Below are 72089 nucleotides of genomic sequence, written 5' to 3'. Positions count from 1 at the left end.
GATTGGAGCTTGGTTCATCTTTTCATCAGGCTTTTCTTCTTTGTACTTAACTTTGGATAATCTCTATTTTCCTGACTTCAGGTTCCTGAGTTTTTCTATTGTGGTGTCCAATCTACTGGTAAGCTCATGTAGTGAATTTCTCATTCAGGTTATTGTATTTTTTAATTCTAGAATTTCCTTTTGGTTTTTTGATAATATCCATTTCTTTACTGATATTCTTCCTATGGACATTCATTATACTATTTTCCCCTTAAAATAAGTACATATGTTTATTAAACTGTTTTAAAATAATTTCTTATCAATTTAAGCATTTCTACCATCTCTGGGTCTATTTTAATTTACTGATTTTTTTTCCTCCTTGTTTTAGGTCAGTAAATCCTATATTTAGTCATTTTTTTATTATATGCTATACAGTGTAGATGCTCTTTTATTGAGATTCTGCATTTCACTTTCTTAAAGACTGTTGAGGCTTTATGTTCCCAGGCAATTAATTTTCTGTTGAATCAGCTTGATTCTCTTGATGCTTGATCTTAAGCTATATTATGTCATATCTCGGAGAAGGCAATGGCAAGCCACTCCAGTACTCTTGCCTGGAAAATCCCATGGACGGAGGAGCCTGGTAGGCTGCAGTCCATGGGGTCGTTACGAGTCGTATGCGACTGAGCGACTTCACTTTCACTTTTCACTTTCACGCAATGGAGAAGGAAATGGCAACCCATTCCAGCGTTCTTGCCTGGAGAATCCCAGGGACAGCAAAGCCTGATGGGCTGCTGTCTATGGGGTCGCACAGAGTCGGACACGACTGAAGCGACTTAGCAGCAGCAGCAGCATGTCATATCTATAGTCATGCCTACTGTAGGTGTCCAACAGCTTTATTCCTAACACGTGGTCTTTCTGGGGTCCAGTACACTGGGGGTGTTAACTGATGTCTCTAACACCCTCACTGATTGGAAGTCCAACATCTTTCAGTACCAAGAAGCGTCTAGAATCTCCAGTTAATTCACGTTTCTTCAGTAACTGTTCCCCTCATCCCGAGGCTTTAAATAATCTTATTCTAACCATCTGCACTTAGTATTTGATGAACTCTTGAGAAGATGCTACACGTATTTCTGGAATCCTTTCTCTGTGCAGCTTCCTCTTGAAAAATCCCAGTTACCTCAGCAACCCCAAACTCTGATTTCTGCCTCCTCAGCTCGGTGAAGCTGTGGCTTGGCTCCACCTTCTTGCTCTATATTCAGGAAGCACAGGATGACTATGGGACTCACTTTGTGTGTTTTCCTTTTTATCATAGATCACAGTTCCATACCACTGTTTTCAAGCAACTGAGAATAGTTGCACAGTCTGTACAGTTTTATAGTTGTTTACGATGTGCAGGCTAGTCTATTAAAAGCTACATCTGGAAATGGGAGGCTTCATAAGAGGTACATATATATTAAGAGACTAACTTTTATCCATTTCCAATATATCTCTTCTGTTGTTCACTGTTTTATTCCCTGTGAAGTGAAAGTCAAATTATAGATTGAGTAGCCTGGACCTGAGAAGTGGTTATTAACAATTTTAATATCAGGGGAAAAAAAATCAGAAAAAGATTAAATTTGCAGCAATTTTTAAAAATTAAGAGTAAATTCATTTTTAAATAAACTGAATTTTGATATTTGATATATCTTAGAGATGGCCAATCATATCATCTACCAAAGACTTCATAGTTTAAAAACTTCATGTATATATAAAAAACATAGATCGTTGCATGGATGCATAGAAATAATTGCCTAGGGAATAATGCAGGCTTCCCTGGTGGCTCATTTGGTAAAGAATCTGCCTGCAATGCAGGAGACCTGGGTTCGATCTCTGGGTTGGGATGATCCCCTGGAAAAGGGAACGGCTACCCACTCCAGTATTCTGGCTTGGAGAACTCCATGGACTACAGTTGGCTTAAAACTCAACATTCAGAAAACTAAGATCATGGCATCTGGTGCCATCACTTCATGGCAAATAGATGGGGAAACAATGGAAACAGTGACAGACTTTATTTTGGGGGCTCCAAAATCACTGTAGATGGTGAATGCAGCCATCAAATTAAAAGACACTTGTTCTTTGGAAGAAAAGCTATGATCAGCCTCAGTTCAGTTCAGCTGCTCAGTCATGTCCGACTCTTTGTGACCCCATGGACTGCAGCAGGCCAGGCCTCCCTGTCCATCACTAACTCCTGGAGCTTGCTTAAACTCATGTCCATTGAGTCGGTGATGCCATCCAGCCATCTCATCCTCTGTTGTCCCCTTCTCTACCCACCTTCAATCTTTCCCAGCATCAGGATCTTTTCCATTGAGTCAGTTCTTCACATCAGGTGGCCAAAGTATCGGAGTTTTAACTTCAGCATCGGTCCTTCTAATGAATATTCAGGACTGATTTCCTTTAGGATGGACTGGTTGGATCTCCTTGCAGTCCAAGGGACTCTCGAGAGTCTTCTCCAACACTACAGTTCAAAAGCATGAATTCTTCAGTGCTCAGCTTTCTTTATAGTCCAACTCTCACATCCATACATGACTACTGGAAAAACCATAGCCTTGACTAGATGGACATTTGTTGGCAAAGTAATGCCTCAGCTTTTTAATATGCTGTCTAGTTTGGTCATAACTTTCCTTCCAAGGAGTAGGTGTCTTTTAATTTCATGGCTGCAGTCACCATCTGCGGTGATTTTGGAGCCCCCAGAAATAAAGTCTGACACTGTTTCCACCATTTCCCCATCTATTTGCCATGAAGTGATGGGACTGGATGCCATGGTCTTTGTTTTCTGAAGCTTATTAACAACTTCAATAATATATCAGGAAAAAAAAATCAGAAGATTAAATTTGCAAAACTTCAACTTTTTCTAAGACATTAAACAGTTTAGAACCCCTTAAATCTCAGAAGTTACCTTGGTCATTTCTAAGATGGGATCCAGAGGCATCTTTCAAAAATCAAAACCTGCCGGAACTTTCCTCCAAAAGAAAAGCTTTAAAAGTTATGGTGGAAATTTTACTTACTCCTGTAATAATACTGATTGCACTTTCTTTGTTTTCCCCTCTAGTTTGCAAACTTCACAGGGCAAGGACCTTGTTTTCTATCAAACCATCAACATGTAAAGTGAAGTTGCTCAGTCGTGTACAACTCCTTTCGACCACATGGACTGTAGCCTGCCAGGCTCCTCTATCCATGGGATTTTCCAGGCAAGAATACTGAAGTGGGTTGCCATTTCCTTCTCCAGGGGATCTTCCCAACCCAGAGATCAAACCCGGGTATCCTGCATTGCAGGCAGACTCCTTACCATCTGAGCCACCAGGGAAGTCCTACTGTGTCTAAAAATAGTAAATACTCATTTGCTGACTACTACTAATAATGTTAAGAGTAAGAGCTAACCTGTATTGAACACTAGCTATGTGATATTATTTCACATTGTATTATTTTATAAGATACACATTCTTTGTTTACAGGATTGATAGCTTTCTTATAGCTCATAAAATGTTTTATATTATTGATTTGACTTTGTTTATACTGACTTCAATGAGTTGTGTTTTGGTTTCCTATGGTCAAAACTTTGCTCTGTTGCTGCTGTTGCCATTGGTTTACTTCCTTTCAGGATCAAAGTGAATACTTTAATTTAAAAATCTTATCTTTAACTCTTCCTCTGCTGTCCTTTCCTAGGTTCTCTGGTGGCTCAGATGATAAAGAATCCACCAGCCATGTGGGAGACCTGAGTTTGATCCCTGGGTTGGGAAGATCCCCTGGAGGAGAGCATGGCAACCCACTCCAGTATTCTTACCTGGACTTGGGAGCCTAGAGGGCTATAAGTTTCCAAATGTAGCTGAGGAGCAGGAAGCAGGCGAGTTGGCTGGAGAACGCTCTGTGAGGAATGAAGTTCTCTTTCTGTCATTCTCAATGGACCTGACTTTCTAAACTCACAATTCATGAGTGCGATTAGCTTCCCCGTGGAAAATAGTACAAGGTCAAACTGAAATGGCAGCTCAGATAGGAATGGAAAAAGCAGACAGATCAGAAATATGCCAAAAATAATATATGAGGGTTCAGACCCCATGTAGTAGTGAAACCGGGGAAACCAGTTCTTTTAACATTTTGAGGGACAGAGAAGCCTCAAGTAATAACTGTTTTACCATAGTTCAGTTCAGTTCAGTCACTCAGTCGTGTCCAACTCTTTGCAACCCTATGAACTGCAGTACGCCAGGCCTCCCTGTCCACCACCAACGTCCACAGTCCACCCAAACCCATGTCCATTGAGTCGGTGATGCCATCCAGCCATCTCATCCTCTGTCGTCCCCTTCTCCTCCTGCCCTCAATCTTTCCCAGCATTAAGGTCTTTTCAAATCAGTCAGCTCTTCACATCAGGTGGCCAAAGTATTGGAGTTTCAGGTTCACCAACCTAGACAGCATATTAAAAAGCAGAGACATTACTTTGTCAACAAAGGTCCATCTAGTCAAGGCTATGGTTTTTCCAGTGGTCATGTATGGATGTGAGAGTTGGACTATAAAGAAAGATGAGCAGGGAAGAATTGATGCTTTTGAACTGTGGTATTGGAGAAGACTCTTGAAAGTCCCTTGGACTTCAAGGAGATCCAATCAGTCCATTCTAAAGGAGATCATTCCTGGGTGTTCATTGGTTTACCATAGGTGCAATTTAAATAAGAATTCTAAAGGTTACTTTTTTGTGTTGCAGTAAACAATGTAGACTCCTAGCACCTCAGACTGTTTGGGGTACTGTAAACTCCAATAATTAGCTTTTAGTACATTAAGCTAAATTTGAAGAGATGCATGTGATATTTAAAGAAGGCAGTCTTAGGAAACATGCTTTTCTTAATCTTAAACCAAGTTCAGATCAGTTCAGTTCAGTCGCTCAGTCATGTCTGACTCTTTATGACCCCATGAATCGCAGCACGCCAGGCCTCCCTGTCCATCACCAACTCCCGGAGTTCACTCAGGCTCATGTCCATCGATTCAGTCATGCCATCCAGCCATCTCATCCTCTGTCGTCCCCTTCTCCTCCTGCCCCCAATCCCTCCCAGCATCAGAGTCTTTTCCAATGAGTCAACTCTTCGCATGAGGTGGCCAAAGTACTGGAGTTTCAGCTTTAGCATCATTCCTTCCAAAGAACAAGTTAGGCTACCATAAAGCTAATATATAGGTTATACTGTTGTTCCTACTAAATTGCCTTTAATACATTTTACTTTTATTTAATACATGGCCTTTGAGATTTATTACAAATAAAAGCAATCTGAAAAAGAACACTTCTGCAATTCTAAACAGACAACAACTAAACTCTTTCTGTTCTGCAGTTATTGAGGACTTTTGTCTATTACTTTACTCAGAGTATTTTGTGGAAGTCTACTTGTAAACATTGTTTCAAGATTTAGTGCCCAGAAATACATTATAACTTTGAAGAAATTGATGTTTCATCTTTAAGATAATGAACATGAAATGTCTTATCATATTTCTTTTCTGTCATATTTCAGTGGATACTCAGAGCCAAATTTGTACATTGATTTGTAATAATGATATTATTTTCATGGCTCTCTCTAATCCTGACTATAGTGAAAAGATGTCCTTTTCATTATAGGGGACTGGAATGCAAAAGTAGGAAGTCAAGAAACATCTGGAGTAACAGGCAAATTTGGCCTTGAAGTGCAGAATGAAGCAGGGCAAAGGCTAATAGAGTTTTGCCAAGAGAACACACTGGTCATAGGAAACACTATCTTCCAACAACACAAGAGAAGACTCTACACATGGCCATTACTAGATGGCTAACACCAAAATCAGATTGATTATATTCTTTGCAGCCAAAGATGGAGAAGCTCTATACAGTCAACAAAAACAAGAACAGGAGCTGACTGTGGCTCAGATCATGAACTCCTTATTGCCAAATTCAGACTTAAATTGAAGAAAGTAGGGAAAACCACTAGGCCATTCAGGTATGACCTAAATCAAATCCATTACAATTATACAGTAGAAATAAAAAATAGATTTAAGGGACTGGATCTGATAGACAGTGCCTGATGAACTATGGATGGAGGTTCTGACACTGTACAGGAGACAGGGATCAAGATCATTCCCAATAAAAAGAAATGCAAAAAAGCAAAATGCTGTCTGAAGAGGCCTTACAAATAGCTGTGAAAAGAAGAAAAATGAAAAACAAAGGAGAAATGGAAAGATATACCATTTGAATGCAGAGTTCCAAAGAATAGCAAGGAGAGATCAGAAAGCCTTCCTCAGTGATCAATGCAAAGAAATACAGGAAAAAAATAGAATGGGAAAGACTAGAGATCTCTTGAAGAAAATTAGAGATACCAAGGGAAGATTTCATGCAAAGATGGGCTCAATAAAAGACAGAAATGATATGTACCTAACAGAAGCAGAAGGTATTAAGAAGAGGTAGCAAGAATACACAGAACTGTACAAAAAAGATCTTTATGACCCAGATAATCACGATGGTGTGATCACTCATCTAGAGCCAGATATCCTGGAAAGTGAAGTCAAGTGGGCCTTAGGAAGCATCACTACGAACAAAGCTGGTGTAGGTGATGGAATCCCAGTTGAGTTATTTCCAATCCTGAAAGATGATGCTGTGAAAGTGCTGCACTCAATATGCCCGCAAATTTGGAAAACTCAGCAGTGGCCACAGCACTGGAAAAGGTCAGTTTTTATTCTAATCCCAAAGAAAGGCAATGCCAAAGAATACTCAAACTACTGCACAACTGCACTCATCTCACACGCTAGTAAAGTAATGCTCAAAATTTTCCAAGCCAGGCTTCAGCAATACATGAACTGTCAACTTCCAGATGCTCAAGCTGGATTTAGAAAAGGCAGAGGAACCAGAGATCAAATTGCCAACATCTGTTGGATCATCGAAAAAGCAAGAGAGTTCCAGAAAAACATCTACTTCTGCTTTATTGACAATGCCAAAGCATTTGACTGTGTGGATCACAACAAACTGGAAAATTCTGAAAGAGATGGGAATTCCAGACCACCTGACCTACCTTATAAAAATCTGTATGCAGATCAGGAAGCAACAGTTCAGTTTAGTTCAGTTCAGTCCAGTCACTCAGTCATGTCCCACTCTTTGTGACCCCATGAATTGCAGCATGCCAGGCCTCCCTGTCCATCACCAAATCCCAGAGTTCACTTAGACTCACGTCCATTGAGTCAGTGATGCCAGGCAGCCATCTCATCCTCTGTCGTTCCCCTCTCCTCCATTCTGAAGGAGATCAGCCTTGGGATTTCTTTGGAAGGAAAGATCCTAAATCTGAAACTCCAGTACTTTGGCCACCACATGGACATGGAACAGACTGGTTCCAAATAGGAAAAGGAGTGTGTCAAGGCTGTATCTTGTCACCCTGCTTATTTAACTTATATGAAGAGTACATCATAAGAAACACTGGGCTGGATGAAGCACAAGCTAGAATCAAGATTGCTGGGAGAAATATCAATAACCTCAGATATACAGATGACACCACCCTTATGGCAGAAAGTGAAGAAGAACTAAAGAGCCTCTTGATGAAAGTGAAAGAGGAGAGAGAAAAAGTTGGCTTAAAGCTTAACATTCAGAAAACTAAGATCATGGCATCTGGTCCCATCATTTCATGGGAAATAAATAGGGAAACAGTGGAAACAATGGCTGACTTTATTTTTGGGGGGCTCCAAAATCACTGCAGATGGTGATTGCAGCCATGAAATTAAAAGGCGCTTACTCCTTGGAAGGGAAGTTATGACCAACCTAGACAGCCTATTAAAAAGCAGAGATATTACTTTGTCAACAAAGGTCCGTCTAGTCAAGGCTATGGTTTTCCAGTAGTCATGTATGGATGTGAGGACTATAAAGAAAGCTGAGTGCAGAAGAATTGATGCTTTTGAACTGTGGTGTTGGAGAAGACTCCTGAGAGTCCCTTGGACTGCAAGGAGATCCAACCAGTCCATCCTAAAATAGATCAGTCCTGAATATTCACTGGAAGGACTGATGTTGAAGCTGAAACTCCAATACTTTGGCCACCTGATGTAAAGAACTGACTCACCTGAAAATACCCTGATGCTGGGGAAGGTTGAAGGCAGGAGAAGGGGACAACAGAGGATGAGATGGTTGGATGATATTACTGACTCAATGGACATGAGTTTGGGTAAATTCCGGGATTCGGTGATGGACAGGGTTGGAGAAGGAAATGGCAACCCACTCCAGTGTTCTTGCCTGGAGAATCCCAGGGACGGGGGAGCCTGGTGGGCTGCTGTCTATGGGGTCGCACAGAGTTGGACACAACTGAAGCGACTTAGCAGCAGCAGCAGAAATGGATGGAGTTGCAGAGTCGGACATGACTGAGCAACTGAACTGAGCTGAACAGAACTCCTGACTACTTATTTTCTTCCATTTTATTACATTTGTCTAAATAACTTTTGTTGTGCTGCTGCTGCTTCTCAGTCGCTTTAGTCATGTCTGACTCTTTGAGACCTCATGGTAAGCCACCACAAATCGTGGTTATTATTATAATCCATTCTTGTTTCAGGCATAAAAAATATGGTAAATTAAATTACTACTAATTCTTGTTGATGATCTGTAGATTATCATAGTATAGGTCTCACCCTAATAGCTTAATTTTTACTCATTTCACATGAAGAATAATTTAGTTATTTTGGTATCCTATTTTCAATCTGTTTCTTAAATTCTGTTTGATTACAGAACTAAAATCAATGACATGAATAGAAAACATGGAAAACATTTACATTCTCTGCCCATATAAATAATTTTATTACATTCCTTCTTTTCTATTTCTTCATTTCTTTTCTTTCTGATGATTTTTAGGTAAACTTAGAAATTACATTTTCTACTGTTCCTTTTTCTTTGTATTTTTTTGTCCAGAATGAATGTGTCTGGTCTCTTATACTTAGTTCAAGAGTAATTATTTTTCAGTTTGATGTGATGATTTATTTTATTGGAAACTGAGTCAAATTTCTCAGGTAGTGTATTTTGGGGTGATTTAATGAAAACCATGAACTTCCAATGTAAAAATTCAATAGTTAATTTATTCCTCTTATGGAATAGCATGAGCACAGCCTTTGGGTTTTGCAGTTAAATGTTCCTTTAGGAAGGGATTCTAGAGTTGGAGTTTCATTGTAATGTCAATTAGATTGAGAAGTATTATACAAGCTAAGATTGCTTGCATGACTCCCTGCAACAAAAGCAAGCATTATTTTGAAACTCTCTCTTTTGGTTTGTTCAGCAGACTTTCCACAGGAAGGTGGAACTCACATTCCTTTTCCTATTCCCTGAGTGAGGATGTGAGACTGGATTTAGTGTAGGAATTCCTGAATGAGACGTAGGGATTTTCCTGAAAAAAGATGGTAAAATCTGGATTATGTGCAAAAAATGCCTGGAAAAGTAATTTGCCATGTAGAAGATTCTTCCAACTCTTTCCTGACCCCATGAACTATAGCCCGCCAGGCTCCCGTGTCCATGGGATTTCCCAGGCAAGAATACTGGAGAGGGTTGCTGTTTCCTTCTTCAGGGGATCTTCCTGACTCAGGGATCGAGCCCACATCTCCTGCATTGGCAGTCGAATTCTTTACCATCTGAGTCATCTGGGAGGTCCATGGGGACTCCAAATTTAAACTAAGGCTCCAGTAACCTTGAATTTTAAAGTTGTATTAATGTAGCTGCATATGATACATATATCCACACCAAACCATAGACTTTTGTGAAAGCTTCACGAAGACAGTGGAGCCCATTTGGTTTCTCAACCTGACCCTTGCTTGATTTCCCTTCATCCTGCTGATCCTATAGGCAGCTAAGGGAGAGAGAAACACTTAGGAACTAAAGTGGGAGACGAGCCAGTTTGAAGCCAGCTCTGAAACTTATTATTCTTCTGACTTTGGGTTATCATTCAAACTTTCAGAAGCTCACTTTCCTGACCTGTCACATGGAGACAAAAACTCTTCTAGCATAGGTTAGCTGGGAAGATTAAATGATAAAAAGATTAAATGTTAATATGTGCACAAGTTTTTGTAAACTATAGTGTGTGCTAGTCATGCAAAGAATATTAATAATTATTATATATTGGCATTAATTTATATCATATCAAAGCTTTTGATACAATTTAGGAGATATTCTGATAAAAGTATATTCTGATAAAATTTGGGAGAGCAATCCACCAGATTTATGCCTTTCAAAGGTGTCCTGTGTGCCTGGAGTGGTAAATAAGTAATGAGGATAATATATAAATCCAGGAATTAAGTATTTATGTATAATACTTTACAACTTCATTTGGTGAAGCATCTTTCATGCCAACTATATCCCCAAACAGATTACGTTCAATAAAGACTTACAGTGATATGCAATAAATACTAGCAGTGAGCGACAGACATTGAGATAAACAGGCAGGGGAAAGTGCTTTTCAGCTAAATTCTTAAACAAAATGAAGAATTTAGGGGTGAAGAGACCCAGGAGAGATGTCACAATAGGGAGGAACTATTGGAAGTAGTTTCACACTCAGTTTTCTTACTGAGAGGCCTGAGGCACAAAGTACCAAGGCCTTGAACCTCTGCCTGGGTCATCTCACTGGCAGCACGTCCTCACTGCAGGGAAAGAAAAGATATGAAGTCCAAGGCAGGTGAGTTCCAACTCTGTGGGAATTACGAGGCAGGGAAAGCTTTGTTTTGATTTACGAGGCACTGTGAAGGAGTTTGTATTGGTACTCTGTTCCCTGTATTCCACCCAAGAAGTGCGTCTACGAAGTTCATCACTGAAAATCAGCTGGAAATCTCATCTGCAGTCTAGAGTGAGGATTTTCAGGTTAGCTCAGAATATACTCTTTTCTGAATCCTTCCATAAGTTTTGCCTTTGGTTTGCAGTTTTGAGACAGAAAAATGATTTTTTAATATGTTAACCTGCCTTTTTTGTAGGCTGTGGATAACATGAGCTCTTTAACACTGCTGCGAGTGGGGGGGTTGTGTGTGTGTGTGTGCATGTTTTGAGGAAGCGATGTGACATATAGAAAAAAGAAAGAAAAGAGAAGAATGTTACTCATAAGGTCTAGTTTAAGACTAATTTTATTCTACTCTCACTTTTTTTACTCTCAGTTTTTTAACCTAGAAAAGGAGGATATTGATATCTATTTACTAGGGTTGTGTGAAGATAAATAAGATGATGGCGGACCTTTGGTACTGCAATTTTTATTTTTTATCTTTTTATTTTTTTAAATTTTATTTAACTTTACAATATTGTATTGGTTTTGCCATATATCAAAATGAATCCACCACAGGTATACATGTGTTCCCCATCCTGAACCCTCCTCCCTCCTTTCTCCCCATACCATACCTCTGGGTCATCTCAGTGCACCAGCCCCAAGCATCCAGTATCGTGCATCGAACCTGGACTGGCGACTCGTTTCATATATGATATTATACATATTTCAATGCCATTCTCCCAAATCATCCCACCCTCTCCCTCTCCCACAGAGTCCAAAAGACTGTTCTATACATCAGTGACTCTTTTGCTGTCTCGTATACGGGGTTATTGTTACCATCTTTCTAAATTCCATATATATGCGTTAGTATACTGTATTGGTGTTTTTCTTTCTGGCTTACTTCACTCTGTTAATAGGCTCCAGTTTCATCCACCTCACTAGAACTGATTCAAATGTATTCTTTTTAATGGCTGAGTAATACTCCATTGTGTATATGGTACTGCAATTTTTAAAGCTCTCAGTAAACATTAGTACCCATCTTCATTAGCTTGAATGTGCTATTACCATCTTTCTCTTTTTAGAGAGCTATTATTTAGAAATTTTGACATTTGTAAAATACTTGCTATTAGAGACAGAACCACATTACAAAAAATTCTTAGGATAGGCAATTAAAAATCTCTTATATTTTGACTTTTAAATGCATTATATGCATTTTAAAGCACCCTCAATCTCTAAGTTAGTACTCAAATGAATATAATTGTGTACAGACTAAGATGGGAGGAAGGTAAGAGTCGGGGAAGAGTGGGGGAAACATAAGAAGATTCAAAGGTTAAGAAAACATTGCTTGTATGTGAAATTTGATTTCAGACTATTTAAAGAGTGTGTAAGTAAGAGTTACTGTATTTTCTATTTACAAAGTGTTTGTGGTGGTGTTGTGATTGTTTGGTTTAGTTTAATTTGGTTTAAAGACCAACTAATGCCTTCCAATGAAAGATAGCACTTTGCAAACCTATCTCAAACTCTACTACAGCACTTTATATAAAGAGAAGTAGATATAGTTCAATATCTACAGGATACCTTTGACTTGCTGGGTAGATATTGACAGCTTTAAGGAGGGTCATGAAAGTGTCTTTTGTGATGCTAAAATGGCCTCAGAATGAGCCATTTATTTTGGAAGGTCATATATAGAGTTAAAAAAAAAAAAAAAGCTTAACCTGGAAGTATTGATAGGAAGAGAGACAGTACATAAATGAATGAAGAGATTAGGGGCCGAGTAGCTGCAATCACAAATTGGTTTCACAGCAGCTCCTGATATGACCAATGAAAAAGATAAAGAATGAAAAGAACTAGTCAAATCAGCCAAATAGCCATGAAGGGTCCATTCCCTGAGGGCAGGGCTGCTGTGTGCACATCATGTATTCTCAGTGCCTAGAACGTGGAGCAGCACGCTGCTGCTGCTGTTGCTAAGTTGCTTCAGTCGTGTCCGACTCTGTGCGACCCCATGGACTGCAGCCTACCAGGCTCCTCCGTCCACGGGATTTTCCAGGCAAGAGTGCTGGAGTGGGTTGCCATTGCCTAGGTTCTCACTATTGCATAGTAAAAAAAAATGAACATATATATAAATAAATAATATATATTCAGGAGGGAGTGACTTGACTTTTTTTTTTTTTTTTTTTTTAAGGAAGATTCTAGATTATTTGCTCCCATGGCAGAGGTTATCTTCTATAAAATTTCCTCTATTTTCCAGTTGTCTCCTAGGTAGATATTTCTATCCCTGGTGTTCTTTATGGGCTAGTAAGTGTAGGAGAAATGCCTCTAGGGACAGAAAGATCTGAAGCTGTTACATTAAAAAGTTTTCCCAGGCAGACAAAATATGGCCTGGAGTCTGCTCCTGGTTACAACTTTAATCATTTCACACCAGCTGACTGTGGAAATTTATCTGAACGATGAAGGAAATACTTTAATCAGGACTTCATCATGTTACTTTCACAACTTTGGAGTTCTGAATTAGAACTAAGAGCGTGGAAGATTATCTGCAACTTCAGTCTTCTGATAAATCCATGAGAAGATGCCTTACTCCATGGAATGGAAGACAGAGGGATTCAGGCAAGGAATTAGGAATGGGAGAGATTTGGGTGTGTGTGTTGGGGGGGGAGTTCAGGTTCCAGAAAATTCAGTTCTAATAGCTATTGAGAATTTGAACTAAGTTTCGGAAAAGAGGAAGGCTAGCAGGGGTCATGAGATTGATGGCAATTAGTGACTAGACTGGCACCATATGTTGGGAGCCCAGGAAATCAAACTGACTTCAGAAGTCTGCGGTCTCAGAAACAGAAGGAAACGAAAGCTACAATAGTCATGAAGTCAATCAAGGTGAGAAGGAAAGGTGATGAAGAGAGATAAGGAACTGGGTTGGATTAGAATGACTGAGAGAATGAGAGCTCCTCTAAGAAAATAGGACTTGGTCGAATTACTCTTATACAGGAATTATTGGAGTTAAAGACCCTGCTCCTCTTGCCAGGCATAGGAACTTGTTCCCCAGCACTGCAAGTGCACACAAGTTGGAGATGGATGCTTCCTGCAGGACCGTGTGTTCAGCTGGGTTGTGCAGAGGAGAGTGAGAAGTCCAGGAATATTCTTTTGTTTTCTCGTGAACAGATCATTGCATTTCTCAGCTTAGAGGGGCCACTGAGAGAGGGGGACTTGGAAAGCTATTTCTCTAAAAGGGAGGACAACTCTGGAATATGTCCTAGGACAATTTTATTTCTTGAAAATAAACACAAAGACCTTTCAATGTGAGTCTTCTACTTTATTGATACTATGTGTAAAATAGATAACCAATGAGAACCTACTGTATGGCACAGGGAACTCTACTCAGTGCTCTGTGGTGACCTAAATTGGAAGGAATTCCACAAAAGAGCGGATATATGTATATGTAGAGTTGATTAACTTTGCTATAGGCAGAAACTAATACCACACTGTAAACAAACTATACCCCAATAAAAAATTAAAAAATAAATGAATAAAAGAAGAGAAACTCAGATGGTTCTTCCCAGTCAATAGGCATCAAATATATGCAGGATAGGTATCCTGAGTGAGATGAGCAAAAGGGAAAGTATTAGTCACTCAGTCATGTCTGACTCTTTGTGACCCCATGGACTGTAGCCCACCAGGCTCTTCTGTATATGGAATTTTCCAGGCAAGAATGCTGGAGTGGTAGCCATTCCCTTCTCCATGGGATCTTCCCAACCCAGGGATTAAACCTAGGTGTGATCCTGCCTGCATTGCAGGGAGATTCTTTACCATCTGAGCCTCCAGGGAAGCCCATCCTGAATGAGACATTTGTGAGGAGTTGACAAAAGTCATAAGCAGATTTAATGATCTGATCCCAGGAGTCTAAATGAGGGTAGTGTCTCTCTTAGCTCCCTGGAGGAGCACTGCCAATGTTCTTTTGTGGTTACACTGGCCACCCCAAATAACCTAATGGTGAAGCTGCTTCTCTGGTGATGTCTGTCATGTCTGATCTATAACCTCCATCACTGCTTTTTTTTTTTAAAGCTCTTATGATAGCACAGCACATTTGAGTATGCTTAAACTATTCAAGTGGTGCTACTGGCTATAATTAAGCTCTTTCAGCCTTTCCATTACAAATTCTTCTTTTCAGGGTTTACTATCTCAGAGACTTCTAATCCCATTGGACCAAACTCAGTACAGAAGTTGTCAGCAAGAATGCAAATTTTTCTGCTCACCCCTAAATATTTCCAATTAAACAAATGGTTTTTTTTTTTTTTCTTTCTTATTGCAGCATAGGTATAAGGTTTCAGGCACTTTTGAAGGGCCACAGGAAAAAAGTAACCTAAGCATAAAATCAGAAAGAAATATATAAGAATGCAGAATTTGTCTAGTTTGGGGGTGGGTGGGGAAATATCAAACATTTCCAGTATTAAAGAACTTTTTGCCTTGTGTTTTCAAAATCAAACTCAAGATTTAGCTGTGAAATAAACTAAAAGCATCTTGGCTGTGAGATTGGACTTTTGATTTTTTTGTAAAGAGAAATGTTTCTTTAGTCTGTGAAAACTTAAAATGGTTGGTTGATTCCAATATATTCATCTGATGTGGTCCATAATTGAAGTGCTTCTTTTCCTTTCTTCTCTGTCTTGAAGCCAATTGAATAAAAATCGTATGTGACACTATTGGTATATAGCAAAGTTATTAATGTAAAATAATTATAATGTTTTGTTGTGGTAGAAGGTATATGAAATTTACCATCTTAAGCATTTATACATGTACAGTTCAGTAGTATTAAGTATATTTACACTCTTGTACAATTAATCTCCAGAACTTTTCATCTTGTAAAACCAGAGTTCTATACCCACTAAGCACCTTTCCATCTCGCCTTCTCCTCACCCTCTGGCAACCACCATTCTACTTTCTGTTTCTATGAATTTGACTATTCACAGATACCTCATATAATGGAGGTATAAATACCTCATATAAATGGAATCATACAATGTTTGTCTTGTGGCAAACTGTGACTGGCATATTTCAATTAGCATAATGACCTCTAGATCATGCATGTTTTAGCATGGGTCAGAATTTCTTTTGTAAGGCTGCATGATATAAAATGGAGAAGGCAATGGCACCCCACTCCAGTACTCTTGCCTGGAAAATCCCATGGATGGAGGAGCCTGGTGGGCTGCAGTCCATGGGATCGCTAAGAGTTGGACACGACTGAGCGACTTCACTTTCACTTCTCACTTTCATGCATTGGAGAAGGAAATGGCAACCCACTCCAGTATTCTTGCCTGGAGAATCCCAGGGATGGGGGAGCCTGGTGGGCTACCGTCTATGGGGTCGCACAGAGTTGGACACAGCTGAAGCGACTTAGCAGCTGCAGCAGCATGATATAAGTTATAAAAAGTTGACTTTTGAATGTTGATTCAGTTTTGTATTTATTCTTTTTTTAAAAATTAATCCAAAGATCTGATTTCTTAAATAAAAGACTGCTATGTCTTCAAATTCTTTCATGTGGCAATTTAGTTGCCAAGTCATGTCTGACTCTTTTGCGACCCCATGGACTGTAACCCTCCAGGCTCTCTGTCCATGGGATGTCCCAGGCAAGAATACTGGAGTAGGCTGCCATTTCCTTCTCCAGGGGATCTTCTTGACCCAGGAACTGAACCCAGTTTCTCCTGTATTGCAGGTGGATTCTCTACCAACTGAGCCACCAGGGAAGCCTACAAATTTTTTCATACTTATTAAAATTCCTCTTTGGGGATTTTTAACTCATTAGCTTGAAGCTACAGGGGTTTTTTTCGGCTGAGCTGCGTCTTCGTTGCTGCAGGGGCTTTTCTCCAGTTGCGGTGAGCAGGGACGACTCTCTAGTTGTGGTGTGTGGGCTTTTCGTTTCGGTGCCTTCTCTTGTTGTGGAACATGGGCTCTAGGATGCATGGGCTCAGTAGTTGCAGCATGCGTGTGTGCGTGCATGCATGCATGCTCAGTTGCTCAGTCATGTCTAACTCTTTTCGACCCTTTATGGACTATAGCCCACCAGGCTCCTCTGTCTATGGGATTCTCCAGGCAAGAATACTGGAGTGAGTAGCCATTCCCTTCTCCAGGGATCTTGCTGACCCAGGGATTGAATCCCTGTCTCCTGTGTCTCCTGCATTGGCAGGCAGATTCTTTACCATTGAGCCACTTTGAGGAACTGCTCAGGCGGCGCTATTGGTAAAGAACTCACCTGCCAATCCTGGAGATATAAGAGACACGAGTTCAGGCCCTTGGTCAACAAGATCCCTTGGAGAAGGGAATAGCTACCCACTCCAATATTCTTGCCTGGAGAATCCCATGGACAGAGGAGCCATGGCAGACTACTGTCCATAGGGTCACAAAGAGTCGGACATGACTGAAGTGACTCAATGCATGCACACATACACCTTGGGAGAGTAAGTGGTTTTTCAGTCATGTTTCCCAGGCAGTGGAAGATGGACCTCTCTAGGTCCCAGGCTGTGTCTGTCTGCTCCCGGGTCTGGTGGTCCTAAACGTCTGCCAGGTTGTCGTGTGCAGCTACCAGTGCAGTTGCACGTTCTGCATTCTGTCTCCATGGGGAATTGTTCTCCCTGTTAGAGTACTATGACCAACCTAGATAGCATATTCAAAAGCAGAGACGTTACTTTGCCAACAAAGGTCCATCTAGTCAAGGCTATGGTTTTTCCTGTGGTCATGTATGATGTGAGAGTTGGACTGTGAAGAAGGCTGAGTGCTGAAGAATTGATGCTTTTGAACTGTGGTGTTGAAGAAGACTCTTGAGAGTCCCTTGGACTGCAAGGAGAGCCAACCAGTCCATCCTAAAGGAGATCAGTCCTGGGTGTTCTTTGGAAGGACTGATGCTAAAGCTGAAACTCCAACACTTCGGCCACCTCATGCGAAGAGTTGACTCATTGGAAAAGATTCTGATGCTTGGAGGGATTGGGGGCAGGAGGAGAAGGGGATGACAGAGGATGAGATGGCTGGATGGCATCACCGACTCGATGGATGTGAGTCTGAGTGAACTCCGGGAGTTGGTGATGGACAGGGAAGCTTGGCGTGCTGCAATTCATGGGGTCGTAAAGAGTCGAGCAACTGAGCAACTGAACTGAACTGAACTGAACCCCTCTGACACTTCCAAATGTGGCTGTCATGATCTCATCTGCCTCTGAAGTTATTTCTATTGTGTTCTTCAACTTTTCTATCTTTTTGCTTTCTTCTGCCTCCTAGAGTTTCTCGGATACTTGGTTTCTCAAGAACAGGTTAGTTTTACAAGACATGTGAGCCACCTTCTTTCACTCATTGAGTTTTGAATATTTGGTAAATTCCATTCAACTCCTTTTTGTTGTTGCTCAGTCACTAAGTCATGTCTGGCTCTTTGTGACTCCATGGGCTGTAGCACGCCAGGCTTCCCTGTCCTTCACTATCTCCTGGAGTTTGCTGAAACAAATGTCCATTGAGTTGGTGATGCCATCCAACAATCTCATCATCCTTTGCCCCATTCAATTTCTTAAATATTTATTAGAAAATTTTGAGTATCAGATTGAGAATGCAAAAATGACCAGACATGCCTGTATCCTTGAGGAGATCTTAAGCTAAGGGGGAAGACAAATATGCAGACAATCCAAGACAGTGTAGACAACAGGGAGAAAAGAGCATAGTGGCTATTGTGAGGGGCATGGACGAGGAAGAACTTGCCATACATGTGGAAATTGGATCAGATCTTAACAATAGGGTAACATTTAAAATGAGTCCTACAGAATGACTACAAATTGACTAGAAATTGGCTAGTGTCTCTCCTTCCCAATTATTTGCTTTATATGGTAAAAATACTTCTGGAAGTGAATAGTCCCCAGATTTTTTCCCACCACGAAGATAATATTGGATAAAATCATTAACATTTCTCAAGTGCATTTGTTATTTCCAGTTGTCCTGTTGTCACTGCATATTCTATAAGGATATCAGATTTATTTGGGGGGGTCTGCTGGGTCTGTTATGTTAAAGAATCCCAAAGGATATAAAGGGATGGATTCTGACTAGCCAGGGAATATACCGTAAATTGTTCTCAGTTATTTACATGTAGGTATGAATGTGGCAAATGAAGCAGGTTTGAGAAGAACAGGAAGAGAGAGGCAAGAGGGTAGGAGGAGCTTGGGAAAGACACGCTGGGGATTCACTGGTGAAAAAGGAGTGGGGAAACCCAAGGATGGGGACCTTGAACAAACTATAGATATTATTCTCTCTAGAAGTAGCCCTGTGTGTGCAAGAATGGCTTCTGAGTTACATTTTATTTGAACATTGGAGGTGTAAATGATCTCCAAGGTGGCATCCAATAAGTAGCAGCTCTTTTCCTCACCTGGGTTCCCAGCAAACCGAGACATAAAACAGAGAGTAAACGTGGGATAAGCAAAAAACTCCCTCTGCCACTGGTAGAGTTCAGAGCTTCGGGCTTGTTACTCTGGTGAACTTTTTGGTCTTGAAACCAGAACTAGGCAGACTTGCTGTCCACACCCGATCTGGGCAGCACTAGACTGGTGCAGGCTATTCCACAAGGATTAGTCTCCACACTCTTCTCCTCATTCACCAAGCACAATGACACTCTTCCTCCTCCAGGCTGGAATGAGGAAGAGGGCAGGAAGAAGCTAGAAAGATGCTAATATCCTAGGTTTGCAGTAAGGAAACCTAAGAAATAAGCAAGAGAAAAGCTTCCCCACCCCGCTGCCAAAAAGTTGCTCTGTATGGAGGGCATCACTGACTCAATGGACGTGAGTTTGAGCAAACTCTGGGAGATGGTGAAAGACAGGGAAGCCTGGCATGCTGCAGTCCATGGGGTCGCAAAGAGTCTGACACAACTTAGTGACTGAACAACAACAATGGAATGTTGCCTTTCAGTTTTTTTTCATCTTCAACTTCTGTTTTGTCCTTTGTTTTGAGGCATTGAGGCTGTCTCATATTTTCAGCAGAGATATTCAGTGTGCCTAGCCTCCATCTCTGTTTGATTATTCTCATCTTTGTTCTTCCAGTTTGCAATTTTTTGATTTTGCTTTGTTTTTGCTTACAGATGGACCCCACTACTTGAAGCAGAATGCAGAAGAGAGTAGGAGCCAGGTGCTCTGAGTCCTTAACACTATTGCCATCCTCTGCTTTGGCCCCTTCCGGCCTCTTTGATATTCATAGTAGGTAGATTCCGTCAGGTGCAATGTTGATGGGCTTGCATCTCAGCATAATGAATGTGGAAGCCTTGGCCTGTTTACCCGGTCTCCCCACTGCAGTGTGGTGAATTACTTTGAGCTCTTTGAATTAGCCTTTATATGTGTTTCAGGTAGCTCCCTCTCTATAGCATTGCCTCTGTGAGGCTTATGGGAGCTGCAGGGACTTAAAAATGAAGCAAATGGCTCTCCAAGGAAATCTCTCTAAGAGGCGAGAACTATTCGGGTTTGTGAATGCTTGGAGTTTCTCACTGTGTAACGAGATCAGTGTAGGATAGAAACATAGGAAACAACACTTTGTTCCCATGGGTAAAGTCAACTTGGTGACAGCTAGGTATGCTGAGAGTCAAGTTTCATAACCTGGATTGATTCTAAAGAATCAATCCATTTAGAAATCATCAATTGTCACAATGCTATGAATATGTAAAAGTAGCAAGAGAGGGGATTCTAATATCAATGAGAACCAGCACCATCAATGCTAATTTGCTTCCTGTTTTGTTCTTGACGTGGCAAAGTGGCTGAAGAGAGCTTTTCTGTTGTAACTGTCTTTCAAATAAAAGGTAGTTTCAACATCATGCAAAAAAGTGGTTTTGGCATAGATGGGATGTATTTGCAAAGCACACAGAGTAGTGCCTGACATGTCGCGAGCATGGCATGAGGATTTTGTTAAACAAAAAGTATCAGAGTAAACTCACCACGTTTGCCAAAATTCAAAAATGAAGATTAAAAACTCTGGGCTTTGTTGATCATTTTATAGTTCAGGTCATCCTCCCTGTGTTTCACATCTTTTGGGATTGGCAGTGTGACTTCTGGAACCACTAGGCTAAAGGTTCTTCTACAATATCAATTAAACATAATTCACAAATAGCCTCTTCAGAGTTTCCTAAACTTAGAAATCATTGTAAAACTAAGGACACTATAGAGAAGACTAATGAGAGCTTATATATTAATTAATGAAAGCTTATGGTAGAGTAACTGAAGGTATAAAGTGATTTAATTATGGACAAAAAAAAATGACATTGCTATTTTGAAGGAGCATCAGCCACTACAGTGCTCAAGGTATTTGCCAAATTCAGGAATAGAAGAAAACATTATGTATTAACACCCTAAGATATATGTCTTCATAGAGATTGCTTGCACCTCTTTAGGTTCTTGGACTGGATGAACACCAAAGACCTTAGTACCCAGAGACCTGGCTAATTTTCCCATGTTTATACTATAAATAGTTTCTACTCTGTGAGAGGCTCCATGTTAGTATTCTCATAAGCACAGAGTGGTATGAGAAGAATGGAGATAGTTTCTAATCTATTGTGTTTCATGGAGATTTTGAATTTAGTTGATTTGTACAATGATGAAAATTTCCTTTGAAAACATTTTCACTTAGCATGTCTAATAGGTTTTTTAATCTCTTCCTGAGCATCCTGAAACTTAAGGAGAGTGTTTTTGTTTTCCATAAACTTCTATGATACTAGGAACCATTTTTTTATTTAAACTAAATTTTACAGTTTATTTCATCTTCATGAATACAGGCATTACAGGAAGGGTAAATGAGGCACAATCTTTTCTCTCCCATTTAATCAGATGAAGTTTTTGGCATTTTTGTGATATACAGGTGTACTCAATTCATTGACTTGGGTTGAAAGTTGGCAACGGCAAATTTTTGCAATTTAGTATCTTCCTCCATTCCAAAGGTCTTAATTTCTGAACTACATTATGAGTTCTGAAATGATATTCTTGAAGCATTCACATCTTAATCTGAGATCTGACACTGCTTGCTAAGACAGGGAACTGTTAAAAGCTGTCTTCCTCTTGGTTAACCCACTCCACTAGCAACCTTAACAGTTACTCTATATAAAAATAAAACTGTATTCCCAAGCATTGACTGAAATTGTTGTGCTGGGAACTCTTTCCAGAGCTTTAGCTCCCCGAGAGAAAAGAGAGGTCCTAACCATTGATTTCCATGAACAATAAGAGCGTTGTAATATCCTTAACAGCACAACTCAAGCGCTCAGGCAACCTTGATCAGCCCGACAAGCTTATAAGTATTTACATACAAGGTATATTTGAAATTGATCCCGGATCATAATTCCCAATAATCCCATTATTTAGCACACTGAGTTTCTGTGAGAAGCCAAAGCCAGAAACTGTCTCAAAGCAGAGTTGATCATCTTTTAAAAGTGAGAGAAAAACATCAAGAGGGCGGAAAATTTCTCCCCCTAAACTCATCAAATCGCCATCTTCACAGCTGTAACTGACATACTCGAGTGTCAAACTTCCTGATGTCCATTTTCAAGGTGACTGTCAACGTCAAGAAGAGCTTTCAGGTTTCCGCTGGCCAGGGCACTTGAACTTCAGTCCATCAATGGGAACCCCCTTCCGTTTTACTGCTTTCTGAACACGCTGCTGGTAGCGCTTGAAGAAGTTGGTGTATTGAGTAGGAGCCGTCCCTGTCGAGGAACTCCGCGGGAAACTAGCGATCAAACCTGTTGTCGTAGATGCTTTGTGTGAATATGACCTCCAGCACGCAGTTTCTGGCGGCAGCGCCCTCAGATAGCGACATTTTTAGGCACGTGGCTTCATGGGAGGACGCACTACGCACTACGGAAGCGAGAAGCAGTAGGAAGCATTTAAAGATGCATATAGAAGGTGATGAAGATACGTGAAAAGAGAAAAGATGGAAGAACGGAGAAGCACCGCCCGTTGAGTTCGAAAGTGTTCTGCCGACGAAGGACAGATTTGATGTGGTAAGAGCACATTTTAGAAGCTCAAATTGATTTCGGGAATGCCTGGGGAAATACACTTAGAGCACTTATTCAGAATGACCTATAAAGTCCTCTTTTTGTATGCTTTATCAAAATTCTTTTTTTTTTTTAATCTAAGATAGGTTGTGTCCTTGTCCTAGGCAAGTCTGAAGTTGGTTTTCAGGCCCTCAAGATGATAGAATTTAATTGCTCAAATTTAGTTCTCCTCACCTCCATAACAGCTCGTGTCTTCTGGCAGTTCTATGCTTGACACTTGTGTCCACCCAAAGAAAGCAGGGGAAGGCAGCTCCAGAATTCAGAATGTTTTGTTTGTGCTGTGTTGTTCTACATGTATTGGCTCATTAATTCTCACATGAGGCCTTTGAAAAATATTTTATTATTTTCTTTTTGCCTGTGAAGGAACAGAAATTCAGCAAAAGGAAACGCATCGCTCATTGCGGTTCAGGCAGTGATAGTGATGATCAGAGTCAACACACATGCTTGATGCTAGACACCACTCATCAAGTGGTTCCCCGTTAGTTTGGATTTTGCCTGGTGCTCTGTCATGCTTCTTTGTTTTAAGTTGATTGAAGCGTAGCTGACCTATAGTATGTTAATTGCAGGTGTATAGAAAAGTGATTTGTTCATATATATATATACATATTTTCATTTGAGATTCCTCTCCATTAAGGTCATCACAGGGTACTGAATATAGTTCTCAGTGCTATACAGTAAATGCTGTTTATGTGTTTTATACATGGTAGTGTGCATCTGTCAACCCCATATTCCTGATTTATCCCTCCCCCCATTTCTTCTTGATAACTATGAGTTTGTATTCTATGTCTGTAAATCTGATACTGTCTTATAAACAAGTTCATTTGTATTATTTTTTAAATTCCACATAGTAGTGAAATCATATGACATTTGCCTTTCTCTGACTTATTTCATTTAGTATGATAAGCTCTAGGTCCATCTGTGTTGCTGCAAATGGCGTTATTTTATTTTTATGGCTGAGTAAATTCCATCATATATATGTAGCACATCTTCTTTATTCATGTTGATGGACACCTAGGTTGTTCACATCTTGGCTATTGTAAATGGTGCTGCTATGAACACTAGGGTGTGTGTATTGAATTTTTGAAATAGAACCTTCTTATTTTGGGGACATGTGCCCAGGAGTGGGACTGCTGAATCATATGGTAACTCTATTTTTAATTTCTTAAGGAACCTCTGTACTGTTCTCCACCTGTTCACATTGCCAGCAACAGGTTATGAGGATTCCTTTTTCTCCACACCCTCTCCAGCATTTATTATTTGTAGACTTTTTGATGATGGCCATTCTGACTGGTTGTCATGCTTCTGATAGAGTTATGAGTTCTGACTCATCTTCCTCAGTGCATCTGTTTCTATTGGTTCTTCTGATAAATAAAATCATGCTATGATATTGGTGGCCACCAGTGTCTTTTAACAAAGGCCTATGTCTTCATTCTAAAGAGAACCAGTGGTAGAAATACGAAGCTTGTCATCACATTGGCAGTACAGTGCTTGCAGGTGGGAATTCAAGTTATATTTTCTTTATAAAATCTAAGGGTATAGCATACTGCAGAGTTCTATGTTTGTAGCAGACTTGCAAATTGTGCTGTGCTGATGAATAAATGAGTTGAAGGGCAGCATTCAGTCTCAACAGAAGGGCAGTTTCAGTGAATTTCCACTTGTGACATCCTTATTTTTACTCTTCTTGGGTAGCAATGTTATCTGTACAAATGTAGGTTCTAAGTCAAATAGAATATGGTTGTTTTAAGAAATCCAATATGATGAGTGTGTTCAGAGTTTTCAAACTTTAAGCAGTTTATAAAGTCATATGTTCCAATTGTGAATATTTTTTTTTTTGTCCCTTAGAATTCATCTTGAGATTTGAATGAAGATTGAAGTGTAAGGTGGTTGCTGAATTCAAACTGTGTTAAACTGCCTGCCTGTTTATTGTTTGTGACTAGAGGTAAGGGTGGGTGCTAGTGAAATAAAATATTGATGAAAATGACACTGAAAATGTGTTAAAGCAACATATTTTGAAATGTATGTAGTGCTCTTTGAGGTGAAATAATGTTTTTAAGAGAATTCTTAAAGATGTTAGTACATCTTTTTGGTGACAAAAAATTACTGTGACAATGAAAATTCCTAACCTCACCCAAAAACATAGATTAAGTATAGAGTTTGTTAATTTTCCAATTTAAGAATAATTTAATAATAGTAGTATAGAAGATACATGCTAGAAGAACTGAATTTTTGAGGTAAATCTCTTTAACATTGGCATGACCTAATAAAGATGCATGAGGCTATTATAAAATTTACACAATGCTAAATATTTTTAGATTGATTTCAGTGTGAGAGACTGAAGAACATTCCTTTAGAAGTCTCAGGAGAACCATTTTAGCATATTTTTTATAAAGACCCCCTATGCACACAATATACAGCCTCACATATAATATCATTTGAACATTTAATCTAGTTACCTTTTAACCTTCATGAAATGTTAGAAATAGATTTCAAACTTAATAAAGGAAGCAAAGTGGATATATTTGTGTGTGTGTATTTTAATATAATGTTGATCGTAAGAGTCTTTCCTTAGAATAACCAGTGCTATAAAGACAAAAAAGAGAAATACAATAGACATAAATGGATACATATCTACATATTTAAAAGTATTTAAGGGTCTATTTTAGAAGAAAATACTATTTTAATGATAGCTTGTATACAGTATTTTATATTTATGAAATGTGGATGGAGGAGTGATACAGAATGGACAGCTAGATGGAGCTGGCTTTCCGTAAGTCACAAGCTTTTCCATTGATAGAAAAGCAAACTTTGATAGTTCAGCACAGATTCTATTCTGAAGAAAAAAATAGAGAACATTAAAGCATTCTCTTTGGTAATTAGTAATGACAGTAAAGGAAGAGTCCCATTAAAAATATAAACAATAAATTATCACTTAATTGAGTATAACCATGCAAAGATCGCCAAGGACCTTGCTCTCCTACAAGAACTATCTTGTTATAAATATCCAAGATCACAACCGAACCCTAAATATACACCAACCCTAAATCTTAATTGTATATTTGCCTTACTACTAGGTAACCAGATTAAGCTGGTGAGATAGTTTGATTAGAACATCTAGAGATATGTACAGCACACTCAATCTCCTTTACTAAATACATTTATTTCCGATTGCATTCTTTTTCATTATAGCAGCTACAAATTTCTTTTAATACGTAATAATGGAGAAGTGTTTTTTTTTTTTTTTCTGAGTTAAGTTAGAACTCAAACTGTGTCATTTAGATTTAGAGAGCAAATGCGTAGCACGGCTTTGCTTTGCTAAAGACCAAATGCTGGTAAATTCCCTACCTTCTCTCCCTTGCCCTGAAAAACTTCAGCTACATTGGGTTTTAGGTTCTTGGAATTTCTGTAGCACAAATGACAGCATTTTTCATGATTTTCTGCTGAGACCACACTTCACATCATCTTGTATTCTCTAGAAGAGGATCTCAAAGCCATCTTAGCATTTTCTAGGGAAAAACTCCCAAAGGCATCCTCCCCTTGAGAGAGGGAAAGATGTATTATCCTGGATTTATTCATATAGTTTTCACACATTTTTTAGGGGTAGGGTAGGGAAAAAATCCAGAATCAAGCCAAGAGAAGTTCACTGGATTTACATATCCAGTTAAAAATAGTGACTCTTTGGAACCTTTTTGTTTCCGGGTTTTGGATACTGTCTCTCAGTTCTGGTCAGTGGATGGTCTGTGAATGGTTGCGAGTTCACTTAGGTCCTCTCAGGAATCCACATAGTCACTATTAGTGACATAATAATACTAAGACAATGCTTGCCTTTCTCATCGGGCTGCCATTTGCACTGATGATGCAAAAGCAATGATGGGTAAGTGCTTTTGCAGAGCTAAAGGCAGGGCACCAGTTATAACAGAGTCTTTGTGTTCTTTACTGTCACTCACTCACAGGAGTATTTAATGAAGCAATACCAATTCCTAATATTATTAAATCTCAACCCAAGTATGTCTCTTTAATGTTCTATTGTTACTTCATGGGAAGTACCTATAAGCCCACTGCTGCTGCAAACCAACATACTATGCATATCTCAAGAAGAACTGGTGTGATGCTACGCCTTGAGAGCTCAACTACCACCTTTTTTCATGAAACACAGTTTTTACTTGAATAAATGACAGGTAAACCATGGTTATTCAGACTTGATTATTTGGTAGATATTTCTTAAAAATAAGCAAAATGAATCTGTCCCTTCAAAGAAAAGACTGAGAGTTTTTGTCTCCAGTGAGCAAGTTTAAGCTTCCAAGCAAAACTTAAAATTTTGGAAAAATTAAATATGCCACAATGAACTTACCTTTTTAGTAATAAAGACTTATCTGATAAGATTGGTGGAACATTAACAAATGTACATTTTTGATGTTGTAAAATGGAATGCATGAGGTATGATTCATGAGTTTATAAAAACATACAAGAGTAAAAGATTCATTGAGGAGGGCATGGCAACCCACTCCAGTATTCTTGCTTGGAGAATCCTGCGGACAGAGGAGCCTGGTGGGCTATATGGTCACAAAGATTCAAGACATAACTGAAGCGACATAGGATACATGCCAAAAAATCACTGAAAGGTGACATAGATTAGTGTATTTCAATGTAACAGAATAACAATCAGAGTTGTAAAGTCATTCATATGGTATTGGTTTCTATGTTACAGCTAGCTTTTAAGAAAATAATACTTGTTGAGTTTTGGTGTAGGGTCGAAGAAGGATATCCTCAACTACCTGAAAAGGCTTTTTAAATTCTTTTCCTTTTTTCTAACTATATAACTGTCTGAGGCCAGATTTTCTTCATATCTTTCCACTAAAAAATCTATTGAAACAAATTAAATGTAGAAGTAAGGTCATCCATTAAATTAGACAGAAGAGTTAAGTAAAAATGTAGAACAATGTTATTACGATTACTGTTTTTTGCTTTTGAAAGTATAGGATTTATTTTTCAGTAGGTAATAGATGTAATCTGTTATGTTATGATAGGTTAATAAATACTTTTTCCCTCTCAGTTTTAATTTCTTTAAAGGTAAATGTAATCCATGTAAAGATTCTTGGAGGTATCAGTAGTTTCTAAGGGTGGAGAGGAGTCCTGAAATGAAAAAGTTTGAGTATTGCTGTCCCATCTTCTAAATGGAGAGATCCTAATCTCCAGCCCAGGGCACTCACATATGACACTTTGTATGCTGTCCCTATCTCCCCTTCATGGGAAGACTTACCGACCCAGTTGCTTGGGAGTGCTGCCACCAACAGCCTTGAGTCATCGTCAGCTTAGATCATCTTAGTTGCAGAGAGCTGCTTTACCCGAGGTCATGTCCCTTCCCAGGGTGGTCCACATCTACTGACTGATGGATGCATGTGTATAGGGCCACGGCCATCTTTGTTCAACTCAGAACAACTCTGATGGTCATTCTAGTGCCAGGGCTCCCTGTGAGATCAGATGAGATGTCAAATGGCCTGCATCGGTGCTTAACATCTCCCGCCACTGCTGTTTCCTTCCCTACTGTGTTAATTCCAAGGTCCTTCCTTAATATTGATACGTATCCTATTCAACACACCCTGTCTCAGAACCTGCTTCTCTGAAAAACCACCTGAAACAGCGTGGGAGCTTGGTAATAAGTTAAAAGTTAATTCTCCTTCCAGCTTTGAGTAATCAGGGTGCCTGAGGTACCACTGCACACAGAGTCTAAGCTCCTTATTGATAAGCCACATAAATCCATAGGACTGTAAAAGGCTTTATGTGGTCTGGAAGGTCCCATAATGCATATCACGAGGTCTGAGACAGGCTAGTTCTAGATTCCGTGGGGCTAGTTCAGCAGTGAAAAAAGGAAAGCAGGTTTTTGCTTCTGGGAAGCAAAGGTAGAAACTACGGATAATCCTTCTACTTGTATGCATCTTCCAAATTTTAAGTGCATGATAAGAACACAAGAGATGAATAAGGAAGGGGGTGGGTCAAGAGGCTAAGTGTGAGAAAACCAGACCTATCTATTCATTTAACCTGTTTTCACATTTAATATATACTGGCAGCCAAAGTTGAGTCAGCTTATTGGTGATCTGGATCAACCATTAATATTGTCTGAAGTGACTAGATGGCCCCTGATCTTTCTCTCAGGATTCATTATCTGGCCTAGAAAACAGAGTGTGGGAGTCTTTCTTTATTGGATCAGAAAAATTTCAAGCTTTATAATTCTAAATAATGAAGAAGCTTAGTTGTCCTTTCTGCAGCCCCATCTGCATGATGACATCGATCACAACAGAATATTTATTTTCAATTTGATAAGGTTAGCTTTTTTGCTCTGGTTATCAAACAGTTTTTCATAAGTCCTGGGTATATAAAGGATACCTGAATTGAAAATGAAGTCAAGCTTTACACTATGACATTTGAAAATGACCCATCTATATACTGGTGGGCTAAATATCAATATTTATTGATTTATTCCACACTCATTCAGCACCTACTTTTGTGCCAAGAAACATTCTGAGTTCTGGAGAATACATAGATGAATAGGACAATATTTCTAACTTATAAGCCTCTTAAGACATGCTGAAAAATAAACTGATGATGTGCTAAAATTTTTAAGAGTTTATTTGGACAAAACCCCAAATTGAGGGCTTCCCTTGTGGCTTAGCTGGTAAAGAATCTGCCTGCAATGCAGGAGAACTGGGTTCAATCCTTGGGTTGGGAAGATCCCCTGAAGAAGAGAAAGGCTACCCACTCCAGTATTCTGGCCTGAAGAATTCCATGGTCTATAGAGTCCATGGGGTCACAAAGAGCAGGACATGACTGAGCGACTTTCACTTTCACTTTTCAAACCAGAAGTAGTTAGGTGAACCCTAGCAATAGGAGCAGGAGGCAAGACTTTTTGTGGAAGCAAAACAAGAAAATTATTTGATTGGCTAAGGGATTACTTTATTTGAGAAAGTCTAGTTGACTGTTTACGATTGGTTGTCCTTAGATTTTGATTTCTTAACCTTGAGACGTTGCAGGCCTACATTTTGGTTTGCTTACACAGATGGCTAAGACATTAGAAGCACCTCAGTCTAATGACCTCATTATTTAATTAACTTAACAGACAGATGATACTGTCTGGATCTTATTCAGTCCATTTGCCTGTGCAGTCATAACCCATATGAGGTAGAACAGGAAAGAGTGAAATAATTTGAAAGTGTTGAAAGAAGCTTTTCAATGGACGTAGCAAAGCACTGAATGTTAAATTGTGTGTTTTGCAAATTGAAGACACTGTTCTAGGTGCTGGGGAATCAATGGTGAGCAAACTATTTTGTCTTTCTTTGCATATTTCATGACAGAAGGGAACAGCTAGAACAAGGGAAAATATACATGTCTCTAAAAATCAGTAGATAAAAACTAAGAAAATAGAATATTTGAATAACAGTCACCTTGCTTGATTTGTTATATATCCAAAACATGAGAGCATATACATTCTTTTCAAAATACATAAAGCATTACAAAAATTGATGATATATTAAGTAACAGATAAAAACACAAAAACCCCCAAAGCTGAAATGCTACTCATCACAATACTTGTTCATAATGCAAATAATACTAGAAATAAACAAGAAAAAGATAGTTTTAAGAAGCCCTAAACATTTCTAAATAGGGAAGCAAAACTTCCTGTTGGTTTTGGTTATAAATGATCTAGAAATAAACAGCAGCAAGTGAACTATATATCGAATCTGCAGAATACAGCCAAAACTGACTTGGGAAGTTTTATAGACATGAATACATTTACTAGAGTTTGAAATAGATTGATTAAAAGTTTGAAAATAAATAAGTAAGACTTTCAACTCAAGATGTTGGAAAAAGGAAATCAAAGTGTAGGAGAAAAAAACTTTTTTAAATAATGCATTTATCATATAAAATTAAGCCAAACATAATAGAAAGGGTAAATAATAAAGGCTAAAATTTTTTTTTGAAATAATCACTAAGCTATTAAAAGATTTGGTGAATTTTATCAATAAATAACAGGAGAGAGCATATAATATCAGAGATTAAAATTTTTAAACATAATCTGGAGATGTGGAGATTTTAAAGTTTTGAGAGAATTCAGTGTACAATGTTATATCAATAAATATAAAAAACTCACATAATTAGTGGGTATTATTACTCCATATTAAGAATGGCTTAGAGAGAGATAAGAAATTATAAGTAGACTATCAAAGATAGAAGAAAAGGTCAAGGGCAGTTTAATGGGTGAGGTCTATCAGTCCTTTAAGAAAAAGAAAATTCCAGCATTAAAGAAACTGTTCCAGAAAAAATTAAAGATAAAACATTTCCACTTTATTCTACAAGGATAACCTTGGTGTCAAAATTAAATATGCATAGCTCCTGAAAGAAAACTGTACAATTTAACTTACAACCATAAATATCAAAATTTTAAATTAAAAAATGCCAAATTAAATTCAGAATGTATATCACTAAATAGGATTTATTCTAGGAATGCAAGTATTAGTCACTGTCAGAACTCTTGTTACTGTGGTCAATCACAATAATACTTTTATTTATTAACACACGTGTTTGTTCAAGAAATATTTCTAAAGTGCCTACAATGAGGAAGACACTATTCTAGGTAGTGGGGTAAAAGTGTGAACAAGAGACAAGATCTCATGGAGTTTGTATGAGATGAAAGATTTTAAAAATCCACATAATCATCTTAGTAGATGACCAAATAAACCTCAAGGATGTGATACAATGAATAATATTCATTCATGAGAAATGCTTTTAGCAAGGGAAGAACAGTGTCAGTGCATAGACAGGAATGGATAGAACAAGCATCATTCTTACCTGGGAAATATTCGCAGCATTCACTTTAAAATGAGGAAAGAATGTCTATTCCCACAGTTTTTCTTTCTTTTTTTTGTAAATTAAAGTTTAATTAACTTACTGTATTGTGCAGTAGTTTAAACATTCTTTGCCATTGCCTTTCTTTGGGATTGGAATGAAAACTGACCTTTTCCAGTCCTGTGGCCGCTGCTGAGTTTTCCAAATTTCTTGGCATAGTGAGTGCGGCACTTTCACAGCATCATCTTTTAGGATTTGAAATAGCTCAACTGGAATTCCATCACTTCCACTAGCTTTGTTTGTGTGATGCTTCCTAAAGCCAGCTTGACTTCACATTCCAGGATGTCTGACTCTAGGTGAGTGATCACACCATTGTGACCTGCCTCTTGAGAAATCTGTATGCAGGTCAGGAAGCAACAGTTAGAACTGGACATGGAACAACAGACTGGTTCCAAATAGGAAAAGGAGTACGTCAAGGCTGTATATTGTCACCCTGCTTATTTAACTTTGGCCACCTGATGCAAAGAGCTGGAAAAGACCCTGACACTGGGAAAGACAGAAGGCAGGAGGAGAAGGGGACACAGAGGATGAGATGGTTGAATGGCATCACCAATTCAATGGACATGAGTTTGGGCAAGCTCCAGGAGATGATAAAGGACAAGGAAGCCTGGCATGCTGCAGTCCATGGGGTTGCAAAAAGTCAGACACAACAGAGAAACTCAACAACATGCTGTATACCTGAAACTAATATAGTAAGTTCAGTTCATTCAGTTCAGTCACTCGGTCGTGTCCAACTCATGAGAAATGCTGGGCTGGATGAAGCACAAGCTGGAATCAAGATTGCCAGGAAAAATATCAATAACCTCAGATATGCAAATGACACCATCCTTATGGCAGAAAGTGAAGAAGAACTAAAGAGCCTCTTGATGAAAGTGAAAGAGGAGAGTGAAAAAGTTGGCTTAAAGCTCAACATTCAGAAAACAGATCATGGCATCTGGTCCCATCACTTCATGGCCAATAGATGGGAAAACAGTGGAAACAATGGCTGACTTTATTTTTTTGGGGCTCCAAAATCACTGCAGATGGTTACTGCAGCCAAGAAATTAAAAGACATTTACTCCTTGGAAGGAAAGTTATGACCAAACTAGACAGCATATGAAAAAGCAGAGACATTACTTTGCCAACAAAGGTCCGTCTAGTCAAGGCTATGGTTTTTCCAGTAGTCATGTATGGATGTAAGAGTTGGACTATAAAGAAAGCTGAGTGCCAAAGAATTGATGCTTTTGAACTGTGGTGTTGGAGAAGATTCTTGAGAGTCCTTTGGACTGCAAGGAGATCCAACCAGTCCATCCTAAAGGAGATCAGTCCTGGGTGTTCATTGGAGGGACTGATGTTGAAGCTGAAATTCCAATACTTTGGCCACCTGATGCCAAAAGCTGACTCATTGGAAAAGACCCTGATGCTGGGAAAGGTTGAAGGTGGGATGAGAAAGGGAAGACAGAGAATGAGGTTGTTGGATGGCATCACTGATTCAATGGACATGAGTTTGAGTAAACTCCAGGAGTTGGTGATGGACAGGGAGGCCTGGTGTGCTGCAGTCCATGGGTCTCAAAGAGTTGGACACGACCGAGTGACTGAACTGACTGAACTGAACTTACTATATTAGTTTCAGGTATACAGCATGTTGTTGAGTCGCTCTGTTGTGTCTGACTTTTTGCAACCCCATGGACTGCAGCACGCCAGGCTTCTCTGTCCTTTATCATCTCCTGGAGCTTACCCAAACTCATATCCATTGAGTTGGTGATGCCATTCAACCATCTCATCCTCTGTCGTCCCCTTCTCCTCCTGCCTTCTGTCTTTTCCAGTGTCAGGGTCTTTTCCAGCTCTTTGCATCAGGTGGCCAAAGTATTGGAGTTTCAGCTTCAGCATCAGTCCTTCCAATGAGTATTCAGGACTGATTTCCTTTAGGCTTGACTGGTTTGTTTTCCTTGCAGTCTTAGGGACTCTCAAGAGTTCTCCAACACCACAGTTTGAAAGCATCAATTCTTGGGTGCTCAGCCTTCTTTACGGTCCATCTCTGACATCTATACTGACTGCTGGAAAAAGCATAATGACTCAATATTTTTGTATAGTATTATACAAAGTTGTTGTACTATTCTTGACTATATTCCTTGTACTGTACATTATACCCAAGTGACATTTTTAAATAATTGGTAGTTTGTACCTCTTAGTCCCCTTCACCTGTACTGTTCATCCCCCACCAACTCCTCGCCTCTGACAGCTACTAATTTTCTGTATACACGAATCTATTTCTGTTTTGTTCTGTTTGTTCATTGTTTTTGATTTTTGGAGTCCACATGCAGGTTAAATATATGGTATTTGTCCTTCTCTGAATGATTTATTTCATAGGATAATACCCTCTAGATCCATGCATGTTGCTGCAAATGGCAAGATTTCACTCCATTGTGTATGTATGTGTGTGTGTGTGTGTGTGTGTATGTATACACCACATCTTCCTTTTCCATTCATCTGTCAATGGACACTTAGGCAGGTTCTGTATCTTGGCTACTGTAAATAATGCTACAACAGCATATTGGGGCACATGTATCTTTTTGAATTAGTGTTTTCATTTTCTTTGGATAAATACCCAGAAGTGAAATTTCAGGATGGTATGGTAGTTCTAGTTGTAATTTTCTGAGGCACTTTCATGCTGTTTTCCATAGTGGCTGTACCACAATTTGCATTCCCACCAAAAGTGCACAAGGCTTCCCTTTTCTCCATATCCTTGCCAGCACTTACTTCTTGATGATAGCTGACCAGTGTGAGATGGTATCTCACTGTGGTTTTGATTTACATTTTCCTAGAAATTGATGATGTTGGGCACCTTTTTTCATGTGCCTGTTGAGTGTCTGTATATATTCTTTAGGTCTATTAATATGTTCTATTAATGTCTATTCAGGTCCACTGCCCATTTTTTTAATAGGTTTGGTTTTTTGATAGTGAGTTGTATGAGTTCTTTATATATTTTGGATATTAATCCTTAATTGGATATGTCCTTTGCCAACCTTCTCCCATTTAGTAAATTGCCTTATTGTTATGTTTATGGTTCTCTTGGTTGTGCAAAAGCTTTTTAGTTTGAAATATTCCCATTTGTTTCTTTTTGCTTTTGTTGCCCTCACTTGAGGAGACAGATTAAAAAAATATTGCTAAAAACAATGTCAAAAAGTGTACCGCCTGTGTTTCTTTTTAGGCGTTTTATGGTTTCAGGTCTTATATTTAGCTCTGAAGTGACTCTCTCATAGGTGACATATGAGCTCAATAGCTCATTTGTGTCTGACTCTTTGGGACCCCATGGACTGTAGCCTGTCAGACTCCTCTGTCCATGGAATTCTTCAGTCAAGAATGCTGGAGTGGATTGCCATTTCATTCTTCAGGGAATCTTCCTGACATAGGGATTGAAGCCAGGTCTCCTGCATTGCAGGCAGATACTTTACCATCTGAGCCACCAGTGAAGCTCAGAACCTGGCCCTAATAATTAAACCTAACAACAGTCATCTTGTAGACTATTTATTCGTGTCTTTTTCTAGTTTCCTCTAAAAACCAAAACAAACCAGATTATCCCCCTCTTTTGCGTACTTGCTTGGTTTTGATCAAGCCTCCTATCCTCAGTTGCTTACATTTCTTTCCCATGGAAGAAAGTCTTATTCTCAGAGGTCATTCCCTTGACAGTCTGGCTTTTTCAATGCTTCCAATTGAGCTTGAGGAAGTACTCTTCAGAAATACCCTCAAAATGTAAAATGTTGGCTTTAAGAGCTGAGTCAGGGAAATCTGTGGATTAGAGCTGTACAAGACACACCTTATAGGGAGTTGGCACCTGGAAATTCTTTACGGTATATGTCCATGTTGAAAATCTACATGTATGAACAAGGCAGCATGTCGCATCTAGACATGCTAAATTTTAAGTCTGTGTCTTTTACTTGTGGTTTTGACTTTGGAGTTATTTCTTCTTTTGAGTGCACAGGTTTCATATTCACTGGGGGGAGAAAAATCATGCTTTTAAGGGAACTCTGTTGATTAACTAATGATTTTAAAAGTTCCATTGAAAGTTTAAAACACTGTTGAGAAATAAGAAATTGTTGAGAATCAACAAAAATAGAATAGTTTAGAGTCATGTATATTTTCAAATGCATTCATTAAGATGGAAGAATTGAAGACAAGTGGCATGGTTGCAATATGATAGGTATATTCACAGTGCTTTATTTTGCCATTTGTTGATAAAATATTAATAACTATATTGAGCACAGTTCCATCAAAAATCTTTAAATTGTGACTTCTCTATGTGAAAAGCTATTTACACCTTAGCCAGTAAAAGCACTAGAGGCTTGCTTAGTTTGGAGTTTTGAAACTGTTTCTTTGTTGATTGATATCTGAAGAACAGACTTTGTGTGTGTTATGCATCTGGCTCAGCACTCTGCAGAACTGGAATTTCCTAATTAGCTACCAAATTAAATTTCCTAATTAAATACCAAATACCAGTATTCTTGCTTGGAGAATCCGTTGGACATGTCACATGGCTAGACGTGCTATATAATCCAAAGTTACTATATTGCATACTTTGCAAGAGTCTTGCATGGTAATTAATTTAAAGGACTAAGTATGAGCGTTTATGAAACGAGGCTTATTGTTTTAAGTTGAAATTTGCTCAAAGTAAATGCAAAAGTTTTTGGCAAGTTGACGTACAAGAAGAGACACAAAGATAAAACTAAAAGATGATATTCATGTATTACAAAATTCAGTTTATATTTTAAAATCATATTTGAGACAAAGAAGAAATACATAATAAAAAAATTGACTTTTATTGGGAGAAAAAACCCAGGCAATCATTTGAAATCATAAAAGTCTTTTTGATTCTGATAGCACATAATTTAGGAATGACTTAGTGGCGAAAAAGGAGCGTCTTGCTTGTTTGGCTTGCCCCTAGGTGGTGATAAAAGCGTTGCGAAGTAAAAAAGACAAGGCTGAAAGACAGATGTAAGCAGATACTCAGGTCTTTCAGGAGATTCTGGTTTAGATTCTTAGGGATAAATTGACTCAAGTTATCTGCTCCTTTTCATATTTTTGCTCATATGAACAAACATAGTGCTTTTTAAGAGCCTTCTGTCTCGGTATTTTCCTGCCTGCTCCCCTCCTGCCTTCTGTCGCCCCTGAATTTAGCACAATTACAGACTGGGGCACCTGTTTCCTGAGCTATCATCACTGACTCACCAAACTTCAGTTTTGATAGAAGTCTGTAGCAATATTAAAGACTGCTCAGACTAGGCTATATTCAGACTTGTTAAATGAGCGATGTGCATATTCACTCCTGTGCTTATAGACATAGAAAGGAGCCTGCTAAATAATTACATATGTTGGTTATCACATTACAAGTTACACCAGAGCTTCATATTCCTTCAAAGACATTTCATTCAGCTAGAAATCCTATGAGAACTGAGGAAACTGATTTTCAATACAAATTTTCCCCAAATTTTCAAAACAAATTTTCCCCAAATTGAATACTATTTCCTTTTTTAACAAATAAAAATTTCTCAGGGAAAACAACTATATTATTTGTTCTTATTGTTTTTAAATTCCAGATGAATTTCCGTCTTGTATTTTCAGCATAGCGTGTTGGTCAAGGTTTTTCTCTGTTAGTGATAAGCTTGACATATCATTTATGAGATTAACAAAATCTAGGTGCTTGATCCCCTAAAATCTAACCTAAAGAAATTTAATATCTATTCTGGATAAAGAGACAAAATTGCAAGTCCTTTTCAATCTGAAGAGAAATAATCCAACACTTTAAGAACTACTTCACCAACATTCTGCAAATGAAAATATTTGTTTGATGTCTGGGCTTCCCAGGTGGCTCAGTGAAGAATCCGCCTGCTAGTGCAGGAGATGTAACAGACATGGGTTTGATCCCTGGGTCAGAAGGATCCCCTGGAGAAGGAAATGGCAACCCACTCCAGTATTCTTGCCTGGGAAATCCCATGGACAGGGGAGCCTCTTGGGCTACAGTCCATGGGGTCACAAAGAATCAGACATGACTTGGTGACTAAACAATAACATAATAACATAACATAACTAAACAACATAATGATGTCTATTTTTAAAAAGAAAACACAGGCAACAAAACATTGAATCTATATTTGCTATTCTGATGTTGTTCTAAGATAAAGGGATTATTGAAGAGTAAAGGAGTGGTAGTCCATGGCCTTTGTGTTATTTGTTAAAAAGAAAAGCTGAAGCAGAGCTGCTGTCCATAGGCATGTAGGCTGTACACTGTACAATGCCAAGGAGCACCATTTCTACGGACTACAATGTAAATGGAACTCTCTGGGTTTGGATGGCACCTTGAGCTGGTGTTCTAGACAGAATGACCAATAAAATGCTTTGTTCGTCCCAGAAAAGGCTGTAGAGATATTTTCTATTAAGCAGATACAAATTTGTTAGGTGGAGTAGCCCAGTATCTTGAAATTAGCGATTCTGTTTCACAAGGAGAAAATTTACCATTATCATTTTCACTTCCACAAATACTAATTGAGCACCTAGTGTGTGCTTGGCATTGTGTGAAGTAATTTACATTTTTAATATTTAATCCTCAATAATATTATGAGGAAATTGAGGTTAGAGAGATAAGTAACTCATTCAAGGTAGTACAGCTGGTAAGCTGCAGGAATTGGAACTTACCTAGGCTTACCTGATTTAGAAGCAGGACCTTGTAATATATAAATACCATGATACCATCACGGTATGTAAAACAGTTCCCACTGGCCTGTGCTGAAGTTTGTACTGTGGTCAGTAAACCCCTGAACTTGTTACTTTGTCTGAAATTTGAATACTTTTATTTGGAAATGTTATAAAGAATATCCTACTTTAAAAACTTCCTGATAAATACAAAAAAAATTCTTGTCTCTTGATGTCAGAACAAGATTTTCAGGCAGTAGGTGACATTTCAGTGGTATATTTTTGAGAATTCTTCCTCCTTTTCCTCATTTATGTATTCCTCTTAGTTTCAAACTATGGGAAGAATCTCTGACTGCTGATTAAAATAGGAATTTTTTGAAAGATAATTGGGATCTCATGGAATTGCTATGAAGAACGAAGAGCCAGACTTAGAGAATGCTCAAGGAAAAAAAAGAGATGTTAAGGAGCCAGAATCATAACCAAAATTGAGCCCTGCAAACAATCGAGGGCAGACCCCACAGAAAATAATAATTTTCATCAAGTGACATTTAGATGGTGATGCCCATGATGTGACTAGAATGAAGTGTGTGCAGCACTTGTCTTGGGCTCAAAATTTAAGAGGATCGTCAACTCAGTAATCAAGGCAAATAATATTTAAAGGAAATATTTTAGAAATCAAAATCAATGCAGGGCTTCCTTGGTGGCTCAGTGGTAAAGAATCTGCCTGTCAGTACAGGAGACACAAGTTTGATCACACAAGATGCACGGAGCACGCGCGTGCTCTGATTCACATGCCTCAGAGCCACTAAGCCCGTGCACCACAACTTTTGAGGCTGTGCTCTAGAGCCCAGGAGCCACAACTACTGAGACCTCATGCTGCAACTAATGAAGCCCACATGCCCTAGAGCCCATGCTCTGCAACAGAGAAGCCACAGCAATAAGAAGCCTGCACAACTCAACTAGAGAGTAGTTCCCGCTTGGTGCAACTGGAGGAAAGCCTGTGCAGCAATGGAGACCCAGAACAGCGAAAAATAAATACATTAACTAATAAAGAAAATCAGTGCAATAATTCATGATGAGCAAAATATTAAAATTTTAAATGAAGGGATGTTGATAAAAAAGTGACTTTGTACTTTCAGTAAAAGATGTCATATTCTTTGTAGTAGAGGTGCCATTCAGTTCAGTGTCAGAAAAAGCAGTATCACAATGAACATCTTATTTTCAACCCCTAGAACTGCAAAACATGACCTCTAGCAAATCATTTTATATCAGCACTTCAGTGTGAAATAATATATGACACATCCCATTCCCTTTATAGTTTAGTCATTTGAGTTGAAATCATTTACTGCAAATCACTGTTTTACTCATAAAGGAGAGTGTCTACTTCCTTAAAGAAGTAAATAAGAGCAAAAAAATGACTTTGAAATAAATTTTCTTTTTAACTTGCTATTAAAATGTAGTCCCTACTTAATGTGGTGACATTTGGTCTTGATTGGTGTAGTTCAAGAAATGGCTTATATTTAGATCACTTTAATAACATGCTGCTCATTTCATTTGGTATTGAACACTTTCTTATACAGAGTAGATGCTCAATATTGTAAAATGTTTGTTGAATGACTATAAAGCAGAGAAAAATGCAAGATAATATGGTTTTTATTTATGTGACATTTATACAATACTGAAAGAAACTTTATTTCTGAAAATTATACTTACAAAAGTACAGAGACAAAATACAAACTAATATATAGCATCATAATGATATTTTACACTTTCAGAAAAATGCCAGAGACTTTAAGTGATTTGTGTTTTCCCTATACATACTATAGATCCCTGCTGCTGCTGCTGCTGCTAAGTCACTTCAGTCGTGTCCGACTCTGTGCGACCTCATAGATGGCAGCCCACCAGGCTCCCCCGTCCCTGGGATTCTCCAGACAAGAACACTGGAGTGGGTTGCCATAACTTAATTAATTTAACTTGTACTGTAACATAAGATTAGAAGTTATTTATACCGATATTGCCTGTGCATGCCAACAAAACAACATCTTAACAATAGAATTACAAATACAAACTACATGTACTGACTTTTGTGATGAAATGTATCATTACCTTTGGGATTGTTTTATTAAATTGTAACACTTGGAATCTGTATGTATCTTTTATGGAAGGAATTGAAAACCCTTTTCAAATGTTGAACATCATTTTGGATACAAGTGACCAATGACACTTTAGTGATTGATCTCCATAGTAGTAGGTTTAGTTGGGTGTTATTCTGGCATTTGTTATAGTTCCTTGTAGATGGTTCTTCAGTATCGTTATCAGTTATATGTCACCAAACCTAATAGCTAGCAGCTAGTCAGTTTTTTAAAAGAAAAACCCCAGATATTCTACATGATGGCTACCATCTAAATTAACTATATGATTTCCCTATAAAATATTTTCAGTAGAGAAGATTAAAAAAGATTGATACTTATGAACCAAACCAAACCAAGTTTGAATTCCACTGACAGTATTTTATTCTTCAATGCCCTCTGTTAAAGGAAGAGAACACCACTCAAATACATTTGAAAGAAAGCTGAATTTATTATAATTATTAGTTTCTATGCAAGAGGGAGCAATTTTTTGTAGAATATAGTCTCTCTGAACAGAGTCAGAGCAAAGAGTGATCTTGTACTGAGTTTTGAGCAAGTGTGGAGTTTAGGTACTGCTGACATTCAGGAGTGCTGAAAGGAATCTATAACTGAAAGATTTGTTCTGTGGTTGTGAAAGTAATATCTGACTCTTTGCAACCCCATGGACTGTAGCCTGCCAGGCTCCTCTGTCCATGGGATTCTCCAGGCAAGAATATTGGAGTGGGTTGCTATTTCCTCCTCCAGGGGATCTTCCTGACTCAGGGATTGAACCCAGGTATCCTGCAGTGCAGGTGGATTCTTTACTATCTGAACCACCAGGGGAGCCCAGTTATTCAAGAAGGATATACTAATTCAAAGTTCCCTATGTGTAAAATAGATAATTAAGGAGGGCTTGTTATATAGCACAGGGAGCTCAGCTTGGTGCTCTGTGATGACCTGGAGGGGTGGAATGTGAGGCGTGGAGGGAGGTCCAAGACGGTGGAGATAAATGTATACATATAGTTGAATGACTTCATTGTATGACCGAAACTAACACATTGCAAAGCAACGATGTGAAAATGTTAGTTGCTCAGTCATGTCTGATTCTCTTGCAACCCCATGGACTGTAACCCGCCAGGCTCCTCTGTCCATGGGATTTCCCAGGCAAGAACACTGGAGTGGGTAACCTTTAGCTTCTCCAGGGGATCTTGCCAACACAGGGATCACACTTGGGCCTCCTGCATTGCAGGTGGATTCTTTACCTTCTGAGCTACCGTGGAAGCCCAGTTCTGTGGTTAGTAATTTATTCCTTGAAGAAGGCCAAAGAACAGCTAGTCATGTGTACTTTCTTTGAATTTGGAAAAGAGTAACTTTTAATTCTCACTCCATGCTCAATTTAAGATAAAAATAGTCTAATGTCATATTTATCTAATTATTTGAGAGAGAGTTGAGAGCATTTTGGTAAAAGAGTGTTGTGCAACAAAATTTAAGGCATGCAGTGACCGATGGCACAGAACATTAGTGTGCCTGTTAAGATCTGTGGCTGCAGGTAACCGAAACCAACGCTAGGTATTTTCAGAGGAAATGGGGAGAATTGATCAGAAGGATATCAAGGAAAACAGAATCAATGGGAGATTAGAAGACTGTGCTTAAAAACCGGGCAGAAACCAAGGCCGTTTCAGTCATGTCAGGAAGCTGAATGTGAAAGGCACAGGAATTTTTGCTAGCAGGGTCAGTCTGTCTAGGATGAGATCACTTCCAAGGCCACTGCTGCTGTGGGAGAATCAGGACATTCATGTTTTCATCTGTTTAATGAGCAGGTGTTCATTGAGAACCTACTACATGCCAGCTTCTGTTTCTAGGTTCTAGAAATGCAGTTGCCATTGCTCCCTTGAAGTTTACACTCTGAGGAGGGAGACGCTGAGGAAGATGTACTCGATAAAGAAGGAAATGTATGTCACGTGACAGTAAGTGCAGTGGGGAAAATATTTTCGATCACTAAGTGAAAAAGGGTTATGAAATGTCAGGATTTGGAGACACTGAGCTGCCATTTGATGTAGGATAGTCCAGGTGCCTCCTACAGTTTGTGTGACATATTTTTTTTTTTTTTTTGCAGAGAACTGAAGGAAAAAAGTAGAACGTCATGTGGATGTATGGAGGGAGAATGTTTCAGATTGAAAAATAACAGATGCAAAGGCTGTATGACACAAATGTGCTTGTGGAACAGCGGGGAAATCAATGTGGTTGGAACAGTTAGGAATTGAAGAGTGCGGGGAGACAAGCTCAACTATCAAGAAGAGTGGGGTAGGGGTTAGAAGGACTGGGTTAGAGGGACTTTGAAATGCATTCTCGAGACCCTAGTGCTTATTTGTTTTTTTCTAGCTTTACTCAGATATAATTGACATGTAACATTATATAAGTTTAAAGTGTATATCATAATGATTTTATATATATATATATATATATGCACATAAGTCTCACGGTGGCTCAGAGGTTAAAGTGTCCGCCTCCAATGCGGGAGACCTGGGTTTGATCCCTGGGTTGGGAAGATCCCCTGATGAAGGAAATGGCAACCCACTCCATTATTCTTGCCTGGAGAATCCCATGGATGGAGGAGCCTGGTAGGCTACAGTCCACGGGGTTGCAAAGAGTTGGGCACGACTGAGCGACTTAACTAACTAACTTTTATATATGCACATATATACAGTGAAATAATTACCACAATAAGTTTAGTTATTAGGCATCACCTCACATAGTTACTTTTTTTCTTGTGATAAGAATTTTTAAGATCTACTCTCTTAGCGGCTTTAAAACATACAAGAGAGTACTGTTAAATATGGTCACTATGCTGTGTTACATCTCCAGAATTTATTTGTCTTATAACTGGAAGTTTGTTCATCTTCTATCATAGATTGGGGAATGATATTCCACCACGCCTGTGTAATTGGAACGATAGGGAATTCTCTAAAACTAGAAAGAGGAGTTAGATACTGTGTGGACAGAAACACTAACACATGTCTACTAGAGTCAGCAACTACAAAGGTGTTTGAGATTGCCATGGGTCCTAGAAACACGTTTTGTGTAGCCACAGATTCTTCTCATCCTTCTATATACGCCTCTCTCCAGGGTGACTTCGCATTTTTCTTATCAAAAGGAGGTCTTTTATTCTCTGCTCCTTGAATCTGAGCATATAAGATTTCTTTAGTAGATGCTGTTGTTCAGTTGCTCAGTCATGTCCAACTCTGCAGCCCCCTGGACTGCAGCACATCAGGCTTCCCTGTCCTGCACTGTCTCCCAGAGTTTGCTCAGACTCATGTCCACTGAGTCAGTGATGCAATCCAACCATCTCATCCTCTGTTGCCTCCTTCTTTTCCTGCCCTCAGTCTTTCCCAGCATCATGGTCTTTTCCAGTGAGTTGACTCTTTACATCAGGTGGCCCAAGTATTGGAGCTTCAGCTTCAGCATTAGTCCTTCCCATGAATATTCAGGGTTGATTTACTTTAGGATTGACTGGTTTGATCTCCTTGTAGTCCAAAGACTCTCAGGAGTTCAAAAATATCAGTTCTTCAGTGCTCAGCCTTCCTTATGGTTCAACTCTCATATTCACATATGACTACTGGAAAAACCATAGGTTTGACTATATGGACCTTTGTTGGCCAAGTGACGTCTCTGCTTTTGAATATGCTGTCTAGGTTTGTCATATCTTTTCTTCCAAGGAGCAAGCATCTTTTAATTTCATGGCTACAGTCACTGTCTGTGTATTAGATGGGACATTAATAAATCACAGCAAGTGGGTTGGAAAGTACTTGTACATTGGGCTTCCCTTGTTGCTGCTTTGGGGATCCTGGAAGCAACAGTTATGGGAATAAGCTCAAACTAGCCTGCTGGAAAGTGAGAGACACATAGCCCAGTTAACCAACCCATCACTCCAGTGACAGTAAGTCAAGTGACAGTAAGTCAAGTGACAGACATGGGGAGAGGCCCTCCTAAGTCATTTAACCCCCAGTCACTTGCCAGCTGGATCCAGATACATGAGAGAGCTCAGTTAGAGATCAGTGGAACTGACTGAACCAACCCACAAAATTATACACTAAATAAAACGATTGTTGTTTTATGCCACAATGTTTGGGCATGGCTTTTTATATAGGAAAAGCTAACTGATTATCTGTAGATTTCATGAAATTTCAATCAAGATTCCAACAAGTTATTTTATGGACATTGGCGAACTGTTCTAAAGTTGATATGATGGGGCAAACAATCTAGAACAGCCAACACAGTATTGAAGGAGAAAATCAAAGCCAGAGGATTGACAATATTCAAATTCCAGTCTTGAGGAAATGGTTGTGTAAATTATTAATGGAAACAAGATTCTCTTTTTCCAGAGTAAAGAATGTGATAACAGGTCTTGGTTGAGAAAATGGAGGAAAAGCATGTTAGTTTATTTGCAAACATAACTGTGTCTGACCCAAATATGGAAGACCCATAGACTTGATTGGAGGGCTAATGCCTCATCTTTAAGGAAGAAGAGAATAAAATATGCAAGGCCTTGGGATAGCGAAATAAACCCACTTTGGATTTTTACCCATCAACAGCGTTGGACAGGCCATTAGACAGAAGTTCTGTGGCCAGAGTTTCAATTCACTTCTTTCCTCCCCTCTCCTTCCTTAGAAAAAATTCCCAGAATAAATACCTCACATGCTCCCAGAAGTAACTGATAATATCTCTGGGCTGTTTTCCTTCTGAGAAATTCACCTAGAGGTATCTGATGGTTGAAAACATTGACAATCGTCATACTATAATAGCTTCCCTGGTGGCTCAGATGATAAAGAATCTGCCTGCAATGCGAGAGACCTGGGTTCACTCCCTGGGTTAGGAAGATCCCATGGATAAGGGAATGGCTACCCACTCTAGTATTCTTGCTTGGTGAATTCCATACAGAGAGGAATACTACACTATAAACTACAGTATAATATAGTTAGAAAACAGTTTAATGTAACTTTATAATAAAAATATATCATAAATGATTTTTTAAAAAATTAATTTATTTGTGGGAATTATGTTTTGAAACTAGGAAAAATGGTATTGTAAGAGATTGCTTCCAGAAATTCTGAAGTGCTTACTCTCAAAGAGTCATAAGCTCAAAGGACACAGGACTGTTCAAATAACTCAAAGATTAGTCCAGAGCTTGTCTTGGAAAATTGAAGCATAAGTTCCTTTGCTGGTGAGTTTGATAGAGGAAAGACATTATCTTATGATGTCAGCTTCAAAAAACTGTTCAATGTGAAATTTTTTCATATTTATGAAATTAAAGTGGTCAGTATATTACTTTTTCCAGCTTTATTGAAGTTTAATTGGCAAATAAAATTGTAGCTTGTTTGTGGGACTCATTTCATAATGTTTGAGTATTTTAAATCATGATTTAATTATGACAAATCTATTAAGTCATGTGACTACAAAATTGTTATTATGTGTATACATTATATGTATATGTTTTATGTGACATGTAATATATCATATAAATGTGCTTTCCATTCCAAATTTTTCTCTGTTATCCATTTACTGTGCACATTAACTTCTTTATGGGAGATAATTCTTTATGGAGTCTAAATATGGACTGTCACCTACCCAAGCTATTTAAGATTTATCCAAAGACAGTTTCCACTTGTTTTCAAGAAACAAAGACAGAAACTGTATATGATGCTCCAGCAACAGAGATGGCTACACAGCTCAGAGGTGTTTTGGGCTAATATTCTGCCTAATGCAATCTTCCTGTTATCAGCCCATCATCAGCTCGTCATCCTTTCACTAATGTAATATAAGTGGCTAAACCCCTTAGAGCTGATTGTATCACAAAGGGATTACCCCAGTCCCATTCTGGGAATTAAGCCTACAGACAAAGGGCAGACAGCTGGGCCGCCTGCATCAATTTGACATCAGTTATTTGCTACGTACATTAGTATAATCTGCTGCCACAGGACAGAATCATTAACATTCTACCTGTAGTCTCAAGACTCTGTTTTTAAAACATTAAATCCTTCAGTAGGTTTAAAAACTCAATAATATAGTTAAATTCACAGCAACTGAGGATGTAGAAGGGAAACCCAATGAAGCTGGAAAGGCTCTGGATCCTGTAAGGCAAGTGTTTATGAGTTGGAAAATTACAGGCACTGAATTGAACCTTGGCACAGAAAAGAAAATGACATCTATAATCACTCAACAGTGATGCCTTTTCCCCACTCAGCTTCATAAGAACTTTTTCTTTCCTGTTAATTACCTTACCATTTGGAAAACTTGATTCCTATGTGAAATTGGAATTGCAGTAAGCAATGTCACTTTTTACCGGTTGTCTTATTTATAACCAATTGAGCAAAAATGTATGTATTAAAGCGTTCCTGCTTTGGAAACATAATACCCAAGATTTTCAGATATAATCCAACCTTATTATCTTGTTAGAATTTACTAGTTGTAAGTAATTTACACACTTCACGCTAATGTCAGAGCAGAGTTTTAAGATATTTTTGTTACCGCCCCGGGTGAGAATTTGAACTCCTGAAACGCTGTCATTTCTGTGTCTTTCTGAGATGCTACATATTCAGCCTTTCATCATCGTCACTAAGGGAGTCTTAGTGCTCCCTGTAAAACTCCTTTGTCAAATGAGATTACATATTAAAAGGGACTACATTTGAAATAGCTTTCCCAAATAACACAATTTGATGAAGCCTATGATGTGCCTGGCAGCTAAACAGGAATCTTATTTCAATTGAACTCTACTTAAGACTTCGAATCAGGATGTTACACAGCTTGCTTTTAACACAATCAGTCAAATTGCCCTATCCCTAAAGGCCGAGGACCTAAGAGATATTGGATGAGGGTTAAACTAAATCATGTTAAGAGTAACAGTCCTAATGAAAACAGAAAATTGGACTTACAGTTCTAGAATGAATTTAGATAATCTAGAGTAAACGTTTCTTTAGATATGTTAGGCAGTGAGCATTCTTTATGTAATTTGACATAAGCAAATATTTATTGACAAAGCAATAAATATTGAGGAATAAATAAAGTGCATCAAACTTTTTCTTACACTGAGGATCCTTAAAGAACTAGTTACCCCTAAGGTTAATTTAAGCCCCATGTTGAAAAAGGGGCACTAAACATTTCATTCAGACTTTTTTCACAATTTTATCAGCACAGGTAATGACTGTGAAAATGAATCTTTTCTTAAACTGGTTAAAAATACTGAATTTGATTCAGAATTATGGTTTAGAAGACATTCTAGGAAAGAGATACACATGTGTGTCTCAGTGACAACACACTGATACCAATAATACCAAGCATGATGTGTACCGTATTTCCCAGAATTCCTTCACTTTGTCTGGTTTATAAGGGATAGTTCTCAATTAGTTGTGCTGTTTTCTCCTGCTTGGTAAGCATTTTTGGTCAAACAAGGAATGGCAGAGTTCCACAATTAGATCAAAAGATCAATCCTAATGTACCATTTTCTCCTCACCCTCCTGCTGTAATAAAGTGGCTGCAGCTCTCCAGGGGACAACTCAAAATCCTAGGACTGATATTTCTAAATTAGCTGACTCTCTGACCTTGCTGGTAATTGCGTTAGTTTATCAATGTTCAACACAATTTATTACTCTCCAATATGTACCAAAGTGTTTATCTCTCAACACTAACAATATTAAAAAACCTAAACTATCTATTGCAGCACAAAGAGGCATCCTTTCATTAGGGAAAAACATAAATAAGTAGGAAATGTCACATGATCCGCCTTAGCCCAGAAGAGTTGTATCTCCTGAGAGGGAGAGGGCAGCTGTCTCCTCTGACATGACAACATCATGTTTATAATAGCCGGAAGAAGAGAAATCAAGCTTTATTTCCATTTGTGTGTGTGTGTGTGGGTGTGGGTGTGGGTGTGTGTGAGAGAGATATAGGAATGAAATGGTGCTTTCTGCATTACTAAAGCAATGTCTTCATTCTAAGAAAAATAACATTGATAAAGCCTTATCAAAGCATTTAAAGGCAACGGGAGTACAGATAACATCTCACTTTGACTTTAAGCGTGGTACATTTTGGTGGGGAAAAGCATTAAGTTTATGGGTCTTATTTGGGAATGAGGGAAATGAACAGCATACTTTCATTTGCATCATCTTAATCATTTTATTTTACATTATTTAAATCTTGTGTTTGATTAGGATAGTGAGCAAGCTGTGACAAAGCTCAGTGTATGTTACATTAACAAAAAGTAATGTTGCATTGAAGTTTTGCAAAAGAAATGCTATCTGGTTTTAACACATACCATCGCCAGGGAAATGTGGCATGACCTGGCTGTGAATGATGTTAATAACCTGCTGAAGAAGGAGGTGATGAAGATCCTGCTGCCCAACTTTAAATAATGAGCTGCCTTTTATCTGTTCTACTTCTAGGGAGAACAAGACTTTTCTCTACTGTTTCTTCACAGATGGGACAGAAGTTGGGAAGTAGTCAGTCACAGATCAGTCAGTCAGTCGTGTCTGACTCTTTGCAACCCCATGAACCACAGCACACCAGGCCTCCCTGTCCATCACCAACTCCCGGAGTTCACTCAGACTCATGTCCATCGAGTCAGTGATGCCATCCAGCCATCTCATCTTCTGTCGTCCCCTTCTCCTCTTGCCCCCAATCCCTTCCAGCATCAGAGTCTTTTCCAATGAGTCAACTCTTAGCATGAGGTGGCCAACGTACTGGAGTTTCAGCTTTAGCATCATTCCTTCCAAAGAAATCCCAGGACTGATCTCCTTCAGAATGGACTGGTTGGATCTCCTTGCAGTCCAAGGGACTCTCAAGAGTCTTCTCCAATACCACAGTTCAAAAGCATCAACTCTTTGGCGCTCAGCTTTCTCCACAGTCCAACTCTCACATCCACACATGACCACTGGAAAAACCATAGCCTTGACTAGACGGACCTGTGTTGGCAAAGTAATGTCTCTGCTTTTGAATATGCTATCTAGGTTGGTCATAACTTTCCTTCCAAGGAGTAAGCGTCTTTTAATTTCATGGCTGCAGTCACCATCTGCAGTGATTCTGGAGCCCAGAAAAATAAAGTCTGACACTGTTCATCCACTTATCTACCAACTATTTCCATTAAGTTGAATCCCTGTATTCACTCCTCACTCATAAGAAATGTTTCAAAGGCAGCTTGTACTGAAGAAACTGATCTGAAGGTTTGCAAAGCACTTGGTATCTTCTTAAGATCTTGGAGTCTTTAAATTATAGTTCATATTATTATCAGTATTACTATTATCATATTATTGTTTTTAGTCAATAAAGAATCTGCCTGCAGTGCCGGAGACACAAGAGATGCAGGTTCTATCCCTGGGTCAGGAAGATCCCCTGGAGAGGGAAATGGCTACCCACTCCAGTATTCTTGCCTGGGAAATTCCATGCACAGAGGAACCTGGAGGGCTACAGTCCATGGGATCACAAAGAGTGGGATACGACTTAGTGACTAAACCACCACCATTATTGTTATTATTAGTAGTAGTATTATAGTTACTTTACTTTATTAATAACTGTTAATTATTATAAGGTTGTATATTGTCACCCTATTATTTAACTTATATGCAGAGTACATCATGCGAAATGCTGGGCTGGATGATTCACAAACTGGAATTAAGATAACCGGGATTAATACCAACAACCTCAGATATTCAGAAGATAACCATTCTAATGGCCAAAAGCGAAGAGGAACTAAAGAGCCTTTTGATGGATGTGAAAGAGGAGAGCGAAAAAGCTGGCTTGAAACTCAACATTCAAAAAACTAAGATCACGGCATCCCATCGTGTGTGTGTAGTTCAGTCACTTTAGTCATGTCTGACTCTTTGCCCCCAGTTGACTGCAGCCTAGCAGGCTTCTCAGTCCATGGGATTCTCCAGGCAAGAACACTGGAGTGGGTTGCCATGGCTTCTTTCAGGGGGTCTTCCTGACTCAGGGACTGAACCCATGTCTCCTGCATCTCCTGCATTGCAGGTGGACTCCTTTCTGCTGAGCCATTGGGGAAGACCCCAGTCCCATTACTTCATGACAAATAGGAGGGAAAAATTGGAGTCACTGGCAGATTTTATTTTCTTGGGCTCCAAAATCATTGTGGATGGTGACTGCAACTGTGAAATTAAAATATACTTGCTCTTTTGGAGAAAAGCTGTGGCAAACCTAAACAGCATATTCAAAAGCAGAGATATCACTTTGCCGACAAAGGTCTAAAGCTATGGTTTTTTCAGTAGTCATGTATGGATTTGAGAGCTGGACCATAAAGAAGGCTGAGCACTGAAGAACTGATGCTTTTGAACTGTGGTGCTGGAGAAGACTCCTGGGAGTCCCTTGGATTTTCAAGCAAGGAGATCAAACCAGTCAATCCCAAAGGAAATCAACCCTGAATATTCACTGAAAGGACTGATGGTGAAGCTGAAGCTCCAACCTCCAATACTTTGGCCACCTGATGCAAAGAGCCAACTCATTGGAAAAGATCTTGATGCTGGGAAAGATTGAGGGCAGGAGGAAAAGGGGATGACAGAGGATGAGATGATTGGATGGCATCTACTCAATGCACTGACCTGAGTTTGAGCAAACTCTGAGAGATAGTGAAGGACAGGGAAGCCTGGCATGTTACGCAGTCCATGAGGTTACAAAGAGTTGGACCCCACTTAGCGACTGAACAACAGCAACAATAACTGTTAGGCCAATGTTCTTTCAAAAGCAGATTTGTTTTAATGTCTTTTGTTCACCAACTCATTTTTGTGCGGAGAATACAATTTCTTTGGTAAGGGAATTGTTAGATCTGCCTCCTCTGCAATTTACTCTAGAGTTTTCCATAGCACTTTAAAATCCATATTTGGAAATTTTATTGTTTTAATTACATGCCAAAGCCATAGAAACTTTTTTAGTTTTTAAAATTCTTCCATTTCTCTGACATCCCTTTAGTGTTTGAGTGCTATTTATGCTATATTAACACTGCCAACCTGAATCAATGAAGCCCCAAAGTGGGTCGCTGTGTGCATTACTCAAACTAAACTACACACACAGTCTACAATATTTTAAATTTGAACTAAGCACTCACTGAGCTCCTATATGAAGCCAGATCCTGTTCTGTCCATTTCATGTGCATATTGCATCCTTTCTAATCACTTGGAAAATGTAAAAACTGAATTTGAGTCCACTTTAATATAATTTTACTCAGATGCTTTGACTAGCCTCATAGATGTTATTTTCGTTCAGGTCAAAATAAAAAGTTGTTGTTTTGAGCAATAACATCTCTGTATTTTATCAAAATAGCAGTATTTAAAATGTAAAAGAACTCCTTGGGAATAAAGATGATAAACACTTTTTGTCTGCATGCCATTTGCTCCCAGTCCTTTAAATGTTACCCACTTTCCTCAAAATATTAACCGAGCATTTATTTTGTGTCAGGCACTATGCTTAGGGAACATAAATGTGAATAATATAATACTCCATGCATTTGAGGGCATATGGTGACATGAGCCAGCCTTACTTACCCAAGGCTCTATTTGCCACAGAGGTGACAAGGACAGTGTCATAGGAAGACACGGGAGACTTGCCCATCCATCTTTGTTTGGGAAGGCTGTGCAGAAAAAGTATATAATGTTAACCTGCAAATTATACAGATACTTAGAATCTGTCCCCCCCTCCGTCTCGTTCCTTCTCCACCTCTCTCCCTTTCTTCCTTTCCATTTCACTTTACTAGATTTTTTAAAGTTACAAAAGCATTACCTGATTTTTGTAACACATTGAATAATGCAGATATAGAAATATACAATATGGAATATAGAAACAAAGATTAATAAAAGCTTTATTACATATTCCAAATAATAATTCTCTGAGATAACTATGAAAGTGAAAGTCATGTCAGACTCTTTGCAACCCCATGGATTGTAGCCCATGAGGCTCCTCTGTCTGTGGGATTCTCCAGTCAAGAATACTGGAGTGGGTTGCCATTCCCTTCTTCAGGGGATCTTCCCCACTCAGAGATCGAACCTGGGTCTGCTGCATTGCAGGCAGATTCTTAACCATCTGAGCCTTATTATCTGTATTTTTTTTTTTTTTCAAAAAATGGGGTCATACTGTACAGATTATTTGGTAAGTTGCTATTTAAAACATTTTATTATCAATTGTATTTTTTACTTTTTATTAAGCATTTTTTTTACTTTGTTCTTTTATCAATTGTATTTTTTTTTTACTTACAATATTGGTCTTAAGTGTACAGCATAGTGATTCAGTATTTTTACAGATTATACTTCATTAAAAGTTACTACAAAATAATGGCTACATTTCCCTATGATATACACTATATCCTTTTTGCTTATCTATTTTATGTATACTAGTGTGTATTTCTTAATTCCATACCCCTCTCTTGCCTCTCCCTATTTCCCTCTCCCCACTGGTACCCATTAGTTTGTTTTCTGTTAATGCATGTGAGTTTTTTATTTTGATGTAAACATTCATTTGTATTATTTTTTAATTCCACATATAAGTGATATACACTATTTGTCTTTCTCTGACTTATTTCACTAAGCATATGATTCTCTAGGTCCATACACAGTGTCCAATGGCAGAATTTCATCCTTTTTATGGCTGAGTAGTATTCCATTACATACATATATGGGCTTCCCTGTGGCTCCGTCAGTAAGAATCTGCCCCAGTGCAGGAGACCTGAGTTCAATCCCTGGGTTGGGAAGATGCCCTGGAGGAGGGCATGGCAGCCCACTCCAGTATTTTTGCCTGGAGAATTCCCATGGACAGGAGAGCCTGGCAGGCTGCACTCTTAGGGGTCACCAAGAGTCGGACATGACTGAGCGACTAACACACACACACACACACACACACGTGTGTGTGTGTGTGTATATATAGCATGCCTGTCTGTTGATGGACATTTGGGTTGCTTTCATGTCTTGGAATTAGTGCTACTGTGAGCATTGGGGTGCATGTATTATTTTGCACTAGTGTCTTCATCTTTTCTGGATATACATCCAGAAGTGGAATTGCTGGATCATATAGTAGTTCTAGTTTTAGTGTTTTAAGGAAACTCCTCACTATTTTTCATAGTGCATATATATATATATATGGGCTTCCCTTGTGGGAAATATACCAATTTACATTCCCACCAGCAGTGTACAAAGGTTCTGTTTCCTCCACTTCCTTGCCAACATTTGTTATTTGTGGTGTTTTTGATGATAGCCATTCTGGCAGGTGTGAGACAGCATTCTTGTTTTATTCCTGAATTTAGAGGAAAGACTTTCAGCTTTTTACCCTCAAGTATGATGTGGACATGGGTTTGAATGGACTCCTGGAGTTGGTGGCGGACAGGGAGGCCTGGCGTGCTGCGCTTCACGGGGTCGCAAAGAGTCTGACACGACTGAGTGACTGAACTGAATTGAATTGACTTGATGTTAGTTATGGTTTGTCATAAATGACCTTTATTATGTTGAGATATATTCCTTCTATACCCACTTTGATGAGACTTTTTATCATGAATGTGTACTGAATTTTGTCAAATGCTTGTTCTCTATCTATCGAGATGATCATGTGAATTTTGTCCTTCCCTTTGTTAGTGCGCTGTATCACATTGATTGATTTGAGAATATTGAAGTATCTTTATGTCCCTTGAATAAATCCAACTTTATCTTGGGTTTTCTGTTGGTAACAATGGAAGCTGACTGGTTTAGGTAGTCAGGAATTTGCTGACCTATATGTGAGCAGCTCACAGAATCAGTAGACAATCTTGAGAAACAAGATTTGGGACTAATTTTTCAGGAGCAACACAAAACAGTGTTGAAGAACTAACCTGAGGAGAACATTCACTACTGTGGTGTGGCCTCTGATGCCCTCTCAGCCACTCTTGGCTCCAGCAAAGTCAGTTAAGGCTTGTAGAGCCTGTTCCCTCAAGCACTTTAGTTCCAAATCCCTAAGATTTATGGAACTGCATGTAACTGGCTGAATACATGGCTATAGTCCATCTGCAAGGAATGCTAGGAAGTAGAATTTCTGAATTTCAGTGTATGAAAGTTGGTTAAAATTGATAATGTGATAATCTATTAAAATCTAGGAAGAATATTCAAGAGTCTATTTATCACAAATGATAGATGCCCTCTGCACCTTTTATCTAAGTTGCAGGTATTTTTCTCTAGTGTACATTTTGGCTTTGCTTATATCTCTTGTCATGTAATCACAAAAAGATACATATAAGCAAATTATGTTTCCCTTTGTGGCTTCTAGGTTGTTGTTTTTTTTTTTTTTGCTTCAGAAGTTCTTTATTGAGACTTCCCTGGTGATAAACTTGTTAAGACTCTGTGCTTTCAAAGCACAGACTTCAGGTTTGACTCCTGGTCAGGGAACTAAGATCCCACATGCCACACAGTGTGACCAAATTAATAAAAAAAATCCTCTGCCATGCCAAGTTTACATGAATATTTTAAAATAGTTTCTTTTAGTATTATTTGTTTTTACATTTAGATCTTTAATTCATATGAAATTTGTGCATGAAATAAATTAGACTCTAGGTTTGTGGGTTTTTTTCAGATTAGTATCAACACCAAAAAAAACTTTTTCCCATTGAATGGAAATGCCAATGTATTTTGTAATACATTATATTCTTATACAAATAGATATATTTCTTGGCTTTCTACTTTCTTCTGCTTTTCTGTTTTCTTCTTGTGCAAGTCTCAACAGTTTTGATTATAAAAGTTTTTAATACTTTTAATAGTTTTAATAGTATGCTTTATTTTACAATTTTGCTATCTCAAAATTGTATTTTTACATGAAATTTAAAATAATTTTGCCCAGTACTAAGAAAAAAATGGAATTTTGATTGCATTGCATTTGGTAAGGGTTGGCCACATTGTGAGACCAAGTCTTCTTAAAACATGGTCTGTCTCTCTATTCCATTCTTTTCTTCATCCTTTTAAATGTTTATTTATTATTTAATTGGCTGTGTTGGGTCTCAGCTGCGGCAACAAAGATCCTCAATCTATGTTGCAGCCTGTGAACTCTTAAGTTATGGCATGAGGGATCTAGTTCCCTGGTAAGGGATCAAACCCAGGCCCCTGCATTGAAAGTACCAAGTCCTAGCCACTGGGGCACCTGGGATGTCCCTTTTCTTCATCTTTTAATGAGGCTTTTTGTCTTTGTTCATATAGATTGGTGTCTTCCTTGTTAAATTAATTCCTAGGTGAGTTATAAGTTTATGATTCTTATGAATGGAACACTCTACCATTTCAAATAATAAGTGGTTACTAGTAATATAGACAAAAGCAATTGTTTTTTGGGTATTTATTCTGCATCAAGACATCTTCCCAAATTTTCTTATTGCAGCTTGATACTAGAATTTCATGGGTCAGGTAAAGAAATCTTTGTTGTTCTTTTTCTAATATTTATACCAATTATTTAATATTTTTATTTTACTGAGTAAGTGGAAATACCTGAAAGCTTACTGAACTAGTACAAAATGGAAAATACAGATAAAAATTTGACATGATACAGATACATGTTCTAAATAAAATGCTAGTATATGGGTCCATAAGAAATAGGAGAAGTGGGGTTTCATCCAAGAATGCATGAATGATTCAAGACAAAAACATTAAAAAATTAAATGAGATAACTTATATTATTATATTCAGTTCAGTTCAGTCACTCAGTCGTGTCGACCCCATGAATTGCAGCATGCCAGGCCTCCCTGTCCATCACCAACTCCCGGAGTTCACTCAAACTCATGTCCATTGAGTCGGTGATGTCATCCAGCCATCTCATCCTCTGTCGTCCCCTTTTCCTCCTGCCCCCGATCCCTTCCAGCATCAGGGTCTTTTCCAATGAGTCAACTCTTCGCATGAGGTGGCCAAAGTATTGGAGTTTCAGCTTTAGCATCAGTCCCTCCAATGAACACCCAGGACTGATTGCCTTTAGAATGGACTGGTTGGCTCTCCTTGCAGTCCAACGGACTCTCAAGAGTCTTCTCCAACACCACAGTTCAAAAGCATCAATTCTTCAGCACTCAGTTTTCTATATAGTCCAACTCTCACGTCCATATATGACCACAGGAAAAACCATAGCCTTGACTAGATGGACCTTTGTTGGCAAAGTAATGTCTCTGCTTTTGAATACGCTGTCTAGGTTGGTCATAACTTTCCTTCCAAGGAGTAAGTGTCTTTTAATTTCATGGCTACAATCATCATCTGCAGTGATTTTGGAGCCCAAAGAAATAAAGTCAGCCACTGTTTTCACTGTTTCCCTATCTATTTCCCGTGAAGTGATGGGACCAGATGCCATGATCTTAGTTTTCTGAATGTTGAGCTTTGCTGCTAGTCGCTTCAGTCGTGTCTGACTCTGTGTGACCCCATAGACGGCAGCCCACCAGGCTCCCCTGTCCCTGGGATTCTCTAGGCAAGAGCACTGGAGTGGGTTGCCATTTCCTTCTCCAATGCATGAAAGTGAAAGTGAAGTCGCTCAGTCGTGTCCGACTCCTAGTGACCCCATGGACTGCAGCCCTCCAGGCTCCTTGGTCCATGGGATTTCTAGGCAAGAGCTTTAGGCCAACTTTTTCACTCTCCTCTTCTACTTTCATCATGAAGCTCTTCAGTTCCTCTTCACTTTCTGCCATAAGGGTGGTGTCATCTGCATATCTGAGGTTATTGATATTTCTCCCGGCAATCTTGATTCCAGCTTGTGCTTCTTCCAGCCCTGCGTTTCTCATGATGTACTCTGCTGGTGGCTCAGATGGTAAAGCATCTGTCTGCAATGCAGGAGACCCGGGTTCAATCCCTGGTTTGGGAAGATCCCCTGGAGAAAGAAATGGCAGCCCACTCCAGTATTCTTGCCTGTAAAATCCCATGGACAGCGGAGCCTACCAGGGATTTACTAGCCTACAAGGTAGCCTACCAGCCTACCAGTCTCCGCCATCCATGGGGTTGCAAAGAGTCAGACATGACTGAGCGACTTCACTTTCACTCTGCATATAAGTTAAATAAGCAGGGTGACAATATGCAGCCTTGACGTACTCCCTTCCCAATTTGGAACCAGTCTGTTGTTCCATGTCCAGTTCTAACTGTTGCTTCCTGACCTGCATACAGGTTTCTCAAGAGGCAGGTCAGGTGGTCTGGCATTCCCATCTCTTGAACAGTCTTCCACAGTTTATTGTGATCCACACAGTCAAAAGCTTTGGCATAGTCAATAAAACAGAAATAGATGTTTTTCTGGAACTCTCTTGCTTTTTCCATGATCCAGTGGATGTTGGCAATTTGATCTCTGGTTCCTCTGCCTTTTCTAAAACCAGCTTGAACACCTGGAAGTTCACGGTTCATGTATTCCCGAAGCCTGGCTTGGAGAATTTTGAGCATTACTTTATTAGCATATGAGATGAGTGCAATTGTGTGGTAGTCTGAGCATTCTTTGGCATTGCCTTTGTTTGGGATTGGAATGAAAACTGACCTTTTCCAGTCCTGTAGCCAGGACTAAATTTTCCCAATTTTCAAATCAGCATATCAGAGGGCAGACATGCTGAAATCATATTATTATATTTATAGATGTTAAATAGTCACTTAAAAAAATCATCAATTATTTCATAAAGAATATTAACTATAAAAGAAGTGGAGAAACAAATCACAGAAGAAATCAAAAAAGAAATCAATATACGCATAGAAACAAATGAAAATGAAAACACAACAACCCAAAACCTGTGGGACACTGTAAAAGCAGTCCTAAGGGGAAAGTTCGTAGGAATACAGGCATACCTCAAGAAACAAGAAAAAAGTCAAATAAATAACCTAACTCTACACCTAAAGCAACTAGAAAAGGAAGAAATGAAGAACCCCAGGGTTAGTAGAAGGGAAGAAATCTTAAAAATTAGGGCAGAAATAAATGCAAAAGAAACAAAAGAGACCATAGCAAAAATCAACAAAGCCAAAAGCTGGTTCTTTGAAAAGATAAATAAAATTGACAAACCATTAGCCAGACTCATCAAGAAACAAAGGGAGAAAAATCAAATCAATAAAATTAGAAATGAAAATGGAGAGACCACAACAGACAACACAGAAATACAAAGGATCATAAGAGACTACTATCAGCAATTATATGCCAATAAAATGGACAACATGGAAGAAATGGACAAATTCTTAGAAAAGTACAACTTTCCAAAACTGAACCAGGAAGAAATAGAAAATCTTAACAGACCCATCACAAGCACGGAAATGGAAACTGTAATCAAAAATCTTCCAGCAAACAAAAGCCCAGGTCCAGACGGCTTCATAGCTGAATTCTACCAAAAATTTAGAGGTGAGCTAACACCTATCCTACTCAAACTCTTCCAGAAAATTGCAGAGGAAGGTAAACTTCCAAACTCATTCTATGAGGCCACCATCACCCTAATACCAAAACCTGACAAAGATCCCACAAAAAAAGAAAACTACAGGCCAATATCACTGATGAACATAGATGCAAAGACCCTTAACAAAATTCTAGCAATCAGAATCAAACAGCACATTAAAAAGATCATACACCATGACCAAGTGGGCTTTATCCCAGGGATGCAAGGATTCTTCAATATCTGCAAATCAATCAATGTAATACACCACATTAACAAATTGAAAAATAAAAACCATATGATTATCTCAATAGATGCAGAGAAAGCCTTTGATAAAATTCAACATCCATTTATGATAAAAACTCTCCAGAAAGCAGGAATAGAAGGAACATACCTCAACATAATAAAAGCTATATATGACAAACCCACAGCAAACATTATCCTCAATGGTGAAAAATTGAAAGCATTTCCTCTAAAGTCAGGAACAAGACAAGGGTGCCCACTTTCACCATTACTATTCAACATAGTTTGGAAGTTTTGGCCACAGCAATCAGAGCAGAAAAAGAAATAAAAGGAATCCAAATTGGAAAAGAAGAAGTAAAACTCTCACTGTTTGCAGATGACATGATCCTCTACATAGAAAACCCTAAAGACTCCACCAGAAAATTACTAGAACTAATCAATGATTATAGTAAAGTTGCAGGATATAAAATCAACACACAGAAATCCCTTGCATTCCTATACACTAATAATGAGAAAACAGAAAGAGAAATTAAGGAAACAATTCCATTCACCATTGCAACGGAAAGAATAAAATACTTAGGAATATATCTACCTAAAGAAACTAAATATATATAGAAAACTATAAAACACTGGTGAAAGAAATCAAAGAGGACACGAATAGATGGAGAAATGTAGCATGTTCATGGATTGGAAGAATCAATATAGTGAAAATGAGTATACTACCCAAAGCAATTTATAGATTCAATGCAATCCCTATCAAGTTACCAACGGTATTCTTCACAAAGCTAGAACAAATAATTTCACAATTTGTATGGAAATACAAAAAACCCCGAATAGCCAAAGCTATCTTGAGAAAGAAGAATGGAACTGGAGGAATCAACTTACCTGACTTCAGGCTCTACTACAAAGCCACAGTCATCAAGACAGTATGGTCCTGGCACAAAGACAGAAATATAGATCAATGGAACAAAATAGAAAGCCCAGAGATAAATCCACGCACATATGGACACCTTATCTTTGACAAAGGAGGCAAGAATATACAATGGATTAAAGACAATCTCTTTAACAAGTGGCGCTGGGAAAACTGGTCAACCACTTGTAAAAGAATGACACTAGAACACTTTCTAACACCATACACAAAAATAAACTCAAAATGGATTAAAGATCTAAACATAAGACCAGAAACTACAAAACTCCTAGAGGAGAACATATGCAAAACACTCTCCGACATACATCACAGCAGGATCCTCTATGACCCACCTCCCAGAATATTGGAAATAAAAGCAAAAATAAACAAATGGGACCTAATTAAACTTAAAAGCTTCTGCACAACAAAGGAAACTATAAGCAAGGTGAAAAGACAGCCTTCAGAATGGGAGAAAATAATAGCAAATGAAGCAACTGACAAACAACTAATCCCAAAAATATACAAGCAACTCCTACAGCTCAATTCCAGAAAAATAAATGACCCAATCAAAAAATGGGCCAAAGAACTAAATAGACATTTCTCCAAAGAAGACATACAGATGGCTAACAATCACATGAAAAGATGCTCAACATCAGTCATTATCAGAGAAATGCAAATCAAAACCACTATGAGGTACCATTTCACACCAGTCAGAATGGCTGCGATCCAAAAGTCTACAAGTAATAAATGGTGGAGAGGATGTGGAGAAAAGGGAACCCTCTTACACTGTTGGTGGGAATGCAAACTAGTACAGCCACCATGGAGAACAGTGTGGAGATTCCTTAAAAAACTGGAAATAGAACTGTCTTATGATCCAGCAATCCCACTGCTGGGCATACACACTGAGGAAACCAGAACTGAAAGAGACACATGTACCCCAATGTTCATTGCAGCACTGTTTATAATAGCTAGGACATGGAAGCAACCTAGATGTCCATCAGCAGATGAATGGATAAGAAAGCAGTGGTACATATACACAATGGAGTATTACTTAGCCATTAAAAAGAATACATTTGAATCAGTTCTAATGAGGTGGATGAAACTGGAGCCTATTATACAGAGTGAAGTAAGCCAGAAAGAAAAACACCAATACAGTATACTAACGCATATATATGGAATTTAGAAAGATGGTAACAATAAGCCTGTATACGAGACAGCAAAAGAGACACTGATGTATAGAACAGTCTTTTGGACTCTGTGGGAGAGGGAGAGGGTGAGATGATTTGGGAGAATGGCATTGAAATATGTATAATATCACGTACGAAACGAGTCGCCAGTCCAGGTTCGATGCACGATACTGGATGCTTGGGGCTGGTGCACTGGGACGACCCAGAGGGATGGTATGGGGAGGGAGGAGGGAGGAGGGTTCAGGATGGGGAACACATGTATGCCTGTGGTGGATTCATTTCGATATATGGCAGAACCAATACAATAATGTAAAGTTTAAAAATAAAATAAAATTTAAAAAAAGAAATGGAGAGAAATTACTTAAGTGTGATACAAACTATTACCAAAAATAGCTACAGAGATTATAATAGCTATATGCTTAAATAATTTTTTACTAAAATTAATAGTAAGACAGAGATGATACTCTTCATTTAATTTTAGAGTGTGGTTTGTCTAGAAAAAAAATGCTCTTCAATAGCATGATATTTTAGAAAGTATCTTCCTTCACATAATTCTTAGTATTAAAAAAAAACTTACGTATTTCTTAAATGTGGTTATTTTTCATTGTCTATTTTGGACCCTTTTCTGCTCTTCATATATTCTCTGGGTAGCTTCAAACACTCTCTTGGCTTTAATTATCATCTTCTTTGCTGATGACCTTCAAACAGCTCTTTCTCCTGTGTTTCAGATTCTTATATGTGCCTGCCTACTAGATGTTCTACCTGGAGATCCCAAAGAGAACTTCACTGAAATACGACCAGAATGAATCCACCATTCCTAAGATGTACCCTAGGATTCTCTTTGTTCAGCATTACCTGTCTCAAGGAACGATGCTACTCTCCTTGCTCAAACCAGAAATGGGGATTTATCCTTGCCTCCTCTACTCTCTGTCCCCACCCCACCTTTAATCCCCAAGTTCTAAAATATTCCTCAAAGCACTCAATCACTCCCCATCTCCACTGACCCTTCTCTAGTTTTGGAGAACATTAACGAGAACTCCCTGTTAGTAATGAGCCACAGTTTTGAAAATGCAGATCCAGTGACTTCAAAATCATCTTTATTCTGAACCCTCAACCCTCAAAATCATTTTATTCTCAACAGAGAACTCTGTTCCCTGGCCATAATGAATTTTTTTTAGTTACTTGAACACACCGTGCTTTCTTGGTTTTGTGTCTTTGCATACTGGACTGCCTAAATAGAACACTCGTGTTTCTTAACTAGCTTACTGCTGTTTATCCTTCAGGTCTCTGCTTAACAGAAGCAACACCAGCAATAAAGTCAATGAAAACAGTGATAATGACAGCAGACAGTGTCTACTTACATGTGCCAGGCACTATGATAAATGCTTCAAATTCATCTTCCCATTTTGTCTTCTTTGCAACCTTATGAAGTGAGAATTTTTATCCCATTTTCACACATGAAGAATCTGAGGCTTAGAGACTTTTAAGTATTTGTCCAACATCATGGCGCCTGTATGTGGAGGAGCTAGGATTTTAACCTAGATCTCTCGCTGTCCCTCTGGAGTTTATTCTTAAGGTGTCATCTGCTCCAGGAAGCATTCCTCCACAAGTGTCCTTTCTTGTTTCTGTTCACCTGCACGTCTCTGTCCTAGTCCATTTAGGCTGCTACAATACAATGACATAGGCTGGATGTTTATCAATGACAAACATTTATTTCTCATGGTTTTGGAGGCTGGAATGTCCAAAACTGTGTTTTGTTGTCTGTGAGGGCCTCCTTCCTGGCTCACAGATGGTCGTCTTTTCACTGTGTTACATGGTGGAGGGTGCACTGGATCTCTGGTCTCTTTTGCGTATGTGCTCAGTCTTATCTGATGCTTTGTGACCCATGGACTATAGTCCACCAGGTTCCTTTGTCCCTGGAATTTTCCAGACAAGAAAACTGGGGCGGGTTGCCATTTCCTTCTCCAGGGGATCTTTCCAACCCAGGGTTAAAACCCGCGTCTCTTGTGTCTCCTGCATTGGCAGGCATGTTTTTTTTACCACTCTGCCACCTATAAGGGCACTAATCCTGTTCATGAAGGCTCCTTCCTCATGACCTAACCACCCCCCAACCCCAAAGCCCCATATCTTAATACCAGTGCTTTAGAGGTTGGATTTGAAAATACGAATTTTGGGAGGCACAAACATTCAAACCATACGCACTATTCTAACACACTCGCTGCTGTGCTTTGCTTAGTGTTTAGTCATGTCTGACTCTTTGTGACCCATGGACTGCAACCCGCCAGGGATTCCATGGGATTCTCCAGGCAAGAATACTGGAGTGGGTTGCCATGCCCTCCTTCAGGGGATCTTCCCAACCCAGGGATAAAACCTACATCTCCTGTATTGCAGCCTCATTCTTTACTGACTGAGCCAGTAGGGACTCTGCAGTATAGTCACTTATCCCATTCTTTCCATTCCATTCTCTCACTGCATTCTTTCCATTTTCTCACTAGTCTCAACTAGTTTGTAACCACTGTAAAATCAGGGATTGTTTGTCCTTGTATTCCTTGCACTGTGTGTGGTTCCCAGCACATGGCAACCCACTCCAGTACTCTTGCCTGGAGAATCCCATGGATGGAGGAGCCTGGTAGGCTGCAGTCCATGGGGTCGATAAGAGTCGGACACGACTGAGCGACTTCACTTTCACTTTTCACTTTCATGCATTGGAGAAGGAAATGGCAACCCACTCCAGTGTTCTTGCCTGGAGAATCCCAAGGATGGCGGAGCCTGGTGGGCTGCCGTCTATGGAGTTGCACAGAGTCGGACACGACTGAAGTGACTTAGCAGCAGCAATACATATTTAATATATAACCCAGATGTCACTGGGGCTTCATAGTCCTTCTGCCACCCATGGCCTTTGGTGGTCTGGCATTCTTGCTGCATGTGTGTGCATGCGTGCACGCATGCATGTTGAGTTGCTTCAGTCATGTCCAACTCTTTGGGACCCCATGGACTGTAGCCAGCCAGCCCCCTCTGTCCATGGGGATTCTTCAGGGAAAAATACTGGAGTGGGTTGCCATTCCTTTCTCCAGGGATATTCCTGACTGAGGATGGGACCCGAGTCTCTTATGTCTCCTGCATTGGCAGGCAGGTTCTTTACCACTAGCGCCACCTGGGAAGCCCATTCTTCCTGCAGTCCCTTCTAATTCTCACCATTATTTACTCATTGGTCCCTTCTCTCTCTGCTTCTGCATAGTATCCTCTCATCTTGGTTACCCCTGTGTCCCAACTTTTCCTATTTTCTCTCAAAAATCCTACCCAGTTATGATTTCATGAGTTTGTTAAAGTCTTAAGGACCTTAGGGAAGGATCATGTTACTCACAGCCTCCCATCTTCCTCCTTCCTGGTTTTCTTCTTACTCTCTGCTGCCTTGGATCCTTAACCCATGACTCTCCCAGCTGTGTTAACATCCAGGTAGATATGACTTCCTGAAATTGTGGTAATAAATGTGTTGCCAACCCATTACAGTTGAATGAATGAATGAATGAAGGTGTAAATGAGTGAATAAATGTAGGCTGAAGTTTTGGGCCTAGACCTACCCCGGATGATTTTTAAAACATCCCAAAAAAGTTTCTTAAAGGCTGAATCATTGAATATATTGATAATACCACATCTGGCAAAAATATTTATATTTTCAGGGGCAGTTATGTTTAGTTACCCTTTAGATATAGTATTATGAAGGATAATCGTCTTTTTAAAGTGCAGGTTCATCTGTTTTGGGCTCTGAGACTTTGGGGGATGTGTCCTACACTTCATTGTGTCTGCCACATAATGTAGCAAATTGCCTTGTTGCAGACTAGGCACTCACTTAATGTTGAGTTGATTGATTAAATAATTATTCCACCTATAAACACTTCTGTAGTGCATTACCTGAGGAGTGTCTATTTCAATATGACGATGGCTATGACCTTCGTGTAGTTCATTAGCAAATGAAAAGTATGCTCATTTCCATGGAAGGAAATGAGAATCGAAAAAATGTGGTTCTATTTGTAGTGCCATTACTGTCTTAATGTTTGATTAAGAACAAATTCTTAACCTTTTAATGCTACCAGTTACCTATGACTCTGATCTCAAGGGCTACTGCAGTACCAAAATCCTGGGGACGATAGGATTATAACTCTGACCTATTTGAAGGGATAAAAATAGGCCACAAATGAGGGAACTCACTGACCAGAATTAGTCAGTAGTGGAGGAGAGGTGATGTCTTTAGAAACAAACAAACAGGCAAATGAGCAAACAAGCAGTTTCACAATCCCATTTTGTAATCATAACAATCCCCTGTGCGAGTCTCACCATTTTGCTGATAAGGATATTGAGGCTGAGAAATTTAAGTAGTTTGAGCCAAGCCATATGACTAGTAAGAGACAGCTATTGCTGGTCCTCTGCCACTCTCTCCCTCCACTGTTCTCTCTCTGCCCTCACCCTCCTCCTCGACCCACGATAGTCACTGTCTCTTTCTCAGTTTTGATATATTTGTGGTTGGATGCCTCAAGTCATGACATCTCAGTTCATCAGGAAAAGCAAAACAGATTTACCCTGAACTGAAGTGGCCGCTGAAAATGAAAAAGCTATTAATAAAATCTTTGAGGATTACTTATCAACATGCATTTACTGAGCTCCTTTCCTGTTTTTTTTAATTTATTTTTTATTGAAGGATAATTGCTTTACAGAATTTTGTTGTTTTCTGTCAAACCTCAACATGAATCAGCCATAGGTATACATATATCACCTCCCTTTTGAATCTCCCTCCCATCTCCCTCCCCATCCCCACCCCTCTAGGTTGATACGGAGCCCATGTTTGAGTTTCCTAAGCCATACATCATATTCCCATTGGCTATCTATTTTACATATGGTAATGTAAGTTTCCATGTTACTCTTTCCATACATCTCACCCTCTCCTCCCGTCTCCCCATGTCGGTAAGTCTATTCTCTATGTCTGTTTCTCCAGTGCTGCCCTGTAAATAAATTCTTCAGAACCATTTTTCTAGATTCCATATATGTGCATTAGAATATGATATTTATCTTTCTTTTTCTGACTCACTTCACTCTGTATAATAGGCTCAGGTTCATCCACCTCATTAGAACTGACTCAAATGTGTTCCTTTTTATGGCTGAGTAATATTCCAATGTGTATATGTACCACAACTTCCTTATCCATTCATCTGTCGATGGGCATCTAGGTTGCTTCCATGTTTTAGCTAATGTAAACAGTGCTACAATGAACAATGGGATGCATGTGTCTTTTTCAACCCTGGTTTCCTCAAGGTATATGCCTAAGAGTGGGATTGCTGGGTCATATAGTGGTTTTATTCCTAGTTTTTTAAGGAATCTCCATACCGTCTTCCATAGTGGCTGTATCAATTTATGTTCCCACCGATGGTGCAAGACCATTCCCTTTTTCTCCACACCTTCTCCAGCATTTATTGTTTGTGATATCTCATTGTGATTTTGATTTGCATTTCTCTGATAATGAGTAATGTTGAATGTCTTTTCATGTGTGTGTTAGCCATCTGTATGTCTTCTTTGGAGAAATGTCTGTTTAGGTCTTTTTCTCACTTTTTGATTGGGTTATTTGTTTTCCTGGTGTTGAGTTGTATGAGCTGCTTGTATATTTTGGAAATTAATCCTTTGTCAGTTTTGTTTGTTTGTTTGTTTGTTTTGCTATTTAGAAAAATAGAACATAGAAATTATTTTCTCCCATTCTGAGGGTTATCTTTTCACCTTGCTTATAGTTTCCTTTGCTGTGCAAAAGCTTTTAAGTTTGATCAGGTCCCACGTGTTTACTTTTGTTTTTATTTCCGTTACTCTAGGAGGTGGGTCATAGAGGATCTTGCTTTGATTTATGTCACTGAGTTCCTTTTCTGTGGCAGGCACCTTGCTGTGTCCTAGGGTTGTGCAAGACTATTCTGAGTCTTGAAGGGTGAGAACTTTCTCAGATGGACACGGGGAGGTAAGATGTTTCAGGTGGAGGGAAATGCAGGCACAATTGTAGAGAAGCAGGCGGCTCTGCATGTAGCAGCTCTGAGGGTTTCAGCCTCGCTGGAGGGCCACGCACCATTGCGGAAGTGAAAGCAAAAGGGAGTGGAAAGACAAGCAGAAAAAGAATCAAGGACAAGCTTGAGCTGGGGAACTGGGCTTTGCCTGTAGGTAATGGAGAGCCAGCAAAGAACTTTTAAGTGGGAGACTCTTAGGACCAAGGAGGAAACTATTAGGTAGTGGAAATGGCAGAAAAATTGGGGTGTAGGAAGCTATTGCTGGGAATGGAAGCTGAAAGCCACTTTTCCTGGGGCAGGTAAGTGGGAATGTTATTGTATTAGTCTTACTCAGTGATTGATTTGGGTAGTAGATAGACACAGGCAAGGTGGTGTATTTTGATATCTTAAAAACCGTTACTGAGCAGTAATTCCAGTTGTTCTTTCTTTGAAATTAAAGCTTACCCAAGTGATTTTTTTTTTTTTTTTTAAGAATACCGGAGGCTGGGCGGCAAACGACCGCGCGGACGCCCAACCTCTGTGTAAAATAATCACCCAAGTGATTTTTATGGCCTTCTTTGTACTAAGGGCTATGATGTTTCTTTTTGCTAATGTCTTTTCCTTTTTTGCTACCATTGACTGTTTAAATCCTTTTCTGCCCATTTACCATTTGTATCATAACCCTCCTGTGTTTGCTCCTAATGTGTTATAATTCTTCATAATCTGGTCTTTGCCTGATCCCGATTCTCTCTAATATTTCTTTCCTCTCCCTTGAGGAAAGTATATCCATTTTTGGTTTCAAATGCTCATCACCTTTTGTAAATATTGAAGCAGCGATTCAATTTAATTTAAAAAATAATGTTTTTCTATTTCTTCTTCTGTCAATAAATTACCTTTGTCATCTTTTAAAGCTGTATTGTCTCATAATTTTCTTCTGTGCTCTTGTTGTTCCATTTTGTTGTTCCCCAGAGGATGTAAGAATATATATTGATATAATGAACAATGTGGAAATAAAAAAAAAAAAACAAGAAGAATTTAGGGTCATATTCATACTCTATAGTGCTTACTAGTGATCTATTTCAAAACAAAACATATATTTCAGTCCTGATGAATCAAATATTTAAGAAACATTCTTTAAGTGCAGAAATATACATGGAAAAAATCACTAGTGACCCTGAGAGGCCTCTTTGGAGAGTGTAGCCATGGATGATTTAACTTTGATTTCAGTCCTGCTGCTTCTACCAAGGGTTATCATAGTGCTCATTGCTCATGAGGGTTCTGGGAGTATCAGCGGGGGTCAGAGAGCAAAAAACATAAGATATAATATTAGATAAAATATTAGTAGTCCTGGAAATATTCACAAAGTCATATATTATGTTAGTGCTACTGTATTCCATGTAGGAAAATAAAAATGGGAATTGCAAAAGCCACTTTCTTTTTTATTATAGAAATTAAAGGTCTAATTTACAATTATAAATTAACATAAATAGCCATTAATTCCATTTTATTAGTTCAGGTGCTTGGTGTATGAACATATACATATCACAGGATTTTTATTGAGTCTGCATTAGTGATTATATATACCGTATACATATATATGTGTATGTATTATATATAGTGTGAGATTTTAAAAATTTACAGAATTGCAAAGATACTCTGAGCAACCCTCCCTTAAAGTTTATATTAAACCATGTTTGTAAAAGTTAATTAATAGATACTTTTGCTTCCTTCTTGCTCTCTACTAATCACATGATGGTGTGTGATGATTCTGGTGTTTATGATAATGACTGTAACAGTTACCAGTTCTTTATACCTAAAAAGCATGTTGGCACTTTCTGTCATGTATACAGTGGGCCACTTAACCTTCCATCCCTGCAATTCAGGCATTATTTTCATTTTACAGATGAAGGAAAAGAGGCACAGGAAACTAGAGGAATTTGCCCAAAGTCACCTAAGAGCATCAAGTGTGTTGACCACAGAACATTGACCATTAAAGGACACTGAGTGTAAAGAGAGGTAGAGAATGACTCCATTTAACTCTTTGTAAGCCTGTTTTCCAACACTTTGACCACCTGATACAAACAGCCAACTCTTTGGAAAAGACCCTGATGCTGGGAAAGATTGAAGGCAGAAGAGGGTGATAGAGGATGAGATGGATGGCATCACCAATGCTATGGACATGAACTTGGGCAAACTCCAGGAGATACTGAGGGACAGGGAAGCCTGACATGCTTCAGTCCATGGGGTCACAAAGAATTGGACATGACTTGGTGACTGAACAACAACAGCAAGCTTATTTTCACTGGGCGTGTTCACAAAGAATCCTGATGACAACTCTCCATAATTTTTTTTGTCTTATATGATATGTTATATAGGTTTGTGTGTTATGTGACCCAAAGGGTTACACTTCATAAATTTCTGTCTTGGCAAAATGTGGCAGTTCTTTATCATCTCCCTTGAGAGAACTTGAGAATTTGTGCCTATACTGGCAAAAGTAAAGAACTAAATCTATTGATTTGGAAAACTTGATCAACCTGAATTGTTTAGATTATTTTCTTTCCTTGTTTTACTCTTTTTTGGCCTTTAAAAAATTGATAAACGCAATATATATGCAAAAAAGTACAAATAGTACATACATATAATTTAAAATAATTAGAAGAGAAACATCCATATATTCACAAACTCAGCTTACCAAATAAAACAATACCAGTATCTTGATCTTCACATCTTTCTCCCTCCCTCTCAGAGTGAACCATTATCCTGAATTGTATCCTTAAAAATCCTTTGCTTTTTTTCATGATCTTGTCATACTTGTAGGTATTTCTATACATTTAGTGTACTGCTTTACTTTTGAACTCAGGCATTTGAGATTCATCCATTTTTTTAAAATTTTATTTTATTTTTAAACTTTACAATATTGTATTAGTTTTGCCAAATTCATCCATTTTAATGCTTGTAGTTGTGCGTGCGCGCAAGTCCCTTCAGTCCTGTCTGAGTCTTTGCGACCCCATGGACTGTAGCCCGCCAGGCACCTCCATCCATGGGATTCTCCAGGCAGTTTTTCATTTTCTTGGCTTAGTATTTTATTAATACTATGTGAGGTATCAGTATTCCACAATCAACCCATTCTATTATCAATGGATATTGGATTTTTCACACAGTTTTGCTGCTCCATATGTGGTTGCTATGAATATTTTTTGTACATGTCTTCTGATGCACATATTTAAGGATTTCTTCTGAATATTGTCAAAGAATGAAATTGATGGGTCATACTATATATACATTTTCTTATTTAGTAGGACAGGCTGAATTATTTTCTGAAGTTGTGGTACCAATTTTCATTCTATTTTTTATATGACTATTGTCTGTGTTTCCTCTTCTGGTAAAATGCCTATTCCTGTCTTCCTCATTTTTCTAATACATGAAAGTCCTTTCTTTATTATTCCTTTTTCATGAATTAAAAAGATGCATCTGGATGTTAATCCTTTGTCAATTGTATGGTTGACTCTCAGTTTTTGGCTTGATAAGTAAGAAATTCTTATTCCAAGTCCCTCTCCTTCCTTCCTGCTTCTTTTCTCCAGAATAGTCAGGAACCTTGGGTAACGAAATGAGAAAGAAGAAGCAGGGAGAGACAGAAAAAGATGACCACACTCCTTATTTGCCAGAACTTTCTTTTTGAATAGGCCCCAAAATGAAGAAGATATAACTTGAAATAAAGATGGAAGTTTCAGTAACGACATGGAACCAAATTTAAATTGAAGAGCTGAGAGTACCCTTGGTGACTTAAGGTCAGTGTAGAACTTTGAATTACCCAAGAGTGACAAGCATGGTCATGAAAAACTGCCCAAGGTTTTACCCAGAAGAGGGGGAAGTCTTTCCCTATAGCATACATTTTAAAGGGCTAGTGGGAGACAACATTAGGTTGCATTATGATTCAATTTCACAAGTCCTGACTGTTTAGTATATACATTCATTTGACACATATTTGCTGAGAACCTGTCTAGTACTGGATCAGGCCATAGGTATAGAAGGGAGCAAGGTAAGCACTGCTTCCACTTTGGGGGAGCATGTCATCCTGCATAGATCAGAAAACCTTTGGGAAGGAGAGGGCTTTCCTGGTGGCTCAGTGGTAAAGAATCTGCCTGCCAATGCAGGAGACATGGGTTCAACCCTGACCCCAGAAGGTTCCCACATGCCTTGGAGCAACTAAGCCCGTGTGCCCCAACTACCAAAGCCCATGTCCTCTAGAGCCCATGCTCTGCAACAAGAGAAGCCACCACAATGAGAAACCCGTGCACCGCAGCTGCAGAGTAGCCTCTGGTCCCTGCAACCAGAGGAAAGCCTAAGCAGCAACAAAGACCCAGAACAACCAAAAATGAATGAATTAATAAAATTATTTTAAAAAAGAAAATCTTAGGGAAGGAGAAAGTGACTTTTGAATGTCTCCTTGAGTCTGCAGAACTTTGGCAATACTACTTATGGGAAATAAAGCTTCAGTGTCTAGCCACCTTAGTCTAAATTTGTATTAGGGTAAAACTTAGAAAGAAGGCTAAGGGGGGAAGAAGGCTAAGGGGTCTTCTCTCCCTCCCATATCTGCATGTTATGCATCTCCATATGAGAAGGAAATTAACCAATGGAATGTGAATGGACTCATTGTCACATAATGATTCAGTTAGTTTTAGTTGTTTATCACGAGTTAATAAGTTGAAAATCTCAGTGGAACTGTGGCAATAGGACATAATTGTACCTAATCACTTTCTCAGAAACTAATCATGTTAATGTCAATGAGCATAGCCCTTTCTACAAATAGTCATGTTTTAATTTCAAAAGTAACAATACTAATAGAATTAAATGAGAAACCAATAATAGTCTGCTGCTGATAGATTACTGTCAAGGTAAACTGACTTGGTAGTGGCTATAGGGGAAAAAGGCAATGGCAGCCCACTCTAGTACTCTTGCCTGGAAAACCCCATG

This window comes from Bos grunniens, chromosome 12 (assembly GCF_055505025.1).
Source record: "Bos grunniens cultivar Pamir isolate PY7600 chromosome 12, Bosgru_T2T1.0, whole genome shotgun sequence".
Lineage (NCBI taxonomy): Eukaryota > Metazoa > Chordata > Mammalia > Artiodactyla > Bovidae > Bos > Bos grunniens.
The sequence above is the reverse complement of the archived record's forward strand: the minus strand, read 5'-3'. Positions refer to the sequence as shown.